The following is a 72089-nucleotide window of genomic DNA, read 5'->3' on the forward strand; positions in this document are numbered from 1 at the left end:
TATGGGGCCATGACCTGCTACAGCAATGGAATACCCAGATTAACATTCCTGTATTTCCAGGAACTCATAATTCTGGGAAGGATATGATGAGGTATTATGGAAAAAGGTCACCAGCCATTCAGGCTGTACAAGAACATACAGCAAATACCAAACCTTTAGAGGTACCAACGGCCCTACCTTTAAAATGGCTAACTGAGAAGCCAATATGGACCAAACAATGGCCTCTAGCTGAAGATAAACTACAGGCATTGGAACAGCTGGTGCAAGAGCAACTAGATGCTCACCATATTGAAGAATCAACCAGCCCTTGGAATTCTCCTGTGTTTGTTGTAAAAAAGAAATCTGGTAAATGGAGAATGGTGACAGATCTAAGAGCTGTCAACAAAGTAATTCAACCTATGGGCCCACTACAATCTGGAATTCCTTTGCCCTCTCTGTTACCAAAAGGATGGCCTCTTGTAGTTATTGATTTGAAAGATTGTTTTTTCACTATACCGTTACAAGAAAAGGATAGAGAAAAATTTGCCTTCACAGTGCCTACTTATAATAATTCTCAGTCTAATAGGAGATATCAGTGGACTGTCCTCCCACAGGGTATGCTCAATAGTCCTACACTGTGCCAATATTTTGTAAGTAAGCCATTGGAAATAATTCGTAAACAATTCCCCAAGTCCATCATTTATCATTACATGGATGACATCTTATTATCTGATTCAAATAAAGATACTTTAGAAAGGATGTTTGAAGAAGTAAAGAAAGTCTTGCCTAGGTGGGGATTACAAATTGCCCCTGAAAAGATTCAAAGAGGAAATTCTATTAATTACCTAGGTTACAGAATAGGGTTAGAGAAAATTAAAACGCAAAAGGCACAAATTAGGAGAGACCGGTTAAAGACTCTTAATGACTTCCAAAGATTGTTAGGAGACATTTCCAGTCTACGACCAGCTGTTGGGATAACACCTGATCTAATAGTTCATTTAAACAAAACCTTAGATGGTGATAAAGATTTGAATAGTCCAAGAGAACTGACAGCTGAAGCAGAAAAGGAACTGACAATGATTGAGGAAAAATTACAGGAGGCACATGTGGATAGGGTGAACCCAAATCTTAGCTGCATCCTAGTCATATTGCCTTCTAGAATTTCTCCTACAGGGATTCTAATGCAGAGGGAAGATATTATTTTAGAGTGGATATTTATACCTAATAAACCAAGTAAAAAATTAAAAACTTATGTGGAAAAGGTCTCTGAATTAATTATAAAAGGTAAGCTGAGACTTCGTCAACTAGCAGGTATAGACCCAACAGAAATTATAGTGCCTTTTACTACTGAAGAAATAAAAAAGTTATGGGAAGACAATGAACCGTGGCAAAGAGCTTGTGCTAACTTTTTGGGAGAAATTAATAGCAACTATCCCAAAAGTGATAGACTTAATCTCATAAAAAGAACTTCTTGGATTCTTCCTAGAATTGTACGTGATGCTCCAATAACTGGAGCCCGTACGTTCTATACTGATGCAAATAAATCAGGGAAAGCAGGTTACAAGTCAGATGAATTGAGTAAGGTGGAACAAAGCCCTTATAATTCTGTCCAGAAGGCAGAATTATATGCCATTCTTATGGTGCTAAGGGATTTTAAAGAACCTCTTAATATAGTTACAGATTCACAATATGCAGAAAGAGTTATCTTGCATATTGAAACCGCTGAATTTATACCAGATGACACAGAGTTGACTTCATTGTTTATCCAGGTACAAGACATAATCAGGAACAGGCTTTGTCCGATGTACATAACACACATCCGGTCCCATACAGGTCTGCCTGGTCCTCTAGCCCAAGGCAATGCTGAGATTGATCAATTATTGATTGGAAGTGTGTTGCAGGCCTCGGAATTTCATAAGAAGCATCATGTCAATAGTAAAGGCCTAAAGAAAGAATTTTCCATTACTTGGCAACAAGCTAAGGACATTATAAAGAGATGCCCTACTTGTTCTTTCTATAATCAAACACCGTTGCCTGCAGGGAGTAACCCAAAGGGTACTAAGAGAAATGAAATCTGGCAGATGGATGTGTTCCACTTTATGGAATTTGGTAAATTAAAATATGTGCACCACACCATAGACACGTATTCAGGTTTTCAATGGGCTACTGCCCTGAGCTCAGAAAAGGCTGATTCAGTAATCACACATTTATTGGAAGTTATGGCCATCATGGGTATACCTGCGCAAATAAAGACAGATAATGGTCCAGCATATGTATCTAAGAAAATGAAATGCTTTTTTGATTATTATAATATAAAACACATTACAGGTATACCAAATAATCCTACAGGTCAGGCAGTTATAGAAAGATCAAATCGTACTATAAAGGATATGCTGAACAAACAGAAAGGGACTGAAAATACCCCCAGAAATAGATTACATAATGCTTTATTAACCTTGAATTTTCTTAACGCTAATGAGAAAGGAACGACAGCAGCAGAAAGACATTGGATAATGGAAAAGTCTGCTGAACTAAATCAACCGATTTATTTCAAAGATGTGCTGACCTCTCAGTGGAAGCCAGGAGATGTGCTACGTTGGGGAAGGGGTTTTGCTCTTGTTTCCACAGGAGAAGAAAAATTGTGGATACCATCAAAATTAATAAAGTTTCGATTTGAAGAGGAGAAACCTCTTGGAAAGGAGAAATGACAACTCATCCACAATGATGATATTCATACAGGTGGTAAGAAAAACATAGAATGGGGGCAGGGTTCTGTTCTTATCTCCACAGGAAAACACTCATCTTTGAGAAATTCAAGGGACCCTGGATGTTTGGATACTGACAGATGGAAAAATACCTGCCCAATAGGAAATATCAAGACAACTGAATGGATTGTGTAAGTAATATTAAACCATATTTCTAAATTTATAAAGCTGGTTTTGAAGTTGGACTCTGGCTCAGTCCCTCTCCAATTCCAAGCCTGTTAGTAAGAGAAAAACCCAGAGTTTCTGGAGTTTCTGTCTCATGTCAAGAGCCATGATATGGGACAGAAAGAAATATGAGTTTAGAAAACATCTTTGCTTTTCTTCATATCTATCATACTTTTCATTGAATATATCTATCATGTCTTTCATTGAATATATATATATATATGTCTATATATGTCTATATGATTAATGTTTAAGTTTTTCATAATGAACAATGAGTTTTTCCTGAAGTGACATTTGAAGTTTCCAGGAAGAAGATGGGGCCCCATAACAACAACTCCACCTGGTTGATATGACGTCATGATACTGATAGCGCTACTACAAGACCTGCTTTTGGTACCAGCTGCACAAGACAGTTCCAACTTGGTTAGCTGAAATGGTGCACATCTTATACAACATTTTGGCCAGACCTGCACAAAATACTCAGAGACTATTGGCAATTTTAAAAGACATTGATCTTGAAATTTAACCATCATTTCACTTTCACAGGATCCCCCAGAAAGAACGTCGCCCCCATGACAGCTGGAAGTAATTCTAGAGGACGATGTCCCCTTTCCCAATAAAACTTGCCCTTGGGTTTAGGGACATCATTTAGGGGTCGATTATAATTAGTATACGAATGAGGGTTGGGGGAGGAATTTTATACGCTCAGGGATCATTTTGAAAGAAAAAAAAGAGGGATGATGGGATAATAGATTTGTAATTGTGAGTTACTGTTTTTAGACAAATACATTGCTATAGATTCTTGTATATTGATACAAAGTTAAATTATATTGACTATTGTACGCATGCATGTTTCTACCTCTGTTTAAAACATTTTTTTATGTATTGACATATATTGTATTGATATATATATATATATATATTGTATATATTTACCATATTGCAGTGTACATTTCTACCTCTGATTAAGATACTTATATAATGATTGTGTATTGATATATATTTACCTACTGCAATGTTTATTTGTACATTGTTTATATTTGGAGGTCATTGTCCTCATTTGTTTCACAGTCGTTTATTGTCTTAGTCTTTAAGTTAGATAGATATTGAGAATTATATAGACTAATAGTCATCTAAGTTTGTCATTTATAATAGACTAATCAGGTTCTTTAGATATATAGAGATTATACTCAGTATAGATAGATAATCTTCAACTTCTTCAAAGAGCTTTAGAAAATGGCCTTTAATCTAACTCAGAGTTTTGTGGTAGTGAGACACAATTGCTCCTGGCAACACCACTCTATTTCTGAGAGAATGTTGAGCACCAAAGACACTCCACCTGGAGCCTTTCTTTTTGGCAGAACTGGCATTTGGGCAAAGAAATGCCCATACCTCAACAACTGACAAAGATACAGAGCATGCATCAATGGATAAAACAGGACTGTCATATCCTGCCAAGACAGGGTAAGATAGTTTTGAAAAGTTGCTTGCCTTAGAAAATGGTATGTCAGTTATGTTAGGCCTTAGCCAAAGTTGGTTGCTTCAACGCTGCTAATGTGACTTTGGGTGATTGCCCAGGTAGCTAGTTGTCTCTGTAATTTGTTGCATGTTTTGGAAGTTGTTTTACTGAACTTCCTAATTACCCAGGTAACATTATTTCCCTTCTCAGATCTTCGATGGGATTGAAGACTATATAAATGTAGTTACTTTCTGTCATGACTTGGCCAAGTTATTTATTATACAAGACCTAAGCTAGTTAGAATAGGATATTTGTACTTATTGTATATAATTTCATAGTAGGTTTAGAACTCTCTTATTTAAACAAAAGGGGGAGGTGTTGCGGGAGGTCCTCCCACTCCTCCAGCCTATCACCGCTGAGGTACCAGCCCACTGGGGCGTGGTTTCTCTCCCTTTAAAAAAGCAGCCACTTCCCTCTTCTCTCTCTCTTCACTTCCTGCTCCGCCTGCGACTAGACTCCTTTCCTGGTTGCGAAGAGGGCTGTTGCCTGGGACAGTGATCTGTAAGTTTTTTCCCCTTTAAATAAATACCACCCTAATAATCATAACCCCGAATTGGTGTGGCATTGTTTGTGACTTATGCCTTCACCCTTTTAATTCATTTCTGGACCTCGGGCCTTGGGATGGTGCTGCCCACATTCAGGCTGGGTCTTCTCTCCTGGATGAAAGCTCTCTGGATTCCCTCTCACAGACTTGCCTGAACTGTGTCTCCTAGGGGATTTAAAATCCAGTCAAGTTAACAATGAAAATAGATGATCACACTCAACATCCTGTTTCTCACTTTTTCCATACCTTGAGCCTAGCCAATTTTAGCACACATTGGGTATCCCTCTCCTCTTTGTATCAAACTCACTCAAGACTTGTGTCAGCTAATCAAACTTCCTCCAGGTCAGAAGCTTCACATCAAATAGTCATTATTATTTATGCCTTCAAAACTGGCCTATGGGTTGAAAGTAGAAGAACAGTAAGTGATGGGTGAGTTGTATTAACCCCAGTGGAGAAAACATGTCTGCTAGGAAGCAGGTTGAGAATCTTGGGTGGAAAGTGCTCACAGGCAAACCTGGGCAGTCAGGGCTCAGTGCAGTGAGTTGATTGTAAGAAGTAAGGTTTTTTAAATGATAACTCAAATAGTTCAGTCCAATCATCGTGGTTTTCTTCTTATACCTCAGAAGACAGTGTCAGTCATTTGTGAAATGACATCAGACTTTAGTAAATTATCAGCATGCTGTTCTTGTTTGCTCAAAAACCTGCTTTGAAGTCTCTGGCTTCAAAACTTAAAGACTCTCCCTTTAATAATTCCCTATAATCCTTCATTGCCTTCATTTCTGTCTTATTAAAATTAACTTAGCCTTCCAAACTTTTTTAGACTTATCCATGAAATCGTCTAGCATTTATTTATTTTTCTTACTTATACTATCTTCATGAAGCTACTAGGCAATTTCTCTTCTCCTTTAATATTTTTCCAGGTCCACCTGCTTAAAGCCAAGCTGAGACATGATATAAAAGTCAAGCAGATTTAAAATAAGTTATGAGACAATAAAATACTTTAAAAAATATTTGCTTATAACCTTGAAACTTCAAAATTCTTTATGGGCTTCTTGACTTACTTTTCTTTGGTCTTTAATTTGCTTAGCTATTGCTTGAATGTTTGTGAAGGCCTTTTACAAATCAGGAAACTTGGGGCAATGTGACTTCCATTAACAAAGAAGCCCTTTGCTTCTTTGAGGCATTTGACCCCAAAGCCTTTCTGCCAAAGAGGGAAATATAGAAAAGTGTTTTTGGAGTCTACTATTCCAGACACTGGGATGGACTTATAAAGCACAAAAAAAATTGCTACTTTGCATGTTTTACTAAATAAGTTTTAGGAATTTTGTGTTGACTGGTTGACTCTTCCAACTGAATTTAGACAACCTATCTATTTTCTTCTGTTCCTTTCTTTCTCTATTTATTTATTTATTTATTTATTTATTCATTCGTTTATTTATTATCTGTTTGTTTGTTTATTTATTTAGAATCTGGTCCTTTGTGTGGCCCTGGCTAGGCAGGAACTCACTATGTAGACCAGACTGGCATTGAATTTACCGAGATCTGAGTACTTGGATTAAATGAATGTACTTCAATGCCTGAATGTGTAGCAAACTTTCTTGTTGAACTATCTTTGGATTGCCAGCTCCCAAATAACAACATGGAGACTTATTATTAATTATAAAAGCTTGGCCTTTACCTTAGGCTTGTTTCCAACTAGCTCTTGTAACAACCTATATTTTTTAATATACAGTCTGCCGTGTAGGACATTTACCTCTCCTTGGTATGATCTGATGTGGTCCCAGTCTGCAGGCAAAATCTATGCACCTGGATTTTTCCTCCTTTTCTCTCTCCCTGGAAATCCTGCCTATCCTCTCCTGCCTACCTATTGGCCACTCAGCTCCTCAAGAAAATCAATGAGAAGGCACCTTGGCAAAGTCATATCTTCACAGTGTACAAAAAGATTATCCCACAACATGAACTAACTTATCCATTTTCCTGTCTCCTATTTGCGTAAGAAATTGGTTATGGTACTTTTCCTTACTCAGGTAGAATGGTAAAACCTTTCAGTGAGTGGCCCTTCTAAATTTCTTCTTTTTCTCACTTAAAATTATTTTCTAGTGCTGGGATTTGGCCAAGGAACATAAGTATCTGAAGTGTTCTACCACTGAGCTGTCCTTATGCCTCTTTTTGCTTTTTATTTTGAGTTTGGACCATACTTCTTACCAAGCTGGCCAGGCAGGCCTTGAATTGGCTTCTATAGCCCATGCTCTCAGGTTGGCCTTGAACTATTGATCCACCTTCCTCAACCTCTGTAGCTGGAATTGTAGATTGAATTGATATCACCAGACCCAGCTAGATTTCTTCTTTATCTTGGCAAGGAATGGGTATTACTATAAAAGGTTTTATCTGCCTCTTTCTTTACTGGAAAATAGAAATAGGGTTTATAACTTACCTCTTAAGATTGTGAGCATATGCTTATATGAGTAAGAAGTGTTATGTGGATACTCTGGAAATGCATACTGGAGATTAAACATTTTGTTATCTAAAACCTCAACGAGAAGTTTGTTAATTGTAAAGATTATGCTTATAGGTTTCTTACAGCTTTAGGATGCTATTGCTCTCCTTCAATCCAATCTGTGCCATCATCTTCCTAAAGATCAATAAGGACTTCATTTACCAAGAAACTTAGGCAACTACTTTGTCTCTTAATTCATCTTTGTTTTTCTCATGATAGTCAAAAGTAAATTTAGCAGATTCATCTGAGCAAAGTTTTTTTTCAGTCAGTTTTATGTCCTGTCTGCACATTTCAATAATTTCTATCACAGAAACTTGTTCCAGATGACTTGTTTTTTTTGTGAGTTTTATGTGTCTGTGATAGACTACTCTGACTAAAGCAGCTCATAGAAGAAAGGGTTTGTTTGGCTACAGCCTGTCATTGTGGAGAGCTCGGGGTGGCGGGAACTTGAAGCAGCTGGTCATATCACATCCACAGTCAGGAGCAGAGAGCAAAGAATCAATGCCTGCCTGCCAGGTGTCAGCTAGAGTTCTCCACTCTTAGACTTCAGAATTCCCTTCCTAGGGGATAGTGCCACCCACAAAGGGTGAGTCTTCATACCGTGATTAACACAACCCAGATTATCCCTTGTAGAGAAGCCCACAGGCCAACCTAGTCTAGATAATCCCTCCTTGAGTCTCCTGGATTCTAGTATCAAGTTGATAATAAAACTAAGTGGCTCACTGACCATAGGAAGATGGTTTTGCAGATGGGCAGGGGTGGCTCACACCTTTAATCCCAGCACTCGGGAGGCAGAGGCAGGCAGATCTCGGTGAGTTCAAGGTCAGCCTGGTCTACAAGAGCTAGTTCCAGGACAGGCTCCAAAGCTACAGAGAAACCCTGTCTCAAAAAACAAAAACAAACAAATAAACAAACAAACCAAAAAGATGTTTTTGCATTTGTGTCTACTCATACTTTTTGCTTGGTTAGAACACCAGTCAATCCAAGATGCTGGAGTTTGAATGTGGCAAGTTTCTGTCTTCTTTCTCGATTAAGAGTTAAACACAGAAAAGTCAGGTGTGGTATTACAGAACTGTGCTCCCAGTGTTTCTGAGGTGGAGGCAGGAGCTCAGCTCCATAGTCAGTTTGAAGTCAGTCTAGGATACATGAGAACTTGTCTCAAAAACCAAAAAAAAGCCAAACAAACAAACAAACAAAAAACCAAAAAAACAAAAAAATCCACAAAAAGATATCATATTTTTACAAACTCTGTGTGTTTTCTTATTAGAGTTTGGGTAGTTATCTAAAAATTATATATATTTTCCAAATCCTTGAGGTGTCCATTTGCTCATTTGTTGCTCTTGAGAAACCAGTCCACCCAAATGCTTAGACAGCTGTTACATCCACACAAAGGAAGTGCACTGCCTTGCCCTACTAAGACTACAAAGCACCCCCTCTCCTTCCTCATGCTGCTCCTCAGCTTTTTCTTCCTCAGAAACTCACTATATGAGGAACCAGCATGGGACAATGATGTGGGACCTGGTGCAATTACCTGGGCATGGTGGGAATGAAGGCTTGGGGAGAAGGCTAGTTGGCCAGTTTTCATGAGTGGACCCAACTGAGACACTCACGGTCAGATCTAGGACTACCAATCTCAGTGTTCTTCCTCTTCCTGGTCACAAAGAAACCAGCTTGGGCTTTCCTGGCATCCAGTTCCTAAAAGTAATGAATCTCATAATCTGATTTCATTAATATATGCAATACATATGAACTTTAAGCCAAATCACTGATAAGACAAGTATCATTAACATATTGAAAAATGCCTATTTTAGATTTAAAACCACATTAAAAAACACATTCTTTATGGTTCAAAAAACTCTGGACAATGCCAAAAATCAGTAAAATCAAAGTCAGAACATCCCCATCCCTCGTCAGTCCTGTCATCTGTGGGAGCTGCTGCCACTGTTAGGTTGGATTTTTGTTTTTATCTTTCTGACATTTTGTTACTTAGCTTTTCCTTCCACCTCATGTTAATGCTTTCACTTCATGTACTGTGTCTTAGACATCTTTAATCCTTCATACATGTTACATTTATTGGTAGAAGTAAGAGTCCATATGGCCTGTGCATGATGTTCTCATCATCATCCTCTCTTCTCAGTTTCCCCTCCCACCTCTGTTCCTTTCTTTCTCTCATTGTGCTGCAAAAACCATAAGGGTCCTTAGGAACTCTACTAAACCAAGGCAAAACCAATTAAATAAACACTATTTCATGAGAACATAATTACTGTTACTCATAATTTTATTGTGTCAACCGGAGTAGTGGCACTGGATAGGGTAAACAGTGTTTTGTTTAAACAGAATCCCATTGTTTATTGCCGTGGACATGTTCTGATATGCATGACTGCACTGGTCTCACCCAGGGACAAAGCTGCTTCTGCTTCAAAGCAGACTGGCCTCGGAGTAAGGCCCCCGCTGCCTCCGAGGACCACAAAAAGTACATTTTAAACTCTGGCTGCTTTTCTTTTATGGAATTCAGACAAGCACTATAGAGAGAGAATTCCACTGTTGATTTTGAGTGGGCTCAGATCTTAAGTCTGACCCCCACTGGCCCCAGTGCCTTGCACAGCCAGCCCGGGCCATTGGGTTGAAAACATTGTAAAACTCATTCCTTAGCAAAGTAATGGATGATGTCTGCTTGACCGCTTGCATATGAACCTCACCCACGTAAGTGTCTCAGACAAGAAGACAGAACAACTGTTTTTTAAAAAACTCCTGTAGGAAGAACTTTCCCTCCCAGTGGTGTGATCATTTCTCCAAGAACTGGTCCACCAAGGCTTTGCCGCATCTTTTTAAAACCTTCTTCTCTATCTCTGGTCTTTGGTGAATTTTTTCACAGCAGGAGCATCACTAGCCTGTCCCTGTTGTTCCCAACATGGCAATTTCAACCGTGAGAAGGCAGTTCGTGTACTGGTGGAGGTTCCATGATGTATTTTAACGCTACTTAAAAACCTGGAGCTCTATACATTTCTTTAGCTAGTCTCTCCAACCTACTCTCCCAAGGGTGTTAAACAGGCCCATGCTTTTCTTCATTTTCTTCCACATATGTAGGCAGCCATTAAGAGCACTAGCTAAGTCCTCACTGCTTTCTACAACACGCCAGGCTCACTTGCAAAACCTCCTTACAAACTTCTTGACGACTGTGTAACAGGAGTAGGGACCCAATCACGGTTAGACCCGGAGATGGTAGGGAACACGTTATCCTCTTCCAATCTGGACATCTATTTGTAGCAAGTAAGCATGATTTTCATATTTGTGGGAAACTTCTCAAATGTCTCACTGACAGTTGGTTAGGCTCTGCAAGTAGCGTATGTGTGTTCATTAAGCAGGTTAACTACAGAGCTCAGGCAGGTGCCACCCTAGAGTTAAGTGGGCAGCACATTGGCCTTGTTCATTTCCTTTTCATGGATGTGCAGTATTCGTTAAGCAGATATGGGCAACTAGGAGAGTTCAGTCCTTTTCATATTTGTAAGCATGCTGAACTAAGTAGTTTCAAGCATATATCATGCTACACACATGTGAATTCATCTCTAGGATACTATAGAAGAAATGAAAGATTATGTGCGTTCATAAAATCTCTACGTACTGCTAACTTGACTTTCAATGAAGTTGTGTAAGCATGCTCTGTTAGAAACATAGATAGATACTTCAGGTGTTTTCTCAGTTACAAGTCCCTCTCTTCCCACTTAGCTCTAGCTTGTGTCAAGTTGACATAAAACTAATCAGGACACCCAGAGAACAGGAAGAAGGGAAAACCAAGGCATTAGATCTGTAGCAAAAAGGATAGTGCGGGTCTAAGGTGGCAGGATCTGCTGCAGGTGTGGAATAGTACCTGTACTGGCACCAGTGGCAGGATCCGCTGCAGGTGTGGAGTAGTACCTGTACTGGCACCAGTGGCAGGATCCGCTGCAGGTGTGGAGTAGTACCTGTACTGGCACCAGTGGCAGGATCCGCTGCAGGTGTGGAGTAGTACCTGTACTGGCACCAGTGGCAGGATCCGCTGCAGGTGTGGAGTAGTACCTGTACTGGCACCAGCTGGATTGCACCAGTCTACTTGCCCTTCTCCACCAGCCAGAGAGCTAGCGGATCTTTGCAGTTAGGGATTCTATCTTTTAGCTATTTTATAGTGTGTGTGTGTGTGTGTGTGTGTGTGTGTGTGTATGTGTATGTATGTGTTTATACGTGTGTAGGTGGTTTATATATATGTGTGTGTGTGTATGTGTGTGTTTATATGTGTGTATGTGGTTTATATATATGCGTGTATGTGTATGTTTATATGTGTGTATGTGTGTTTATATATATGTGTGTATGTGTGTGTTTATACGTGTGTAGGTGGTTTATATATATGTGTGTGTATGTGTGTGTTTATATGTGTGTAAGTGGTTTATATGTATGTGTGTATGTGTGTGTTTATATGTGTGTATGTGTGTTTATGTGTGTGTGTGTATGTGTGTGTTTATGTGTGTGTATGTGTGTTTATGTGTGTGTGTGTAAGCCAGAGGTCACATCAGGTGTCTTCTCAGTCACTCTTCCCCTTGTTTTAGGAGACAAAACATCTTACTGAACCTTGATTGGCTGTCCAGCAAGCCCCGAGGTCCTGTTTATAAAGCACTGGGATTCCATAGGTTCTGGGTGTTCTTTGTCAACTTAGGTACAGCAAGCATCTACTCAGCCTTTTTTCTTTCTTTCGTCCTGAGTCTGAGGCTCTGTGCTGGCCAGACTGGCATCAATATCCTGTCAGTTAAGCCTGGCACTCTGACACTCACCTGATTTCTGCTAACTCCGGCACCAGCCATTTACAGTTTCAGTCACTCTTTATTTTTATTTTATTGATGTGCCAAATTTCCCCCACAAGAGGCAGTCTCTCTCTCTCTCCCACTAGGTATGCTTGACAATGACTTTACAGCTTCCCCTCATTTATTTTTTGTCTTTTCCCTGCCTAAATTCCTGCTCTCTGGTCTCCATTTCCTTGACTGAATTGTGTGAATGCAGTACTTTCCCAAAATAGAAATAATAAAATAAAGATGTGAGGACACAGGAAATTCATTTTCTCTTTGAAGATTAGGTAAGAGTAAGCCACAAGTAGAAACTGTGCAGTGCTGATATTCTTTGATTTTCCTCAGGAGGAAATCTTCAGTATTAACAGGGACTGTTTAATAGAATGGGCTTTTCTGTTTGTGATATTTCTAAGAGAAACACACAAGAAACATGTTCTTGTCAAAGGCATGGTCTGTGTACAAAGATGGTAGCAAAGAGCAACATGAGCAGAGTCAGGTATCCAGATTCAGCATTGAGGAGATCCTGTAAGTCAGCAGTTCAAAGCTAGCCTGTGCAACACTGTGAGATCCTGTGAAAAAAATAACTAAATATAAAGTTATCATAAAATATAATTACCAAAAAGTGTAGCAGTAAGATTGGCTTGATTTTTGTATACATGCACACAGTTTCTGTTATCATTTGTGTGTGAGGCTGAGTCTTTCTATGTTTCTGAGGCTGACCTGGAAGTCACTAGGTTGCCTCAGGCTGGCCTTGAACCTGTGGTTCTAGTTCCTTTGCATTAAAGGTTTTTGTCACCATGCACAGCTGAGACACATTTTCACGAGTATAACTCTGTAGATGATTTTTAAAAAAAGTTCATTTAGGTTGTTATGCAGTATTTTCTTGTGGTCTTCAAATCATTTCATTCTTTTCTTAGTGGGAAATGAAAATTTAGTGGAGTTGTGAGGAATAAATCAAGTAAGCTGCCTGACAAAACTGAGTTCAGAGCAGCGATAAAGACCAAGTGTGGTAACAGAGGATGGAAAGACTGGAGGGAATTACTTAACTGGTGATGAACAAAGAATGTTATCAAACGAGAATACCCACTATCTGTCAGGGCCCACAGATGTGAGTTCTTCCACCTTGACCAGAGGTCAGAGAGTTGGAGCTTGTTTTGCTCTTTCAAAGTTGTTGACCACAAGTGGCTATAAACAAAACAAGAGGTCCCTACGTAGAGTGGTTAATTAGTGTTTTGAGTATAGAGGTGAATCAGCTCCATCTTGACCAAAGGGCAGAGATGATCTATTTATTCCTTTGATCATGTTGATGAAGTCTGTTGCCTCCCCACTACCCTTTTGGAGTGGGGTATTATAGAAAACACCTGTGGAAAATAAAGGGCGGTTCAGCACTCACTGAAAGTCCCTCCCAATGCTATTCTGTGTTTTATCTCTTAATTCTTTCTTATCTTTGTTCCTTTTTGCTTAATAATTCCAGTCCTCACACTCCTACCCTGGAACATGTGAATCCATTTAAGGCTGGTCCTCAACAATTGTCTACAATTCCCTCTAATGTCTGAAACAAATTTAAACCCCAATGTAAAAACAAAACCCTCGAACACTTGGCAGTTGGAATTGATGAAAAAATACCATTAGGCAGTTCTCGATGAGGATGGGATTCGAACCCATGCATGCAGAGCACAATGGATTAGCAGTCCATCGCCTTAACCACTCGGCCACCTCATCCTGTGAGCTGCTATTCCTTACAATTTCCTCTCACATGAAGGAGTCCCAGGAACCTTTCATATGACTGTTTTAATAGCCTTCCTCTAGCTAAATCTCCAAAATTGTCTGAGTCATAAAAGAAATTTAAAGCCACAACAAAAGGAGAAGCAAGCTTATTTGGCACATATTTGATGGGTTGAACCAGTGCCTGGCACACAGGACTGGACAGGCAAGGCAATGGCCTTGGCTTGGCTCCATTCAGTCCTGGCTGGAGTTTGTATTCAAGGGAAGGAACGTTCTAGCTTTTCATACAAAACCTCTCCCAATTCTGTTTCTGGTTAACCTGACTCTTTGTTTCCTTTTCCTTCGCTTCCCCCCACCATTACCTGTCCCCACTTTATGGTCCCTGGATTTGGTGTTGATCACCCTATGGTAGGACAGTGTGAACTTCTTTTAAAAAGCAGTGCTGTATTGGCTTTGGTGAAGGCAATGAAAGGGGAGCTGTATCTAAGGCAAGGCTGGTGCAACTGGGAACTTACACAGTTAACTAAAGAATCTTATTGAAGTTTGACAGAGGTCATTGTCTCTCCAGGTGCAGGGTGGAGAATATATTTGCATTCATCATCTGGTTATTTCAGTGTCTAAGTTAAGTAAGTAAACAAAACAATAACAAAACACTAAAACAAAGCACCCCCCCCCCCCAAATTGTTGAATTACTGAAGCAACTAAAGTTAATTCAAAATCCTAGCACTACAATAAGGTGAACAGATATTTTCAACTAGTTAAACCTTTTCAGTTAATAATCAGTGTTTTCCAAAGGAAAAAAAATTCAGGCTGGGTGTAGTGGCTCATACCTATAATCCCAGCAATCGGGAAGCTGAGGCAGGAGGATTGGCATGAGAGTGAGGCCATCTTTGAAATTAGCTGGGCAATGATGGGGCACATCTTTAACCCTAGCATTCAGGAGGCAGAGGCAGGCAGATCTCTGTGTTCAAGGCCAACCTGGTCTCTAGATTTCCAGTACAGCTAGAACTGTTAGACAGAGAAACCCTGTCTCCCAAAACCAAAAAAGGCATAAAATTGTGATAAATGTTAAGTGTGTTATCAGAAAAAGTTCTCAGAAAGTTAGAGAGCACATGATTATCATTGTGCAGGCCGTTTGGTGTGAGGGTGTTGTTGATGACCTAAACTAACAGTACAGATAAAATACTAATCAATTACTTGCAATTATGTTTATTAAGAAAAAAAATTTAATAGAGAAAAGCTTTTTCTGTCAGGCAGAGGCAGGAAGACTGCCCTGGTTATTAAGTGGGAACTGTCACAAAAACCCTCTGAACAAATGAAAAGTAAAACAGAGGAGAAAGGGCCAATAGGCACTGAGAATAGTGCTGTATCATAAACCCCAAACTAGAATAGTACCTACCCACACCAGTACATGATGGGAGGCTTTTTATTGTGTCACCCTAGGCTTGAGTTCCTAGGGCCTCCTCTAGGTCCATTCCCCTCCAAGTCAGTTGTCAGAGACAGGTCTTTCCCGTGTGAAAGTTTCAAGTATGGAGGTGGGGGTGTGTCTGGTCTGTCTTCATCAGGAAGAATAGCTAATGAACCACAGGAATTTAGGCATGGGTGGCTGTGGAAGTGTCACTCCTGGCTGCTCCAATGCATGGTGCACCCAGACTTTTCTTCAGGTACTAGTTTATGCGAGACCTCAGGAGACCGCCCGGATGCTCTCCTATTCTTCCCCAAGGTAAAGTTAAAGGAATTGAGGATTGTGGTGTGTACCAAGTTTTAGGGCCTTCCGGAGCTGACATGGTTATGTTGAACTGCTCTTGTCTGTTCTCCAAGAACTGAATAGAGATAAATCTGATGGACATCTTAGCTATATTCACTCACCCGGAAATGCAAATCAGCTGGATCCAGGGTGTAGCTTCCAGGGTGCCAGTCGGTGCTTGGGGGCTTCCAGCTGGTCAGCCTTGCCATTAGACCTTCATGGTTGCCACGCTTTGCACTCAGAATGCAAGGAATATTGCATTCTTAAATTAATAATCCAATGTTCACGGGTTATTTTAACTATGTTGATTTTTAGTGCTGCAGTTGACTTATTTTGTATAAGAAATTATAAACATGTTTAGTAGTCTCCCTTAACATCACTTTTAGGAGAAGAAAAATCACTTACATTCTTACAGAAATATGAGAGACCTGTGCATTTGTCCTTAATGAGACTCTAGTACTGTTTACAGCTCAGGCTGTTTCCCACTCCTGCACACCTCACTACGCTAGGTTTAAAATGTGTGCTCCTCCTGCCATAGCCTCTGTGCGTACTGGGATCACAGGGGTTTACCTGGCTATGTGTTTTCCTTAGAAAGTTTGCTTGCTAACCTCGTGCTGAAGCTGGAAACAGCATTTCCACTGAGGTAAAAATCTCCCGTAAGAAATTACATCAACACATGTACCATTTTTTTGCTTAGTGCTTGGAGACATTTCCCAGAGAAAAATGTCTTCACATGAATGAATCGTGGAAGAAACACCCTTCCTCCCTACTGTCAGCATCCATCTTCCCTACGTGGCTCTTTCATCTCCCTTTAAAACGTTGCTTTTGGAGGACTCACATGTAAGGCTTTGAGAGCTTGAATGGCAGTTACTCTTTGAAGGTAGACATTGCCTATGTTTTCCCAACCTCCAGAGTTCTGGTTAAACTTTTTCTTTCTTTTTTTCTTTTTTAGATTTCAGGGTCTCATTTATTCTTGACTGGCCTTGAACATTTACTGAGTAATTATTTAGTGTGTGTGGGGGGGTGGTTATGAATTTCTAATCCTCCTGTCTCTACCTTCTCAGTGTTGGAATTACAGTTGTGGTCTGGGTTAGGTCCTGAGATGGGAAGGAGCATCGGCGCAAAGAAAAGGATTATCTGACTACCAGACGAGTTTGAGACGAGTGGCTGGCTCTGAATAGCGCCAGCTGTCTTTATTTAGACATCAAAAACAAGCAGGTTTTTCCATACGAACAAACACATTTTTCCTATCCTCCAACATTAACTGTAAAATTATGTAAAACATGTTTCCTCAACTTTTACATCAACACATCTTTAAACCCAAAACAACACTTAGCATCTCGCCAGCCTGGCCTCATATTGAGCCAGATACATACTGTCTTTACAAAACTAAAAGGTGATTGACATGTTGTTCCTTTCTCATTAGCGCTAAGAAAATTCAAGGGTAATAAAACATTATGCAATCTATTTCTGGGATTGTTTTCCATCCCTCCCTTTTTTAACATATTATTTATAGTTTTATTTGACCTTGAATTGTCTGACCTGTAGGATTGTTTGGTATACCTATAATATGCTTTATATTATATTAAGCAAAAAAATGGTTTCATTTTCTTATATACATATGCTGGACCATTTTCTGTCTTTATTTGTGCAGGTATACCCATGATGACCATATGTCTAACAAATGCATGATCACTGAATCAGCCTTTTTTGAGCTCAAAGCAGTTGTCCATTGAAAACCTGAATAAGTATCAATGGTGTGGTATACATAATTTAATTATCCAAAATCTGCAAATTGAAACACATCCATCTGCCAGATTTCATTCCTTTGAGTATCCTTTGGGTTACTCCCTGCAGGTAGAGGTGTTTGGTTATAGAAAGAGCAAGCAGGACATCTCTTTATAATTTCCTGAGCTTGTTGCCATATAATAGAATATTCTTTAAACCTTTGCTATTGACATTATGTTTCCTATGAAATTCTGAGGCCTTCAGCACACTTCCAATCAATAATTGGTCATTAGTGCTAATCAATAATTAGCATTACCTTGTGCTAGAGGACCTGGCAGACCTGTATGGGATCAGATGTGTGTTATGTATATGGGACAAAGCCTATTCCTGATTATATCTTGAACCTGAATGAATAATGAAGTCAATTCTGTATCATCTGGTAGAAATTCAGTACTTTCAATATGCAAGACAACTCTTTCTGCGTATTGAGAATCAGTAACTATACCAAGAAGTTTTTTAAAATTCCTTAGTACTATGAAAATAGCATATATCTCTGTCGTTTGGACAAAATTATAAGGGCTTTGTTCCACCTTACTTAAATCTTCTGATTTGTAACCTGCCTTTTCTGATTAATTTTCATCAGCATAAAATGTATGGGCTCCAGTTATTGGCACATCACATACAATTTGGGGAAGAATCCAAGTAGTTTTCTTTATAAGGTTAATTCTATCACTTTTAGGATAATTGTTATTAATCTCTCCTAAAAAATTAGCACAAGCCAGGATCATTGTCTTTCCATAATTGTGTATATTTTATCAGTAGTAAAAGGCACTATAATTTCTGCTGGGCCTATTTCTGCTAGTTTATGAAGTTGTAATTTTCCTTTTAAAATTAATTCAGAGACCTTTTCCACATGAGTTTTTAATTGCTTTGTTGACAGCTCTTAGATATGTCACCATCGTCCATTTTCCAGATTTCCTTTTAACAACAAATACAGGAGAATTCCAAGGGCTGGTTGATTCTTCAATGTTTCTCCTGTACCAGCTGTTCTGAAGCCTGCAGTTTCTCTTCTGTTAATGGCCATTGTTTAACCCATATTGGTTTCTCAGTTAACCATTTTAAAGGTAGGACTGCTGGTACCTCTAAAGGTTTGCTAGTTGTTTTGTGTTCTTGTACAGCATTAATGGCTGGTGACCTTTGTATATAGTACCTTAAAATATCCTTCCCAGAAACATGGGTTTCTGGGACTGCAGGAATGTTAATCTGGGTATTCCACTGCTGCAGCAGGTCGTGATCCCATAAATTCACTGCAATATTAGCCACATATGGCCTCAGCCTTCCTCTCTGTCCTTCTGGCCCTATGCAGTCAACTCATCTCATTCTTTGTTTCACTTGAGATACGGTTCCAATTCCTAGGAATTGAACATTTGTCTCTTGAAGAGGCCAATTTGGATGTCAAGACTCTGGAGTAATGATAGTCATGGACACTAAAATGATCTCACGCTAGCTCAGAATTGAGTATAATAAAGGGCTAGACTCACAGATCACAGTCTTCTGCATGAATGGGGATCAGAAGCCGAATATAGCAGCTGGAAGAGAGAGGAAGCATGTATTTTATGTCAGCATTTATAGTACAAGAGGCCACACCCAAGTGGGCTGTTATCTTAAAGGTTACTGGCTGAAGGAGTTCTTACAGCAAAGGAGGACCCCAGAGTAGAGACAAAATTAAGCCTCTATGTGCCTACCCCTCCGGAAATTCAGTGTCCAGCAGATCCAGCTGGTCCCTCCTGACTGTGGCCCAACCCGGCACTGGCCTTGCCCAGACCTCGCCAAGGGGGTAGCCTACTTTGCTTGTGCTGAGGAGGGGGAGGGGAAAGGTGAGGGGACCATGTGAGAAGAGGGGGGCTGGAGGAAGAGCAGGGAAAGAACAAGTATGTTCTCTGCAAAGTCCTGAGGATGACCCGGAAGAGCAAATGAACTCACTGGGAAACCAACTGACTTAGAAGACCAGCTGCCAGGCTAGAGAGGCCAGCTTGGTCCACTTGCATCCAAATGCTTGGTGCTCTCTAGGGCACTGGAGGTTTTCTTTTCTGCAGTCAGTAAACTTGGGCCAGCTGGGTGTGAAGGAAGGAGGTGATGATTACTTAGAATGTCACTGGCAACATTTTATTTTGTTAATCACTTAACAATACAATACAATTCCCAGCAATGACCCAAGTTCTAAGAGAGCAAACACACATCCCTTTCTGGCTACTGTCTGGGTTCATCCAACTTCTCTAAGTTCACACAGTTTACCCCTTTCTTAAAGGCAACCAGACTCTCCATGCCAGCTCTCCAGTAGTTCTGCTTCCTTTCCCATTATTGGTGTTCTTCAGGCTGTAGAAGCCAGCTCAGAGTGTTGGCCTCAAGATGTTTTATTAATAGAATCACTGGGACCATTGAAATCAGTTTTTCTGTAACATGCTGTCACACAGTGTCTGTCATTGGAGAGCAATGTACTGATTCCTTTTAAGAGATTCTCAAGACTTCAGTAAAAAAAAAAGGGGGGGGGGATTATTTTGTTAAAATAATACAGGCTGCCAGGACTGTTACCGTAACTACAAGGTATCATCGGTGAAAAATGTACAATGTCAAATACAGGGCAAGTTTGCTAAGGGCAATGAGTAACTTTCTGGGGGACAGGTGGGAACTGGTACCTCCCTACCATGTCTTTGCCTTCAAGGCTGCTGCAGAAGATGGAGAAGCATCAATAGATGTGCTTCAGTTGCTGGAAGGTGAGCCTGGTGTGAGTGAAGATAGCTGCTACAGCAAATGGTGACCTATTACAAGCAAGCTGAAAGAAACAGGTTTACTCTTCATTCAAAAGGAAATAGCATGGCCAATTTAAGCATAGGTGAAAGAGGAAGTAAGCATCTCCTGAATTCAGAGCACCTGGTATTATTTCCCATTATTTACACACTCCTTGCCCTGTGCACTTTTGTTTGGGAAAGTAACTGATGGATACTGTGATACCTACCTCCTGTGTCAGGAGCACAATTGCAGTCAGACCCACTGTGATGGCAAGAAAAATTACAATTCTGGTCCCAAGAGGAAAGCAACTCCAACTCATGGCAAAACTGAATATTGAGAAAACCTTTTTCCTTAAGAGGATGTATTTGGGTACAGTCTCTGTAGCTCTTGCTTTCTGGAGATTGTGCTCATGACCTACACATCTGAGATACATATAGGAAACTCCCTCCCAATTCAGCAGGGAACCGTCTGGCACCTGCCATGTCTTCTGGAGAGACTGAAATTTCAATTCTTCCTAGGACAGAACAGGTGCCTCAAAAGCTCTAGGTAAGGCCTGACTTTGCCCTCATTAGCTCAGACCGTAGTTTCTTTTTCCTTGCTCTGTGGTTGCTGTCTGAATTTGGTTCTGCTTCATTACCCTTTTGCTCCTGGTCATCAAGACTCTGATTTCCTATTTTACCTTCCAAGAAAGTAAGTTTTGCTTTCTTTTTAATGAGGTACAAACACCGTCGAATCTTGGGATTTAAAGCATTACAGCTGTGAAACATCTCTAGTGGGGGTTCACTATGGCCATAGGAGCAATGGTCTTAGCAGTGATCCTGTGTGCTCTTTTAACGACTAGAGACCAGTCACAACTGATTTCAAAAAGTTGGTTTACTACAAAATTTCTCAGGCCATTCATCTAAGAAAATCACCTAAACCAGGCATGGTGGAACACGCCTTTAATCAGAGCACTTGGGAGGCAGAGGTAGGTGGATCTTTGAGAGCTCAAGGCCAGTCTGCTCTACAAAGTGGGTTCAGAACAGCCAGGGCTGTTACATAAAGAAACTCTCAAGATTAAAAAAAAAAAATTAGCTTAAGCCATTCTAGCCAATATGCTGGTTTGGATATACAAGCTGACTAAAAAGAATTAATTCTTGAAATACTTAGGTGGAGTCTTAGGTGAAGTCATTCATCCCATGGCAGAGTATGGATTAAAAACATACAGTACACCTATCAAGTGACACAGTGCAAGTCAGTTAGCTTCTCTGGCCCTTCGATGTCAGAATGGGTTGACAAGCTAAGTGATACAACACCATTCTTTAGATGTTGACTACTTCAACACAACAGAGCAATGCCACTCTTTGGTGAGTTACACATCAGCTGACTTGACTCTGGAGTTGATTCTTACCTTGTTGACGGATGTACCACTGAACTGCAAACGGAGACTATAGTGTTTTCAAATGCTGGTTTAGCTACTCAATTTAGTGAATCACATTTCCTTAGAAACCTGTCTTCTAAGTAGGATTAATACAGAGTATGTAAAACCTTAGGACTGAGTTTTGCTTGCAAACAGAACATGGTTTTCTTGGACAAATGGCAGCAAAATCGATCTAGAGGTCCATGTTGTTCCCAAGCTAAAGCTTTGCTAGACTGCAGTCTTCTTTTCTTTTCTTACTAGCTAGCCTCCAGTATCTTATCTCTGATGGGCTAGTACGGTAATGAGTCAACACAGGAAAGCTTGTCCTCTCACCTGCATTCGGCAGAGGCTGCAGGTAGACCTAATGTTGATAACAACCACGAAACGTAACAGGCACAAGTGTACATATATAGTTTTCTTGTTTCTTTTGAAGTGCAGGTCACCAAATGCAGGGCCTTGTGCAGGCAAGGCAACTGCTTTACTTATTCCTGAGCTATATCTTCAGCCTTGAAACTTGTGTTCTATAAATCTGAAGGTTCTATATAACTGCAGTTGAGAAAAATTGACTGCTGTTTAAAAATAGAACTTGCAACACACACACACACACACACACACACACACACACAAAACTGGCAACAGATATGACAGACATCCTAATTTGACCACTAGGCATTGTACATATTCCAACGCTGTTACCCCATGAGTATGCCAAGTAAAGAGAAAGTACTAAAAAATTTAACCAAAATTTTAATGTTACTGTGAATCTCAAATATTAAGGCTTTCTTTAACCACAAAATAGAATACACCCCCCCAAGATTCCATCACAAAGGATAACTTCAAGGATGCTTCGTAGCATCTTTGTATAGCTGCTCACCAATTGTATAATCCCCAATGTCTCCAGACACAGCTAAACTTCCAAACTACTAAGCAAACAGCAGATGCAAACCTACTTTCCAGCTCCTTTTATAGTTGTGCTTTTATCAGAATAAGTTTGTGTGTGTGTGCTTTCTACTTTCTTTTCTCTTTGATTTTGGAAATAAGGCATCAGGTAGTCTAAGCTGGTGCGACACTCTTTATGTAGCAAGGGTAGAGCTGAACTGATCGTCCTGCCTTCACTTCCTAAGTGCTGGGAATCTTGACTTGTGGCATTCACATGGCTTGTTTTCTACTTTCTTTTCTTTTCTTTTTTTTTTTTAAATTCAATAACTTTGGCCACAAATTTTTTAAAAACTTCATTTCTTCTCCTCTTCTTCCTCCCCCACCCCTTTTTTACATAGACCCTCCCAGAATTCAGGGCTTCACTCCTTGATAAAGGCTAACTTTGGAATACTATAGTACTTTATGGAGAAAGGTTTTTTTGCTTTTTGTTTTGTTTTTGATACAGGGTTTCTCTGTGTAGCCCTGGCCATCTGGAACTAACTCAGTAGATCAGACTGGCCTCCAACTCAGAGACTGGCCTGCCTCTGCCTCCTAAATGCAGGGATGAAAAGTATGCACCCCCCCACCCCACCAGTTTTCTACTTTTTCAGTGCACAAAATAAGACACATCATGAAAACCCTTAAAAATTTCAATATCACAAAAATCCACACAATAATTCAACAAGCATTTATTAAACACCTACTGTGTGCTCAGCACTGTACTAGGCACTAAGAGGGTACAGTGATACAAATGTTACAGTTATTATCCCTGCCCTCAAGGAGCTTACAATTTAATTTTGGAAATAAATACAAATGTGAAACTACTATACATACTTCTAGAAATAATTACAGAGCAAGGTATTAGTAACTTGAAAGTTAACTGCTCAGGCAGCTCAGACTAAGGGAAGATCTTGATGTGAGGTGAACTCAATCAGGAGGTGCTCACTCAAAGACATACAGGAAGTGAGTTTAATGAGTGAACAGGAGTTACGGCCAAAGAGTAATCTAAGGGGGAAAACCATGAGAAAGGCACCGAGGCAAAGGTCTGTAAGACAAAAGTAGAGAGCTGGAGGACGTCTGAATGTGATGTACGAAGGTGAACAAGTTAGAAAGTGATGAAAGCCGAGGCAGATTCAGAATGGAGGGCAAAGTCATAGAACACTATCACTCTGGTGAGAATTATCTGCTGGGGGAGGAGTAAAACATGATACCATGAAAGTGGAGTTTGAGGATCATTTTTCAAGTGTTATATAAGCTGGATATTCTAAAAGGAAGTATAGAAACCTGAGCCCAAGTGATATAGACCTAACTGGAAGACTGTAATGGTATAGTAGAAATAAAAAACAAAACCTAAGTGATAATGAAAATGAGCTCCAAGAAGAAAGCAATTGAGATAAACAAGTTTCTAGACTTGGAGAGTGGAAGGCAGAAAAAGATGCAATGATAACTTCAAGGGTGAGATGAGAAATACAAAGGGCAGCAATTCTATTTAGGGTACAGGGTTTATTGAAAAGAAATACAAATTGAAGGAGAATGGTGAATTTCAAATATCAGGTTGTGTAGGTACCTGAGGAAAATACCGTAAGCAGAGATGACATCCAAAGTGGGAAATATGAAGTCAAATACAAAGCACAACAAAATAGATAAACAAAAAAAGAGACAGAAAAAGTGAGCAAAAGTATGACATGGGATTATTTTAGTATAAAGGAGAAAAAAGACTAATAAAGAAAAGCCAGATATTAGAGAAAAATGACCCCAAAAGTTGCCATAAAACAAAGAAAGGAAAACAGAATTCTTTAAGTATGGTTATTAGTCAAAGGTTCTCTAGAGAACAGAGCTTATAGAATGAATACACACATACACACACACACACATATACACACACACGCACCCACCCACATATGGAGAGAATGGGATTTCATTAGTGGCTTATAAGCTGTGGTCCAGCAATGGTTGTCTATCAACGGGAAGTCAAAGAATGGACCAGCTGTTTACTCCACCAGGATGGATGTCTCAGCTGGTCTTCATTATACACCAGAATCCTGAAGAAGTAGGGTCTAACTCCAGTGAAGGAATGGACTTGCCAGCAAAAAGCAAGGAAGCAAGAGCAAATTTCTTTCTTGCATATCCTCATAGAGGCTGCCATCAGAAGGTTTGGTGCAGATTAAAGGTGGATACTCCCACCTGAAAAGATCCAGATTAAAAGTGGGTCTTTCCACTTGAAATGATTTAAAATAAATCCCTGACATGTGTACCCAGCAATCTAGTTTTAGTTAATCCAGATGTAGTCAAGTTAACAGCCAAGAACAGCCATCACAAATCCACCCATTGTCAATTTGACACACAATCATATCTCCTTACATCATGCTTAATTTCCAAGTGAAAATAATAATCAGGTCATAATTATACCTAAGGTGATATAAATATCACACATATAATTACAAATGTATTATATATTTAACAAGGCCATAATTACACCTACATGATATAACTATCCCTTGTACAACCACAAGCCCATTATAAATTTTAAAATAGATGGCAATGGCCTTTGAGGGACATTCTTTTGGTATCTCAAAACTTAAATATGGTAACTACAGATGTTCTCATGTTACGTTACTGATAAAGAAACTGAGGAAAGAAACACTGAAATCTGAACAAACACATTCTTAGCAAAATATGACAGAAACAGTCATGTCAATTATAATCCTCATTTCTGCAACTGGTTCCACGACCATAGATGGTATTTAGAGCTACCTTTTTCTATTACTCATTCTGTAGTTCCTCAAAGCAGAAAAGGCAATGTTTAAGGGGTGGAAGTACATCTTCTGCTGAGGGCAGAGAGACTATTCCCTCAGGTGAGATAAACCCTTGAGAACTGGAGGGTAGAATCAACAGGGTCTTCCCACACATCTCTACCCCACATTTCAGGATCCAATTCTTTACTAGTTAATGCTCTAACCTGAACCACTGATACCCTCTGAGGCTGGGACCTGATTTTTATTTTTTATTGTTTTGGTAATTCAGCCAACCTTAGAATGAGGGCTTCAGTTTGATTTTCCACAATTTGAGCTGTGGCTGCTGAAGAGAAGATTCTCTTCCAGTACACACACACATAGAAACCTCTAGACTGTTTATGTACATCCAGAGTCAGTCAGTTTTTATCACTGAGCACTATTGTTCTTCACTATATTTTGATATGCTAGAAGTTGGTTAATTCTATCAAGGAGTTCATTCTTTTCCTTTGTCAATTTATCCAGAGATGCTGGGAGCAATGAACCACTACCATCATTTTCCTTATTTTTCTACAAATTGTCAAAAGTTTTATATACAGAGTCACCAAATCTCTTACCTCCCACAACTGGTGAATCAGGACAATCAAATGGACTTGTCTCTTAAGTCTGTAAAATAGTTCACACTATGGGCTTTTAATAAACCCTGAGTTTCTGAGAGGAAAGCCTATGCCAGATACTTAAAAAATTTTATCCTTATACTTCTATTGCTCTAGAATCACTTCTGGTACAAAATTCTGTATTAGTCGGGGTTCTCTAGTAGAATAGAATAGAATGAACACACACACACACACACACACACACACACACACACACACACAAAGGAATTGTTAGAATGGCTTACCTGCTGTGGTCTAGCTAGTTCAACAATGGCTACCTACCAACAAAAGACCCAAGAATCCAGTAATACTCAAAATGACAACCAAGATTAGCCATCGCATATGGGAAAATTCAACATTATGAATATAAAAGTGATTAAGGAAGATAACAACAACAATATACAGCCTTAATTTACACACTGGGCATTCTACATTCATTTTAGTGGAATGTTGACTATGACAGCCAGTAAGGAAATGTTTTTAAGAGCTAAGGCAGAAATTGGTTAAAATGAGTAACATCTTTGAAAAATCAAGGAAAACACAAGACACAAAATGGTGATTGGAAATGGGCAATAAGCTTGAAGGTTTTCTCTGTAGGCTATGGATAAACTTACTGCTACCATCTTAACTGCCCATCTGCCCAACCTAGAATCTACTCACTTCTTTCTCCCTTTGGCAGTCTACAGAGAAATGTTACTGTTTTACCCTCCTAGTTACTCCTTTACGCATAGTCTATTAACAAAATTTACCTTTTTTAAACTGAAAATCAAGACTATCAACGTCTAAAGATGTTCTTTCCCCAAATAGTATTTTAAGCCAATTTCCCAGTAATTGCAATGGATCCATACTAAACTATTGTCCACTGTCTACCTAGTATCTCTTATGACCAGGAGTACATGGTTTCATTTGGTAGGCCAGAGTTTAGTCAGTGTTGGTAGCGTAGCACAGTAGCCATGACAGGCTCTAGCACCAGGCTGTATGGGTTAGAATCTTGTCATTTGCTGCCTATGTGATGTTGGCTAGTTCTCTAAGCTCTTTATTTTTATCGTTTATAAATGGGGCATGTAGTGATATGAGCTATTAAGTGGATAAATGTTTAACTTAGGGTTTGGCTCACAACTATTGTTCAAAACAAAACAAAAAAAGTCAGCTATCACTCTAGAGAAGCAGAAACAAGAGCAAGGTTATACTGGCCCACGTTGGAATCAATCACATTATTGAATACCTATCTGGTCTCATGGAGAAATTCTTTGAAACCTCAGAGGTTTCTCCCAGTGGTATGTTGATGACAAGTGAGTTAGGGAAGAACCACTCTACCATGCCAGATCCTAAGATGAGCAGCTGAGGACGGTATAAGAAAGTATTGGTAGACAATTCATTTCAGATTGAAAGAAAAAATTGACTCTATGGGATAAAAGCCTAATGAATGCCACAGGTAGTTGACACCTCTAGATAATGTAATATGGACTAATTAATGCTTGGTGAATTCAAGACTAAAATGACTTCTATGTTCTTCAAAGACTCTAGTCTTTTCTATTACCATATGCTATAACATTTGGCCTTTTCTATACATGTGCTTTGATAGTTCATTAAAATTTTATTATTTGTAATTATGTATATGTCTATGTGTACCTGTGTGTACGGGCCTGTGTATGCCAGATATGTTGGATCCTCCTGGAGCTGGAGTTACAGGAAGTTACAAGCCACCCAACATGGGTGCTAGGAATGGAACTCAATGGTTCTCTGCAAGAACAATCCACATTCTCAACCACTAAGCCATTTTCCAGTCTCAAATTACATTTTTGGGTTCTTTTGAGACTGGCCTCACTATATTCAAGGCTGGCTTTGAACTTGCTATACAGACTTGGCTGGCCCATGAGTGCTATGACTAAAGGTGTGCCTCACCAATAATGGATCCAATAACTCATTTTTAAATGACAACCTTTTTCATATTCATGCCAGTGTAACATTAATCTTTCCAATCATATTATTTTCTTCCAGTTGCTGAGTAGCTCTTAGCAGTCTGAGACTGAAGTGATCTGTACACATTACTCTGGATACAAATGCTAAAGGGCAATTTATTGGAAACAAGGCAGGTAGGTACTCACGCATATATGCACACACGCAGACTTCTAGCTTCACTGACAATGTACTCATTCTATGTAACGTTTGCACACAAGGTAGCACTGACCTACATAGAAATCCTGTCATCTAGAGACGGTAAGGCACAACTCAAGCAATTGGGGCAGGAGAGGTGGCTCAGTGGTTTAGAGTTTTAGAGAAGTGTTAGGAATGATAATCTATATTAAACTGGAAGGAAGCAAACAGAAAGGAGGGTAAGAAAATAAAGAATAATGAAAAGGACTGGCCTCAGAGAGTTAGCCAAAAAACTAAGATGATCCTTTTTAGGACAGTCACAATGTGAAACTGTTTTCCTTGAGATTTCATCAGAACCTACTCAGAACCTGTCTTCTGAGTAAGATTAATGGAATAATTTTAAGTGTGAGGATTAAAGTTAAAGCAAAAGTTATTCAGCTTCCAGCTCACTAATCAAATGGCCAAACATGAAATATAATTAACAGTAACAGATGGTTTTCTTGCTCTTCATTAAATGAGAATTCTAAGAATGTCCCCACTATCTGGAGGACTAGCAGCACTATTAGAATAAGTAAGTATACTTACTCCTCTGAAAGGACACTATATTTTAGGTGCACAAGATCTGATGTGTTATTTTAAACCAGTCTCATTATTTTACACAATATCCTATGTTATGCTGAAAGTTTTAGAGGTGAAATACAGGGCCTGGTGGCAATGAGTGTAATAGTCTATCTTTGTTGTTAGATGACTGAGGGAGTGTGCCAGAATTCAGAATAAGAAATCAGAGATAAGGTATTTGATAGATTACCACTGTGGATACTGAAGATATGCAAATGGAAGGAAACAGATAGATGATAACGACGGAGCGGCAGAGGCCATCTGAGAAGGTCAGTCCAGGCTGACCATGTACTCAGGGAGTTCACATAGACAGGAACCTGAGAGCTGTACTGTAATGGGCCAAAAGGAATGATGTACATTCTTTGTAAGAATTTTTAATGTCTTTTTCTAGCACCTCTGTTTCTTATTTGGTGCCAAAGCTTTGATAGTGCAAATATGTTTTGAACCACAGTGTACAGTGGGAAGGTGAAGGAGAGTCAGAAGTCATCCTGAGGTACACTCTGTCCGTGCTCAAGAGTAGCCAGGCTGAGTCTCCACTCACCTCTTTCTTGGCATCACTCCCACCATCATCACTAATGCAGCCACTTCCTCTGTTGACACAGGTACTGAGACTGGGGGTGGTGAAGGATATGAGCTCAGGGATTCAATGGAAGTCAGTAAAGGTGCTAAATGAAGAAAAATGCTACAGTGCTGTTAAAAATATAGCATTGAATTTGTAGAGGATTATGGGTTTATATCATCTAAGAGTACTAGAATAATACGTTAAATGTTCAACCATTTCCCTCTAACTAGGGTATTAGAAAGCTAAATACAAATCTTAGTCTCATTGAGGTTGCCTTGGACTCAAGCGGCTTCTCAGATTAGGATTTACTAGGGCATCTTCAGAGGGGAATGGCAGAAAGGGACCACAAAAATGGGAAGAAGAGAAGCTTAGAGGAGTGGTCCCTCTCAAACTTACAGCCACTCTTGGGAAAGACAAAATATAGTGTTTCAAGTCACAGTAAGCAATCTGCTGTTATTTTAAAGTTCTGAAGAATATATAAAGCTGCCAGGGCTCTGCTTCACCAGATGCCTCCAAAGACAGTCAAGCCAATCAATCTCTACCAGGGACTGTGCTCAAACTACTGAAGTGCTATTCTTAACTGTCATCACAACACAGATTCTGCCCTTTTCACTAGCCTTCTCCACTACCACATGGCTTCTCTAATGCTGAATAATGTTCAGACAACAACCAAAGTTTTTCCTAAACTCCTGTGGTTTCAGGCTTTTCTCCAGTGTGGATTCTCTGATGTCGAATGAGGCTTGATCTCTGAATAAAGGCTTTCCCACACTCACTGCATTGATAGGGCTTCTCCCCTGTGTGTATTCTCAGATGCTGAATGAGACCAGTGTTCCCATTGAAAGCTTTCCCACATTCTTTACACTTGTAGGGTCTTTCTCCAGTATGGATTCTCTGATGTTCAATCAGGCCTGATTTCTGACTGAAGGCCCTCCCGCACTCATTGCATTTGTAAGGTTTCTCCCCAGTGTGGCTTCTTTGATGGCCAATAAGATGGGAGCTGCGTCTGAATGTTTTCCCACACTCATCACACTCATAGGGTTTCTCCCCAGTGTGGATTCTCTGGTGTCCAATGAGGTGTGAACTATGACTGAAAGCTTTTCCACATTCATTACATTCATACGGTCTCTCCCCACTGTGGATTCTCTGGTGCAAAATAAGGCCTGCGCTCTGACTAAAGGCCTTACCACACTGATTACACTGATAGGGCTTCTCTCCGGTGTGGATTCTCTGGTGCAGGATCAGGCCTGTGTTCTGACTGAAGGCCTTACCACATTCTTTACAGTGATAGCGCTTCACTTTGTTGTGGATGTCCTGATGGGAAAGAAGGGCTGACCTATAGCTGAAGGCTTTACTGCACACATTACATTGATAGGGTTTCTCTCCAGTGTGGATTCTCCAGTGTCGAACAAGGCCTGAGTTCTGAGCAAAGCTTTTCCCACATTCATCACATTTATGCCGTCTCTCTTGTGTGGGATTTCCCTGCTGCCTCTCTAATCTGTCTTGGGTTTCTCCGTGCGTAAGACCCACGATAACATCCCCGTTGCACTTGGCAGCTGTTTGTCCATGTGGCTGGATTCCGGTTGATATTACCTGTTTTGAAAAGAATTCCTTGTTCTCACTCCTGGTCTCACCATCTGAAATAAACACATAGTAAGCAATCATTCTCAAAGTCACTTCCTACTTTCTATACAGAAGGGGGAAGTGAAGTTGTAATGGAAGCTACAAGCAAATACAAGCTTCTCTATTCAAAACAGGGAGAGATACATGCAAGTTGATCAAGTAAAAGTACCAAATGCCAAGTGGGAAAGATATGTCAGGAAAAAAGGGTTTTCTGATACATGAGTCGTGTTGGAAGGGATTAACTGAGAAGTGTAAGTTGGGGAGTAGGAAGAGATAAAGAAGTCTTCTAAGATGTACTGAGTGGGACAGAATGCACCAAACAGTCCTGAAAAGTGTAGAAGTACAACTGGCTCATATGACAGAAACACTCTGATATCCACTATCAGGATGGTCCAAGGGGACCTGAAGAAAGGTGTGAATGCAGGGAGTACTACAAACATGCCACTTTCTATCTGGCAAGAACAGTCTTCACTACATAGATACAAACTGTAAGGACTTCTGGGTTGGAGAACAAAATGCTTAATTTCATATCTCAGGAATCTCAATCTAATACCCATTTCTTAAATTCTGAGTTTCTTTTCTTTGCAATTCATAAAAAAATTTAAAGCAAATTTATATCTATGCATGTCACATGTGTAAGGTATCTGCAGAGCCTAGAAGAAGGCATCATAGCCTCCAGAGTTGGAGTTCCTGGTGGTTATACGGTACCTGATGTGGATGCTGGGAAAAGAACTCCAGTCCTCCAGAAGAACAGGAAGCACTCTTAACCATTGAGCCATCTCTACAGCCCTAAATCCTGAATTTAAGTTCAACTAAGTCCTCCAGAAACCTTATAAAGCTACCAGAAACACAGCAAAGACAAAGTTCTTAAGTTATAATAACTACAGCTCTCCTTACCCAGGGAGAACATGTTTCTGTATTTCTCGGGCCTGTTATCTCTATTCAGATCCTTCTGTGATGGATCAAGAAGCCACTCTTCTCGAATAAGAGACACAGCCATGTCTTCAATCTTTTCCAAAGTCTGAAACAAAAGAAGACCCTCATTTGGGGCCTAGAAAGGTTCCATAGCTTAAAACTAGTGTTTGCGATAACTACAGTGTTAGGAGAGGTGAAGAAGTAGGAGTGTGCTAAGCAAAGGGATGTGAACAGCTGGGAGGAAGAGGAAAGTGCACTGGATTTATTGTGGAAACTCAAAGGCTAGTTTGTTACTAAGTAAAAAGGGTTCAGAGGAAGTTCTTAAACAGGCAGCACTGCAGATAGATATGGCATTTGCCACACTGTCAGAGGTGCGGGCTTTTAGTGAGAAGGAGCACAACTCACCTGAAACCCTGCAGTGAGTAGTCTAGCTGTCACCTCCTGATCTCCAGAACTTCTTTTCTGGGAAGGAGTACGACTCTGAGAAGCAGACATGGCTGAGAGGAGAAAGGAGCTATGAATTGACTAGTCTTGTATGTTTGTGGGAGCCAGCATTCACTTATCCAAAATTACTTTTATTTCAGAATACATATGCCAAGGATTTTGCACATAAAGTGCTGACATCTTGGACTCTGGCCCATATTCATGGACGTCCACAGAACATCTGTACTTTAATGTACCTGAACTTACATATTTAAATAAACAAAGTATACTGATTTCCTAACAGGAGCTGCTTTCTAATTTATTCTCTATCCAAAGTACTATCTCTGTATAGCATTCCTTCAGAACCCGAAATCCTAGAAAACTGAACATGGGAACCAATCAAACTGTTACCTTTCTAGTAACTGCTGTGGCTGCAGTGACTACTTCTCATGGATAGTGAACATCTTATCACCAAAAACAACCTCATAATTAAGCAAAACATGTTTTGAAAAACAAGATTTAGGACTTCAGATTAAGAATTATATAATTAACAAAAATGAAGTATTTCTGTGCTACTTCTTAGAAACGTTAAAAATGCTTAGCCTATTGACTAAGTTAAAGTGCAGGAATATTAAAAATTCACTTATATGCTGGGGTGGCAAATGCCTATAGTCACAGCAGGAGGACCATCACAAGTTTGAGGCCAGGCTTATCTACATAGTGAGTTCTAGGCTAGGCAAGACTACAGAGATCCTGTTTCAAAAAGAAAAAAAAAAAAAGATTTCACTTATAGAAAACAAAGCATTATAAATCCATACATAGGGAAAAACACATAAACATACCAAAACACCCTACAAAGATGAATAGCCTAGAATAGGCTGTTCTGTATAAAATAGGGCAATTCTCAATATACAACATAAAAATGTCACCCCTCCCCCCCAAACAAAAACAAGACAAACAAACAAACAGAAACAAACCAGGAAAACCAGATTTAAGGGGCATCATCTGGTCAAATATAATTTAAGTACAGTTAACACAAAGTTTCTTGAACAAAGAATTTATATGTCCATGGGTAAATAATAATAATAATAAAATGGAAGGGTTGAGGACATAGCTCAATTAAAGAGTGCTTGCCTTGGATGATTAAAGCCCTGGGTTAGTACTGAGCACTGCCCAAAACAACACAGACACACCCACCCTCCACACACACTCAGGACTGGTATGATGGCTCAGTGGTAAAGTACTTGCTATGGAAGTAAGAGGACAGAAGTTCAGAATCCCATCACCCACATAAAAGCCTCATGCCTTGAGTCTTAGTGTTAGGGACTGGAAGAGAACAAGGACAGGCAGATCTTTAGAACCTGCAGGTCAGGTAGTCTAGCTGAAATGGTAGACCTAATGTTTAGGGAAAGATTTCATCTCAAAAAATAAGGTGGAGGGGCCAAGGGGAGCTTGGAGGGTAAAAGTGCTTCCTATATAATTCTGAGGACTCAAGTTCAATTCTTGGAATCCATGGTGGATGGACAGAAGCAGCTCTTGAAGAAAGTTGTTCTCTGACCTCCAGGTGTATATCTAGGTATATACACTACTACTACTACTACTACTACTAATAGTAACAACAACAATAATAGTAAGGTAGGGAGAATTAGCCTAGCAAGATTAATCTTAAGTCATCAAAGATAACATCACAATAGGTCAAATTTCTGAAATGTTCTTTCTAAATATACACAAGTAGAACCTAAATGAGACAATACCAAACAAACCTAATCTGCAGCCATTCCAATTCTAATCTATGTTCTTTAAAACTGGTAAGGTTGTGAAAAGACTAAGAAATCATGCCCAAAATGTGTAATTAAAGGAGACTGAAGAGACTGCTGACTAACTGCACTGTGGTCATAGGGTGGGCCCTGGACCAGAAAAGACACGGAGACAACTGGGACGTGAGTATGAGATGAGGACTGGATCAGCACCACTGCTGCACCGTAGTTCCTAGCTACGTCATCCTACTGTGCTCAGCAAAATGCTCTCATTAAAGGAAAGGCATATTGAAGTAACTGTAAATAAAATGTTATGATACTAGAAAAATCTAAATAAAATGTCTGCTGTAAACGTACTGGGGTAACAAAGTTCTTTTTTCTTTGCTCATGTCCTCTGGGCATGCTATGGCCATTGCCCTCCTGAACTCTTAGGAGTAGCTATATGCATAAGACCTGCAAAAGACTGGGCCCATTAACAGAGTAGGGAAAGGATCACACGCTCCCTCCCCCATTCCCATATAGGCAATTAAATGGTGCTAAGAGATTTCTCTAGTGGTATGGTGGCTCCTAAGTTACCTACGTTTCTATAAAAAAAAAAAAATCCTTTATCGGACTCCTAATCAAACTCATTGGCTCACAAGTTAGTCTTCAAAAAACTTGTTTCTTTGGTGTGTCCTTGGTGCCCCATCTGGGGTGAACAGTTGTTTATGCCCACAGGAAAAGTCCACATACTACTTCTATAAACATTCAAAACCAGAAGATGGAGACTACTCAAACACCGATGTCACTTCCTGACCGAGACAGATACCCCAAACATAAGTCTCTTTCCTTTCCACTTTCCTCACCCTTAGAAGTGAAATCTGGCCTCTCTCCTCTGTCCTGTGGCTTCTGGAGCACTGGAGGTTTATGTTTGATTGCCATGGGTCGGAACTGAGTACTTGGAGGTTCTGGTGCAGTTTCTGAAGGTACGACTTCCTCCCAGAGAACTCTGTGCCCATGTGTACGAGCTGAGACCTAGAAACAATGGGACAGCTGAGTTATGAAGAATTCCTTTGAGAAAGGAAGTGAAGGTAGTAGTAGAACCAATACTTATATTAGGAAAAGCAAGCAGTATAATTGCATTTACTTCTTAGGGCAACAAGAAACACCACATTAGCACAAAAAGAAGGGATTTGTTCTGGTCAGTACTAAAAAAGATTTCTGTTGTTGTTTCTCTATTACATCTAGCACCAACATTTGCACTTCAACTATAGGACAGAGAATGTTTAACAGAGAAAACTAAAACAGGGCCATACAATACTAAGACACTCTTCTGACAAGGACTAGGAAGCCTGTGTTCTAGTAAGCAGTCGTCTCTAATTATGTAGGCAAAGCTAGCTGACACAGAAAATAGTTTAGCAAGATGGGCTTTGGAGGTGGAGGCAGGAAGATCAGGAGTTCAAGGCCCCACTGAGTTGGTTACAGGAGATTTAATCAGTCTAAAAGAAAAACAGAGCTCACACCTTTGATCCCAACACTTGGGATCTCACGCCTTTAATCCTAGCACTAGAGAGGTGGAGACAGGAAGTGATATGGCTGGGCAGAGAGGAATATAAGGCAGGAGAAAGGAGCTCAGCCCCTTCAGTCTGAGGATTTGGTGGAGGTAAAAAGTCTCTCTGGTGGCTGGCTCCTTTACTTCTCTGATCTTTCAGCATTTACCTCAACATCTGATTCCAGGTTTGTATTATTAAGACCAATAAGAATTTATCTATACCAAAGTCTTTCTACTCAGCTTCCAGGAATTCAGTCCCAGCATGCACAGCTACTTACTGGTTGTCCTAGGATATTAATCTGCCTTTGCAAGTCCTCCAACAGGGTCACTACCTCCTCTCCATTTTCTAACTGGTGTTCCTTCACCAGAGTCTGCAGCTCCCCTGGCAGGATGGTCAGGAACTGCTCCAGCACCAGCAGCTCCAGGATCTGCTCCTTGCTGTTCAAGTCTGGCCGCAGCCACTGATGGCAAAGTGCTCGTAGCTGGATCAGAGCTTCCCGGGGTCCTAGAGTCTCCTGGTAGCATAGCTGCCTGAAACGTAGGCGAAACAGTTCTTGGCCAGCAGTATTATTTTCATGCATGCTAGATTCCTCATCCCAACCAGGATCCTCCTCTATCTTGACAATTACAAGATCCTCTTCAGGAGTCTGGTCTGGCGGAGATGGGGCCGAAGAAGGCTTTCTTGATTCTGCAGCCATTTAGGGCCAGAGAAGCTTAAAAGGTCCCTTTCCTCTCTACCTTCTGAATCTTCTTAAGTCTTCCGAGGACCTCCAGGGTACTTCTTTCAGAACAGAAAATGATAAATATGTTAATGTAAGGCAAAAGTCATAGTAAATTACCAAGATACTTCAACAAGCTCCCCTAAACAATCAGCCACACCAAACCTACCCAGGGTACAAACCCTTCCTTCCAGTTTCCTGTTTAAGGTTGTCGGGGATGGAGACTCAGCCTAACTGAAATTCTGCATTTATTAGCAGGTAAGACTCAGTACCTCACTGAGCTCCACGTAGCACCTTGTACACCTCCCACTCTCAACTGGATTTTGTACTTAAGCTCTCAGCCTTGAGCTCATTCTCAACAGATGAGGTCATTTCTCTATCCTCTACTTCAAGAACCTGGCTAACCCTTTCCTCCTTACTACTTAAGATTCTGCATCCTACTACGGCTCCCTATCTTCCCTCCAGTCTCAGGGCTAACTCTTGAACTCCTCTTACTCCTGAAAATCTACTCGGAGCAGTGGATCTGCAAAGAGCCAGGATGTCTTATCAACATCTACAATGGCCAAACCTAAGCCCACATACCAATGACCTTCCAGAATCTTTCAGAATAAAATATAGTAGTGTTTGAGTTTGACAACTTTCACTTAGGAGAAGACACCTGATATTAATCAATGTTGTGTCTGTTTATTCTTATACAAATACATATTTATCTACTCCCCACCAGGTGAGATGTTTCTTGAGCGTATTAGGAATAAAACCACTATGATTATGTGCACACAAATTCTTGTCTGAAAAGTTTTTAATTTTGTGAGGTAAAACCCAGAAGAATTGCTGAGTTTTAAGTGTAGTATCTAAAAAATTGCTGAACTGTTTTTCAAAGTGGCTGCAATATTTTGTATTCCATTAGCGCTTGACATCATATCTTAAAAATTTAAATAATAGGTATACATTAATGTGTCATAGTTCTAACTTGTTTTCTAACGAACAATGTTGAACATACATATATTTTAGTGAAGTATCGATTTAAAAATTTTGGCTTATCTTGCTTTTTTTGTCAGTCTCAATCAAAGAACATTGAACTTGTAATTTCCCCATCTCCGCTTTCCAAGTGCTGTGACTGCAGGTGTGCACCACCATGCTCAGTTTTATTATTTACCTTATTTAGACTGTTGAGATCGTATCATGTAGCCTGGTCTAGTCTGGAACACAATGTGTGGCCCAGGATGATCTTTAACTTGTGATCGTCTTGCCTCCATCTCTCAAGTACTGGGATTGTATGCACGTGTCATCATGCTTTGCCCAGTATTATTTTGTAATTGAGGTTTTATATTGTTTGTGTGTTTAAGATTTGAGAACTCCTTATATATTCTGGCTATAAGAAATACATGATTTACAAATATTGACTCATTACTGTTTTATTTTCCTTTCCCTCTACACATACTACTTTTCTTATAACTGCACATTATTGGTTGCAAAAAGGTTTTGCTCTCTTCATTTCATAATCCTCATGAAAATCTTATTGAAAAAAATTAAAGAATATCAGAGGGATAAATTTACAACACAACACAACACAACACAGAACTGTCTAGATTTGCTGTAAGAGCGAAGGTTACAGCTAGAACTCCAGGCCCAAAGAGCTCACTTGGATGGTTCTTTTTCTTTGTGGGGTATATGGACACTAATGGTCTCTGTACTTGTATAGACACCACCCTTGCTAAGGCTGCAGTGCTGACTTCTCTTTGACTTTGGTTATACTTCTCTTTCATGTGTGCTCTACAATGCTACTAGCTCTGTCTTCAAAAAAGATGCCCCAGGTAGTACCTATGAATGCAACCACATTTGCAAATAGCAGGTAGATAGAATCAAATTCACATGAAGTTACAACTGGAATAAGCTGGGTCCTTAATTCAGCATGACTGTTCTGTTAGAGACACAGGGGTCTGCAGGACAGCTCAGGAGGTAAAGGCATCTGCTGCCAAGCCTGACAGCCTGGATTTCGATTCCCAGGCTCCACACAGTGGAGGGAGGGGACTGACTCCTGCAAGCTGTCCTCTGAACTCCACTAGGGCACTGTGTCATGAGTAGACCTTCTTCATCCTTCCCAAACAATATATTACTCTATACCTCAGCCTGGTTTCACACTGGCAATCCCGCAACCTCACTCTCCTGAGTACTGCATGCAATTACAGACGTGCATCAATATACATTCTTTTTAATGACTAATATTTATCTTTAAAAAATCTCTTCCCATCTAATAATTGTGTGTATACAAATTGCAGTGTTGGTAAGCACATATAAACACTGCTCCTTACATATGATCATTAAAAAACATCCGGTCAGGCTTATTGACTGATTAATGTAAATGCAATAATAATCTTAAGCTTCTTCTCGATCTAAAATGTCAACTTCAATAATCCTGGCTTTTCACCAGATGTAGAAGATGTATTTTCCCCTTTGGATTAAGTTTAACTCGAGAAATGTCTTGGTATTGAGTGCAAACCAGGAAAAAACACAAGGAAAAGTAAATGAGACAAACACTGTGCTTTGTAGTTATCTCAAATGCACTCACTGAATATTTTTCTTTCAGATATTCCTAAAGTTATTTCAATACAGGCTTAAGCATGGGGGTTAGGAGAAATGGCACTCAGGAGGGGGCCAGGCACACAGTGTGGGCATGAGCTCCTCAGGGGTGTTGCTTTGAAGAATGCATTTAAGATTTACCACATAGTTAACCACAAGAGGAACTCAAAGCGTGCACATTCGCTAAAAGAATGACTGCCACATAACTACGCTTCAGAGAATTTTTCAGAGAGAAGTATGTTGTCAAGTGGTGGTCAACATCTTAGATGTCTGACAAAGATTACTCATGACTGACTTGAGAATCGGAAATAGGACCCCACGGAGTTTTCAACTACCTATTTCAGTTAGCTTTAATAAATTAAGTAGGCAAAGTATTCTGAATTCGGTTTTTGTTAACCCGGAATTACTGAAAGCATATCTTTTGCACAGAACTGTCTAGCCATCACATCAACCATTTCCTGTGCAGAAAAAAAAAAAAAAAAACAACAAACAGGAGTAACAACAACAAAAATCAGAGGTTTCCATGAGTAGCAGATACTTAAAAAAAGTATCTTTAAAAAATGAATTTTGATATCGAAAGGCAAAATCGCTTGAGTAAGAACAGCTGATACACGGGCCGGCTTTACAAGTAAGAGCGACTGCAAAGTAACACGGGGAGATTGGCGGTGAAAAGAGAGGCCTCGTAGGAAGTTGGGGCCGGTGTCGGCCTGCTGGGCTGGCTCAGGCCCTCCACCGACCCGCTCCCCGCGCTCCGGCCTCCGCAGCCCGCGCACCCCTGCTCGGCCGAGCGCACTCACCGAGAGCTCCGCACGCTGCCCGAGGGCGGGAGGCGGCACAGGGCGGACCGGGAAGCGCGCGCGCGAGGAGACGCGACGGACGCCGAAGCCGGGTAGGACCCCTACAGTGGCTAACTTCCAAAGCCTCGGAGCCGCAGAACCGGCCAGCATGCATCTTGCCCCACAGCCACTTCCGGAAGCTCTCTAGGAAGCCCGGAGGTCTGACAGCTCTATGGTCGTCCCGCGTAGGGACAGAGCGCCGCGCCTTCTGGCTGTCAGCGGCGCCAGGTGGATGTCTATGCTGCTGCTGAGGATTGTGGACATCCTTAGGAATGCCATACCTTTATGTCACCCAAGCTTTTTGCCTGGCCAGCTTTGGGCTTCAGTTGGCAAGGCTGAGGGTTAGGTGGCCAATCGCAGATCTCAGCTGGGCTCAGGAGGGAGCTTAATATGCCTAAAGAATTTCTCTTTATTCCTCTTAGATAACCCGTGCTTTCTGTTAATGCTTCATGAATTACTCCAAATTTCCAACATACACTTCAGATTGAGGAATTTAACCCTTTACAGTACCTGGGAAGAGTAGCACATCTTACATTATTCTGTTCCAACTAACCACGGCTTTTTCTTTGACTGGGATGTGTGGTCAGCCTCCCAACACTTGATGCTTTATCACCAGAAACAACAAAAGTTCCACAAAATAACCACAACCCATCTCTTAAGCTCTAAAGAGGATATTTAGGCTATTAGTAATGGTGGGAAACAGTGAACACACCGCTTTACTTTTTAATTTCGAAGATGACTAAAAAGTTTTAAGTTGTCAAAAGAGAGCTGATGATGGGTCGCAATTCTTTTTTTTTTTTTTTTTTTTTTTTTTTTCGAGACAGGGTTTCTCTGTGGCTTTGGAGCCTGTCCTGGAACTAGCTCTGTAGACCAGGCTGGTCTCGAACTCACAGAAATCTGCCTGCCTCTGCCTCCCGAGTGCTGGGATTAAAAGTGTGTGCCACCACCGCCCGGCAATTCTTATCTGGGTGAGGGGGTGTAGCCAGTCCGAGGAATTTTGAACATTTTACCTAGCGTCAGATATTGAACGGTTAAGTGAAAACCTAGATCTGATGGTCGAAGTCCTGTTCAACCAGGAATCCTCAAGCTTGGGTCACAAGTGCACAGTGAAAAGGCTTGTCTTTTTAAAGACAGAGTCTCTTTGTAGTCCTAGTTGGCCTCAATTTTGGGACAAATCTCCTGCCTTACCTTCCTAAGTGTTGGGATTATAAACATAAGCCAACACACCAGTTTAAAGCCGTCTTTGGTAACAGCTAATTCTTCTTTCAAAACTGAACTAAATTAGAAACGAGGGACAATTTTGCCCATATTCTTTGGTTAGAGTTTTTAAAATGATGAAAAATTTTGCCCACATTAAGAACACCAGCGGACTGACTCTAAGGGAGATTCTGACCACTAATTAGGTCTGAACATTAAGAAACTTTTGGTACTTTTACCTTTTTAGTAGAGTTTCTTTACTATATGAATTCTCTGATGTCTATCAAGAGCTGAACTTACGCATAGGTCTTCCACACTCACTGTGCCCACAGGGTTTTCAGCTGTGTGAATTATTTGATATTGAATAATACCTTTGGGTTCACTGAGATCTTTCCCCCTCTACATTTATAGTGATTCACTCCATGTACTCCATAATGTCCAACAAGACGTGAGAGTTGAAGGTTTCTTCATATTTATTAGACTTATAGGACTTCTCCCCAGTGTGAGTTCTCCTCTGAGCTAAGTTTTCATCACATCCTCTGCATTTGCATTGTCCTCTTTCCCTCTGTCACCATTTTCATCACCTTCCACTTTCAAAACCTAGATGCCCTTCAATGGAAGAATGGATGAAGAAAGTATGGAATATATACACGCTAGAGTACTACGCTGCGGTAAAAAACAATGACTTCGACACTTCCTGGCCATCCTACAGGGGCTATACTGCCCAAACCGCCTCTCTCTTCCTATCCCATTCAGCTTACATCCAGATCCCCACACCCCCTGTCTCCCTCCCTCCCTCCCTCCTTTGGGGCATAGCGCCTCCCTGCCCAGCCTGCTAGGACGCTGGGACTGAATCCAAACCGGGAGGACAAAGGGGTGGCCGGTAGCTCCTTTGTTCCCATAGCCTGCCTGCAGTGAGCAGGGTGGGCCCTTTGTTCGCGAGCTAACCAAGCAGCGCGGAGTTTCTATCTGGGCACCGAGTGAAACATCATTGTGGAGAAACATCTCTGGGGAGTGACATCACTGGGAAGGTACATCAGTGGGCAAGAAGACCTGATCCTGTAAAAGAAGATCCAAGGGGAGTATTGGGAGGAAGAGATGGGCAGACGCCAATGCAGGAATTCTCCCAACAATCTGAAAAACAACACGAAACCACCAGAAGCCAGTGACCCCACAACAGGAGGACATGAACACCTTAATCAAGAAGAAGTAGAAAAAACTGACTTCATGAAAGTGATTGACACCCTTAAACAGCATATAAAAAATGCCCTTATAGAAATGGATGAGAAGTATAATAGAAAGTTCGAGGAATTGAGTAAATCAGTGAATGATACCCTAGGAAACCAAGGAAAAACAATCAAGCAGATAAAGGAAACAGTTCATGACTTGAAAACTGAAATGGAGGCAAAGAAGAAAACACAAACAGAGGGCCGGCTGGACATGGAAAATCTAGGTAAACGAATAGAGACTACAGAATCAAGTATAACCAGCAGACTACAAGAGATAGAAGAAAGAATCTCAGATTCTGAGGATAACATAGAGAAAATAAACACTCTGATCAAAGAAAACAGCAAGTCCAACAAACTCTCATCACAAAACATTCAGGAAATATGGGACACAATAAAAAGACCAAACCTAAGAATAATTGGAGTAGAAGAAGGAGAAGAAGTGCAGCTCAACGGTACAGAAAATATACTTAATAAAATTATAGAAGAAAACTTTCCCAACCTGAAGACAGATGTACCTATGAAGGTTCAAGAAGCATACAGAACACCAAATAGGCTGGATCAAAAGAAAACATCCCCTCGCCATATAATAATCAAAACACAAAATATACAGAATAAAGAAAGAATATTAAGAGCCGCAAAGGAAAAAGGCCAAGTTACTTATAAAGGTAAACCTATCAGACTTACACCTGACTTCTCTATGGAAACCATGAAAGCCAGAAGGTCCTGGATAGATGTTCTCCAAAAACTAAGAGACCACGGATGCAAGCCCAGACTACTATATCCAGCCAAACTTTCATTCACTATAAATGGAGAAAACAAAATTTTCCAGGATAAAAACAAATTTAAACAATACGTAGCCACAAATCCAGCCTTACAGAAAATAATAGAAGGAAAATCACTAACCAAGGAGTCCAACAATGACCACAATAACTCAGACATCTAGAGACTCTTCACCAGCGCAAATCAAAGAAGGAAAACACACAAACCCTACTACTAAAAAAGTGACCGGAGTTAACAACCACTGGTCATTAATATCACTTAATATCAATGGGCTCAACTCACCTATAAAAAGGCACAGGCTAAGAGATTGGATAAGAAAACAGGATCCAACATTCTGCTGTCTACAAGAAACACACCTCAACCACAAAGACAGGCACCTACTCAGAGTAAAGGGCTGGGAAAAGGCTTATCAAGCAAATGGACCTAAGAAACAAGCAGGTGTGGCCATACTAATTTCTAACAAAGTTGACTTCAAACTTAAATCAATCAGAAGAGATGGAGAGGGACATTTTATACTCATAACAGGAACAATTCATCAGGAAGAAGTCTCAATCCTGAATATCTATGCCCCTAATATAAAAGCACCCACGTACGTAAAAGAAACATTACTAAAACTCAAGGCAGCCATCAAACTGCACACACTAATAGTAGGAGACTTCAACACTCCTCTCTCAACAATGGACAGGTCAATCAGACAGAAACCTAACAGAGAAATTAGGGCATTAATGGAGGTAATGAAGCAAATGGACTTAACAGACATCTATAGATCATTCCACCCAAAGAGGAAAGAATATACCTTCTTCTCTGCAGCTCATGGAACCTTCTCGAAAATTGACCACATACTTGGTAACAAAGATAACTTACACAGTTACAAAAAAAATATTAGTAACCACCTGTGTCTTATCAGATCACCATGGATTAAAGTTAGAATTCAACAACAATGCTACCCCCAGAAAGCCTACAAACTCATGGAAACTGAACAGTCAACTACTGAACCATACCTGGATTAAGGAAGAAATAAAGAAAGAAATTAAAGTCTTCCTTGAATTCAATGAAAATAAAGAAACAACATACTCGAACTTATGGGACACTATGAAAGCAGCCCTGAGAGGAAAGTTCATAGCACTAAGTGCCCACCTAAAGAAAACAGAGAAAGCACATATTGGAGACTTAACAGCCCACTTGAAAGCTCTAGAAAAAAAAGAAGCAGACTCACCTAGGAGGAGTAGAAGACTGGAAATAATCAAATTGAGGGCTGAAATCAACAAAATAGAAACACAGAAAACAATCCAAAGAATCAATGAAACAAAAAGCTGGTTCCTGGAGAAAATCAACAAGATTGATAAACCCCTATCCAAACTAATCAAACGACAGAGAGAGAACACGCAAATTAATAAGATCAGAAATGAAAAGGGGGACATAACCACAGACACAGATGAAATTCAGAGAGTCATTAGATCTTACTACAAAAGCCTATATGCCACAAAACTGGAAAATGTAAAAGAAATGGATGCTTCTTTAGATAAATACCATTTACCAAAACTAAACCAGGACCAGGTGAACAATCTAAACAGACCTGTAAGTCGCGAAGAATTAGAAGCTGTTATCAAAAACCTCCCTACCAAAAAAAGCCCAGGACCAGATGGTTTCAATGCAGAATTCTACCAGAACTTCCAAGAAGACCTAATACCTATACTCCTTAATGTATTCCACAATATAGAAACAGAAGGGTCATTACCAAATTCCTTTTATGAAGCCACAATTACTCTGATACCAAAACCACTCAAAGACTCAACCAGGAAAGAGAACTACAGGCCAATCTCACTCATGAATATCGACGCAAAAATCCTCAACAAAATACTGGCAAATCGAATCCAAGAACACATCCGAAGAATTATCCATTATGATCAAGTAGGCTTCATTCCTCAGATGCAGGGCTGGTTCAACATACGAAAATCTATCAATGTAATCCAGCATATAAATAAACTGAAAGAAAAAAACCATATGATCATTTTATTAGATGCTGAAAAAGCATTTGATAAAATTCAACATCCATTTATGTTAAAAGTCTTGGAGAGATTAGGGATACAAGTGTCATACCTAAATATAATAAAAGCTATATACAGCAAGCCGACAGCTAACATCAAATTAAACGGAGAGAAACTCAAAGCCATCCCACTAAACTCAGGAACACGGCAAGGCTGTCCACTCTCGCCATACCTCTTCAATATAGTGCTTGAAGTTCTAGCAATAGCAATAAGACAACATAAGGGGATCAAGGGGATTCGAATTGGAAAGGAAGAAGTTAAACTTTCGTTATTTGCAGATGATATGATAGTGTACATAAGCGACCCCCAAAACTCCACCAAAGAACTTTTACAGCTGATAAACAGCTTTAGTAATGTGGCAGGATACAAGATCAACTCCAAAAAATCAGTCGCCCTCTTATACACAAAGGATATTGAAGCAGAGAGGGAAATCAGAGAAGCTTCACCATTCACGATAGCCACAAACAGCATAAAATATCTTGGGGTAAATCTAACCAAGGAAGTGAAAGATCAATTTGACAAGAACTTTAAGGCATTGAAGAAAGAAATTGAAGAGGATACCAAAAAATGGATGGACCTCCCTTGCTCTTGGATTGGGAGGATCAACATAGTAAAAATGGCAATTCTACCAAAGGCATTTTATAGATTCAATGCAATCCCCATCAAGATCCCATCAAAATTCTTCACAGATCTTGAGAAGACAATAATCAACTTTATATGGAAAAACAAAAAACCCAGGATAGCCAAAACAATCCTATACAATAAAGGATCTTCTGGAGGCATTACCATCCCTGACTTCAAACTCTATTACAGAGCTACAGTAATGAAAACAGTATGGTACTGGCATAAAAACAGAGAAGTCGACCAATGGAATCGTATTGAAGACCCGGATTTTATCCCACAAACCTATGAACACCTCATTTTCGATAAAGGAGCTAAAAGTATACATTGGAAGAAAGAAAGCATCTTCAACAAATGGTGCTGGCACAACTGGATGTCAACCTGTTGAAGAATGAAAATAGACCCATATCTCTCACCGTGCACAAAACTCAAGTCCAAATGGATTAAAGACCTCAATATCAGCCCGAACACACTGAACCTGATAGAAGAGAAAGTGGGAAATACCCTACAACAGATGGGCACAGGAGATCGCTTCCTATGTATAACCCCAGCAGCACAGACATTAAGGGCAACATTGAATAAATGGGACCTACTTAAACTGAGAAGCTTCTGTAAAGCAAAGGACATGGTCACTAAGACACAAAGGCAACCTACTGACTGGGAGAAGATCTTCACCAACCCCGCAACAGACAAAGGTCTGATCTCCAAAATATATAGAGAACTCAAGAAACTAGACTTTAAAATGCTAATTAACCCAATTAAAAAATGGGGCACTGAACTGAACAGAGAATTCTCAACAGAAGTTCAAATGGCCAAAAGACACTTAAGGTCGTGCTCAACCTCCTTAGCAATCAGGGAAATGCAAATCAAAACAACTTTGAGATATCATCTTACACCTGTCAGAATGGCTAAAGTCAAAAACACCAAGGATAACCTTTGCTGGAGAGGCTGTGGAGGAACGGGTACCCTCATCCATTGCTGGTGGGAATGCAATCTTGTGCAACCACTGTGGAAGTCAGTGTTTCGGTTTCTCAGGAAATTCGGGATCAACTTACCCCTGGACCCAGCAATACCACTCTTGGGAATATACCCAAGAGATGCTCTATCAAATGACAAAAGCATTTGTTCAACTATGTTCATAGCAGTATTATTTGTAATAGCCAGAACCTGGAAACAACCTAGATGCCCTTCAATGGAAGAATGGATGAAGAAAGTATGGAATATATACACGCTAGAGTACTACGCTGCGGTAAAAAACAATGACTTCTCGAATTTTGCATGCAAATGGATGGAAATAGAAAACACTATCCTGAGTGAGGTGTCCCAGACCCAAAAAGATGAATATGGGATGTACTCACTCATAATTGGTTTCTAGCCATAAATAAGGACCACGGAGTCTACAATAGGTGAACCTAAAGAAGCTAAGTAAGAAGGTGAACCCAAGGAAAAACATATAGTTGTCCTCTTGGCTAAGGGAAGTAGACCAAATTTCCGGGGAGAAAATGGGATCTCGGGGGTGGGGTGGGATGGGGGTAAGGGGAGATGGGGAGAGAAAAGGTAGAAGGGAAGGAGGGGGGACCTGGGAAACAGGAGAATTGGGATAAAGGAAAGTTATGGATAGGGGAGCACGGAACCACAATTCTTAGTTAAGTGAACCACTTTAGGGTGGGCAAGAGACTTGACCCTAGAGGGGCTCCCTAGTGCCCAAGATGAGGTTCCCAGTTAGTTCCTTGGGCAGCTGAGGATTGGGAACCTGAAATGACCCTATCCTATAGCAATACTGACGAATATCTTGCATATCATCATAGAATCTTCATCTGGTGATGGATAGAGATATTGACAGAGACCCACACAGGAGCACTGGACTGAGCTCCCAAGGTCCCAAGGAGGAGCAGAAGGAGGGAGAACATGAGCAAAGAATTCGGGACCATGAGGCGTGCATCCACCCACTGAGACAGTGGAGCGGATCTACGGGGAGCTCACCAAGGCCAGCTGGACTGTGACCGAAAAAGCATGGGATAAAACTGGACTCTCTGAACATGGCGAACAATGAGGGCTGATGAGACACCAAGGACAATGGCAGGGGGTTTTGATCCTACTTAATGAGCTGGCTTTGTGGAAGCCTAGCCAGTTTGGATGTTCACCTTCCTAGATATGGACGGAGGGGGGAGGACCTAGGACTTACCACAGGGCAGGGAACCCGGACTGCTCTGTGGACTGGAGAGGGAAGGGGAGAGGAGTGGGGGAAGGGGGAGAAGGGTGGGAGGAGGTGGAAAAGGGTGGGAGGAGGGGGAGGGAAATGGGAGGCTGGGAGGAGGTGGAAACTTGTTTTTTGTTTATGTTTTTTTTCTTCTTTTCTTAATAAAAAAATAGATAAAAAAAAGAAGGAAAAAAAAAGCATCTTTGGATTCAGAGCACTGAGAGATTGTTGCTAAGTCTGTTGATAACCCCAAGGAATTCTATATCTGTGGGTATATCTTCCTTCTGGAATGACTGTTCATTCTAAGTCCTGGTTTTATCACCAGTAACAAAGAGTACATAAACAGATCCTCTTCTAGGTCTGAGAAATAAAAGTTAATGGAAAAATGTATAAATAGAATATAATAAAAAGTAATATACACTGTTACATATTTGGTACTATTTTGGTTTGGATAATATTCTAGCATTCTGTCTCAATATAGAAAAGAAATACCAAGAAACTTGAAAGGGAAATATCAGCAGGAAAATTTGAGAATTTGTTGAGAGGAAAAAGCAAAAATGTGGATTAAGGGATTATCTAGCAATGCTACACTGTGGGAAATGGAGAGAAATGCCAAGAATATGGAGGGACAGCCAGGCCAGATGCTAAGACAGAGAGACCTCTGGACAGAGAATAACGGGGGACAGAAAGATCAAAGGATAATGAAGCAAACTGTAGAAGAAAAGAAAAAGACATAGAGTGTCTTTAATGTTTTTCAGAATTGATCATTATTTTGATTTTATAATTTATAATACTAAGAATGCCACTTTGCAAAAACATATAGCACAAAATATTATGAGTATGGCTGGGGCTATTTCAGAAATTATTGGGAATTCTGTCTTTATCAGAAGTCAAAATTTATTTAATGTATTTGTTTTTCTTTTTGACACAGTTTCATTATAATTCAGGTTGACTTCAAAGTATGTATTTGAGGATGACCTTGAACTCTTGATATCCTGTTTCTGCCCACCAAGTGCTGGGACTGCAGGTGTGCTTCACCATTCCTGAGCCACACAACAATTTTCTTTCTTTTTTTTTTTTAAATGAAACTCAACTCAGCAACTCAAACAGAAATTTTAAAAATCAAACAGTCTGACATGATACAACCAAAGATATAATAGTGTCTGTAATTGGATACATGCTGAGAAACAATGGTAGGAAAATGTAAAAAAGTACTTTGCTTTTCATAATTAAATTACATTTCTGTAAAAGTAGAAACCTTTGTATGTATAGTAGACATTCTGAGTTCTATAAGATATAATAGTCTTATTTTTGAGCTTAGGCATTTTAGGTAGTGTTTGTTGTCATTGTATGACTTGATGGCATGCACGGTATGAAGTGCTCATGTTGTGTGTTCAGAAGCTCATCTGCAGTGAAATCGTGTGTGACAACACAGGCAAATGCTGCCAGAAATGTCTGGGACTCATTAGCTGTTTGACTTTGAATTCTGACTTCTGCATGCTCATAAGTCTTTGGAATTATAATGCTGGAGCTTGAATAGAGTCACTTGTACTCTAGTGAGAATTTGGTTTTTGAGACAGTGTCATTTTTGGTGTTGCCCACACTGGTTCACAACTTATAGTCTCCTTGCCTTATCTACTGGTATGCTACAATTTCAGGTTGGGTTTACCATGCTCACCCATTTGTACTTTTATTAGTGCAAGTAACTCATCACAAAATCCACTGGCAATGTTCTTGTCAACTCAGTGTTAAATATTTTTTCTTTGACAGTACAATAGTTAAAAAAAAGTCCTAATTTTGTCTTCCCCTTTCTAATGTCTGCTGCAATTGTTCTTCAATGTCCTCTATGCCAGACACTATCCTGAAAAGGAGAACTAGATTTGAACAGAACAATGTGTGCCTAGTTTTATGGAATTTATAATGTGTGTGTGTAATGGACATACATTCTTTTATTACTGCCTTCCTTCCATAAGGGAGTATTATTGGGCCTAATCTTGTGATGGTCTCTGTTTGGATTATTATAGTTTCTCTAATTTCAAGGTCTACCTGCATCTGCCTCCTGAGTGCTGGGATTAAGGGCATGTGCTACCAACGCTTGGTCCAACCTTGTCTCTTACAGAATTTTGCTCTAATTTGTCACCTCATTGCTCAGGTTTAAGCAATACTATTTATGAATATTTCTTCAATGATTGGTTTGAAAGATTTATTAATTTTTCCAATAAAATAGGTATGATACATTATTGTGATTACTAACGAAACTAGATATTTAAAAATATTTCTTGATAGTGGGCTGTGGTGTGCATGTCTTTAATCTCAGCACTCAGGAGATAGAAGTAGGTAGACCTCTGTGAGTTTGAAGTCGCATGGTCTGCATAGAGAGTTCCAGGTGAGCCACGGTTACGGAGTTAGAGTCTGTCGCAAAATATTTTTTCTTCCTATATATTTTCTTTACCGTGGTATAACTGTTCATATCTTTTGTTCATTTTTTCTATTTCTTTGAACTCTTCACAATGAGTTGTATCAATATCTATTTCATTTATTTATTTGACATAGGGTCTCACTCTGTAGCCCAGGTCTGCCTTAAACTCCTGATGCTCCTGCCTCACCCTCTCTAGTACTGACATTACAGACATGAGTCAATATATGTGTGTATATATATGTGTATATACAAATATATACCAGAGTGGTCTTGAACTCACAGATATCCTCCTGCCTCTGCCTCCTAAGTGCAGGGGCAGGTGAGACCCTGGCAAAAATCTTGCATTTTTACACAAGAGAATGAAACAGTTATAAAAAATGTGTGCAACATCATCCCAAAATGTAACTATTAAGCACCCTAACGACTATCCAGTAACCATTTTCACCAACATCTTAGGTGGACTTACACTCCATACAGGTTAATTTATTTAACATCTTTACTTTTAAATGCCATACTCCTACCTACACATCTTGCCTACATGCTTAGACTATTCTCATTATTCCAATGTAAAGTTTGCTACCATGAATATACATTATAGATGCTAATTTTGTTGGTTTCACAGATTTTGAATATTTTCTGCCAATGTATAATACGTATAATATAATTCCTTCTTGCCTTCTTCATGGTTCAGATTAAGTGCTGTCTCTTGCATCTTCACCTGACTTCTTTGGCCTCACCCATCTCTTCACCCATTAACCTCATATTGCCATTCCAGTATGAGCCTTTCATAATAGTGTCTTTATTTGTTAATTTTTTATGCGTGACAATATGGTTACATACTTTTGTCACTTCTGTCAGTTATAAGAGGCATTCAGTCCTGGAGAAATGAGTCATTCTGTATTCTCTGTGGCATAGACCCCTATTAATTTGGACTGTTAATTGTCTTTCTTTCTTTTTTCTTCTTCTTTCCTTCCTTCCTTCCTTTCTTCTTCCTTCATTCCTTTTTTTGAGACAATATCTCATTATACAGCCTGGCCTAGAACTTGATATATAGACCAGGCTGGCTTCAAATTCCTAACAATCCTTCTGCTTCTGTCACCTGAGTTCTGGGATTACAGGTGTGCACCACTACACCTGGCAATTTGGGCTGTCTTAATGATACATTCAAATGTTGATTTCATATTTTATTGTGATTTTTCAGGGATTTAAGATCTATGCATTTGTCTACAGCAATAAAATAGCATGGTGCTCCAATGGATAAAAACTGTGGTTATGTCAGCTTTAGAATGTGTGCAAATTGAGGTTGATGACAAACTTCACGAGGTATTTGATGATAGCTTTTAAACTGACAATAAAAATAATGATATCATCAGGCTTTCCTGGTGAACTCCTCTCAGAGCAGTGTAAGTCACCAGGAAAGCCTCTTGCACCCACCAAGAGTCTTTCTAAAAGTCCCCTTTAGCTCATTGTTCCTTAAGCTGTAAATGAAGGGATTCAATACAGGGGCCACAACCATGAAAATTACTGATGCAGCTGAGTCTTTTTCAGTTGAATGGTTGGATGAAGGGCTCATATAGATTCCTGCGATGGCACCATAAAAAAGAATTACCAAGGCAAGGTGAGATCCACAAGTTGAGAATGCCTTGAGTTTTCCTTGAATGGAAGTAATTTTCATCACAGCCGAGACAATGCGACCGTAGGATGCTAAGATACACACTGATGGTACCACAAAGATTAGTCCCACCACAAACAGAACCATGAGTTGATTGAGACTGGTGTCAGAACAGGAGAGAGGGAGGAGAGAGTTGATGTCACAGAAGAAATGGTGGATTATGTTTTCAGAGCAGAAATGCAGTCGGGCCATCATGAGGGTATGCAAGAGAGGATTCAAAGTGGCAATGACCCAAGACAGAGCCACCAGGGAGGTGCAGAGGCCTGGGGTCATAATGGTGGAATAGTGTAAAGGATGGCAGATGGCCACATAACGGTCATAGGCCATCACTGTGAGAAGGAAATTGTCCATGTTAGCAAACATCATACAGAAATACATTTGAGCCAGGCATCCAGGGTAGGAGATGGATTGAGACTGGGTTTGGATATTCAGTAGCATCTTGGGCACTGTAGCTGAAGGAAGGCAGAGGTCTACCAAGGACAAATTGGCAAGAAAAAAATACATGGGTGTGTGTAGATGATTGTTTGAGCCAATGGCTAGCAAGATGAGTAGGTTTCCAAATAGTTCTGTTAAATAGAGACACAGGAAGAGTGCAAAAAGGAGCCCTGGATGCCCTGGCCAACTTGAGAAGCCCAAGAGGAGAAACTCAGAGATGCTGGTTTGGTTTTCTATTTCCATTGGATGAACTTGTATGGAGAGCTGTAGAGAGAAATAAAGTTTTGTTTGGTAAAACACATCTCCTCTTGGTATTTTTTCTGTAAATATCTACCTGGTCTTAGTCTCATTTACCAAATGATCTTTTAGGCCACCCTGTCTCTTCTCTGATGTTCTCTGCCAAACTTCAGTGAACCCCAACTGTGCCTCTCCATCTCGTCTGTTATCTTCATGCCTATCTTCTTTTGTTTTAAGCTCACATAATCAGACAGCTCTATGCGGCCTTCATCTCTCTCTGTTCAGTAGGCAGAGATTCTTTTACTGCTCATTTTTTCCACTAGTGTGTATTAATTGCATAAAGTAAGATGATTCATTATGACTTTCTGTTCATACCTTGTTTGCTTTTACTCACTGCATTACCCTGTCTTGCTTCTCTTCCCCTCTCCCTGCAATTATTAAATTGTGCCCTGTTGGTAGAGGTTTCTGTCCCTCCCGGTCCCATAATAAACACACAGAAACTATATTATTTGCAATATTGTTTGGCTAATAGTTTAAACGTATTTCTGGCTAACTCTTATATCTTAAATTAACCCATTTCTATTATTTTATATAGTGCTCTTTTTATGTTTTACAATCATTTCTTCCCCTAAACTCCTTTTATATATTCAGGACTGTGTGTGGCTGCCCGACTATCTGCTGTGTTGAAATACATCATATGTCTGACATGATTAATGGCTCTTTGCCCAACACTGATATTTGAGTGAGATTCTCTTCCCAAGATATTTGTCCACCACCATGAAAAACAGCCAGATACCTTTCATTTAGAATATGTAAGATGAGGTTTAAAGCAGCTTATATCTTTAAAAGTCAAAGTAAAAATAAATTTATTTTCTCAACAAATGTGCAAAGCTAAGCCTCCAAAGACAATTTGCTTGAACCACAAACATAAAAAATTCAAAGAAGTCTAAAGGTTATGTAACACATGTGGCTGTACAGTGGGCATAGATAAAGCTAATGGTGAACATGGATGTAAAGATATCCTTTAAATGTTTTATGATATTTTAGCTATAAGTTCATGTACATCAAGGATCTTCATAGTACTACTTCAGTTACTGCATTTCTTGGAGTTGTAGAAAATCACATGGTAATACCAGAGCTTTTCACCAAAGACAATTGTATTAAGGAGACATTTGTATAGCGGAGATGAAATACTATCAGAACAGATGGAAAAGAGCAGGAAAAATGCTAGAAAGTGGGCTTGTTTAGTCAGTGTTGAAATCAGACTTCATCATCTCTGGGTTCCGGTCACCTGTGGGCCCCATGACCCATGGGCCCCAACCACTGTGGCTGCATGTCCAATTAGACTCACTGTCTCTGCCCTGGATGGCTGAAATCAGATTCGGATCAGCCTTCCTTACTGTCGTCTTCCCGCTGTGAGTCTTGCTTCCTTTCTTCCTGGAGGATTATCCTTCAAACTGAAACAAAGATTTGTCCATTTTTTTCTAAAACTAGCTTGCTTTTTAAAATTAAATTTTTGGTTACTATATAAAGGATTTCTCTGTGACACTTCATACATATATCATTATACTTTGTTCTTATTCACCTCCTCACTGCCTTGCTCGGTTCCTCATCTCCCTTTCTTGCTGGTCTCACAAATAATGTCCCCTCTGCTTTCATGACATTACTTTCTCTTCTCCCCCTCCCTTTAAACACCCCTCTTCCCTCATAGTCCAATTTCTACTTGGGAGAAAAACTACAGTGTTTATTTGTATTTCTGAGTCTGGCTTAATTTGTTTAACATGGTTATCACCAGCTCATCTGTTTTCCTGTGAAATCATAATTTCACTTTTCAAGATCTTATCTAGGAAAATCCAAGAACTGAGAAACAGGATCAAATGAAAACAAACAAACTAACTAAAACTTCTGATATTTTTAGTTACATACTACAGGTTAGTCAAGGCCTGAGCTACAGTCTGAACTTGTCTTGTTTGTATATGAAATGACATATTTTTTCTCTGATTTTTCAGATCTGCTCACTTCCCCTGTCCACTTCCCATGCTCATTTCCAACTCTCACTTACCAGGTGGCTCATATGATTTCCTTCAGTGAACTAACCTGCAAGTCTTACTTGGAAGTAATGAACAAAATATGAGACTTTGTCCTTTCCTTCGAATGCACACAGTCGAGGGAAGGGGCAGTTTTTAAGCAGGGAACAAATGGTGTAGTGAAAATGACAGTGACCAGAGGGCTTCCCCACATTAAAGCTCACAGCTTCTTTGAGCCCTGTGGGGGCTCCAATCTCAACAAAATCCCCAAACTCCAGCAATAATGACTTCATCTCCTTTGTGGCTTTCCCATTTGTAACTGTCGGGACAATACCATGGAAGATGACTCCCCAGGGAGACTCAGAGAAAACATCTAGATATTGTTTGTATGCTTCCAAGAGGGTTGTAGCTTGTCTCCCTTCCCACTCCCAGTACACAAACAACATACATGACAACTGTTTGAGGAATTTCTTCCTTAGTAGGGTTGACCTAAATGTAGGATCTATGTTCCTTGATTGAATATCTCCCTCCAGCCTACAAATGCCTGATCTTTCAGTGGTGCCTAACATTCAAGGACCCATTTTGTGACAAAGGAGACATGGCAATGAGTGTGTCGCCGGGATTGATACGTTTTATTATAGATTCTATTCCCCATCACTGGCAGTAATGTAACAGTAAAATGAGCCTTTAAAGGCTCAGTGAATAGGTTTTACTAAAGTTACTCAAGGGATTTGGAAATGTTCTGTTCCAGGATGCTGTATACACATGAGAAAGGGTTTGTGTAGCTTGTCCCTACTGCTGCTATTCCTATGATGCATAGCCCTAGGTGTCAACAAGTGACTTCCTGTCTAACAAATTTCTGCAAAATTAAATGGCTTATTACTAATCATTTATATATTGTGCGATTAGGTATGTCAGAAATTTGAGCTATATCAAGCTGAGTAGTTCTTTTTTTTATTTTTGAATCACATATTTCCATGACTTAGGTACAGGGTCAGCTTGGGGTGACTGGCTCATGTCTGCTTGATATTGCCCCTCATCTTCTAGTAGATTAGCTTGGGCATCTTCATGTGATGAGAGGGAGGAGAGAGAGAGAGAGAGAGAGAGAGAGAGAGAGAGAGAGAGAGAGATCCCTGCAAAGAAGTTCCTCAGTTACCTAAATTTCTCCCAGTAGGCTTTGCCTTTAAAAGTTCTAACACCTCCCATTAGTATCATTAGCATCATAACTAGTGGCTAAGCTTTTAGTGCACAGGTCATTGGGGAATATTTATTTAAACCTTGGGAATCAACATTGCATTTTAAAAAGATAAGATCTCAGGCAGCCCAGGCTGGCCCTGTACTCACTGCACAACTGGGGATGACTTTGAATTCCTAATCCTCTTGTTTCTGCTTTCTGAGTAATGGAATTAAGGTTTTGTGCTCGCTTCCCTAGTTTATGCATTGCTTCATGCATGCTAGGCACATACTTTATCAACAGAGCAACATGCCCAGCAACAATGCATTCTTTATATAAACATACCATGTCTTAAACATACACATAGTATACATATTATATATGCTCATGTATATGTGGAATGAATTGTAGCACTGATACAAGGGACAGGAAGGAGGAATTAGAAATATTTTATTGTTATAAGATACTTATATAACTGTGAAGTAGTACTTTGAAAACATATTTAAATTACATGTAGATGAATAATGCAAACTTTAGGGCATCTGACCAAAATTATGAAATATTTAAACCATAAAATTATTATTGTAATTCAGAAAAAGCATCATGATATATAAAATGTTCAATTAAAAATAGAAAGCAAAATGACAGTAGAAAACAAATATAATAACAAAGGGCCAGGGCAGTGAAGATAAAACATTACCAAATATGGTGGATATTCACCCAATTGTGTTGTCACTAATGATATACTAATGATATAAATAAACTCCAATAATATAAATATCCTACTGGAAATATAGATGATGTCATGGTTTTGGTCCCTTTAAGAGACAAGCCACACCCATTCCCCTCCCCATCCACTGAGGCAGGCTGATCTTCAGCTTCTGGCCTGAGCTCGCTCTCTTTTCCATCTTCCTCTCGGAGAGGCAGCTTTGCTTCTGCCTCTCTCCCCACTTCTCTGCTTCCCCCCTTCTCTGTCTCTTTCTCCTCTCCTCTTCTCTTCTCTTCTCTTCTCTCTCTCTCTCTCTCTCTCTCTCTCTCTCACACCCTTCCTCCTCCATAACCCCCTGAATAAACATTCAACCTCACCCTGCATGTCGTGTCTATCCATGTTTCTGTCTTCTGCCCGCCCGCCATGTGTCTCCCTGCCTGGAACCAGCCATTGCTCGGGGACCAGCAGCTGTCTCTGCCTGGGACTGGCTGCTCCCAGGGCCCGCTGTCTGCTGCCACATGGCCCGCTACCACCACCGCTTGGGCCACCGCTCTGGGACCGGCAGCCATTTCTGCCTGGGACTGGCTGCTCCCAGGGCCCGCTGCCTGCCACCACATGGCCCGCTACCACCATTTGGGACCTACAGCATTTCTGCTGCCTACTGCCGTGGGGATCTTGGAACATTTTTAAAAAAGAACAACAGATGATGCTCAGATGTATCCAAAGCTTAGGCCCAACTATCTATTATCTGTAAATATCCCACAATGATTATGAATATATACATTGAAACATCTAGCTTTCATGACTATATTAATTTCAGAGAGAGGAGACACAGCATAAAAGTTACCATTGATAATGAAGGATGTGGTCAAATGATACAAGGGTTAAATACCCAAGAACCCCTAACAATCCTTGGCATGCACACACCTAAAAGCAAAGTTTTATAATACACAAAACATAGTTCAAACCGTAAGAAGTCAGTGAATCCACTATTATAATAAGATAATTCAGAGTCTCTTTATCACTGATGAATATCCATCCGTATAAAGGTCTTTCGGATGAGCAGAGCCAACAGAATATATGTAATTATGAAAGAGGATTTATTAGATTGATTCATAGGATTAGAGACCGGCAAGTCCCACAATGACTACCTGAAAGGGAGGGGTGAGAATAGGTAGAGACCCAGGGGGACTCATGACGCAATCCTATCTTGAAGAGGAAGATCTGGAAGTACCGTGGAGATTTGCTAGTGCAAGTCTGCATTCAGAGGTTGAAGATGCTGGAATCGGACATCCATGGAGTCTGTGGCTGCAGGTTAAAAAAGGAGCAGCTGAAGGGCCAAGCGTGCTTGAGTGTGAGGTCTTCCCTTCTGTTTCCGTGATCCACCCAGGCCCCTAGCCTACTGGATAGAGCTGCCCACAGCAGAATGGCTCTTTACTGACTGACTACGTCAATCTTCTCTGAAAGTGTCCTCATAGTCTACTTTACCCATTTTCTAAGTGTCTCTTGATATAGTCAAGATGACAAACAAGATTAATTACAATGTCGATATCATGGAAGACAGCTCTAGAAGGCAGACTATTAGTTAGGACATAGCTGAATTCAACAACACTATCAATTCACTGTACCACACTGATTGCTATAGACTACTTTACTGAAGAATGTTGTGGGGGCCCAAAAATGTGAGCCAGTTTCCACGTTGACCAAAGGTCAGAGAGTTGGAACTTACCTCTATTCCTCCAAGGTTATTGGGTTTCTACCTCAAACAAAGATCCCGCCTAGATTCAGAACTGAGAGTTGTGTTCTCTCAAGGTTATTGTCAACAGGTGTGGCTAATAGCCAGACCTTGTATTTCAGAAATAGAGAAGTAGACACGTTTCTACGCCAAACAAAAGTCTAAGGATCCAACTAAGTTCCACTTCCCTTAAGGAGATAACAATGAATTCCTCCCAGGGAGCAGTTTACCTGCAGGATGTTTTGGTCTAGGGTGTGAGTGTGACTTGTTTTGTACTAGCGACAGAATGTTTAACTACGGACTACACCACGACCTTCAACTGGTTGTTCATTTCCTTGTATCATGTTAATGCAGTTTTTTTAAAAAATCTTACTCCTATCTTTTGTGGTCAGGGGTATTTTAAGCAATTGGAAATTAAACATGGGTGGATTTCAATATTCACTGGAACTTCCTCCTGATACTATCCCATTTTTCTGTCTTATTATTTTCACATTTTTGTAGTCTTCACTATATTTCTAAATCCCTACTCCCCTATCCTGGCAAGAGGTGTTTTTGTTGAGGCTGGTCCCCGACAGACTGTGAGAGCATGCATTTTGTTCAAGTTCATAGGGTAAGCATGGAGATAATTCATATTCTCATCTATAAATATATCTTCATAAATTAAAGACATAGAAGTAGTATAATGTGAACTCTGCCACCACAGGCAAACAAGTGTAGGCTAGAAGCTACTAAGAGAAAGATAACTGAAAGAGCCCCACATGGTAGCATATTAAACTGGAGCTGTAGTTACAGTTGTGAGAGCTGCTTTGTATGGATGCTGGGGACTGAATACTGTTACTCTAGAGGAGCAGCCAAAGCTCATAACTGCCAAGTGATCTCTCTAGCTCTCAACGGTGCTTCCCAATACACCCATGCTAAAGAAATGTGAAGAGAGAGTTGAAATATAATTGAGCTAAATGAAGAGATAATTTCTCAAAGTTTCTGCATGAAAGCAGTGCATGCAGGGAAAATTATGGCATGGGATGCATCATTAGAAAAGAAAAAAGACCTAGAATCAAGAGTGTAAAGTTTTACTACCGGAGACTAGAAAATGAAGAACAACTGAAATCCAAAGTCGGTACAAAAAGCAAAACAAACAAACAAAGACAACAAACAAACAAAATGAAACCACAGCAAAAATAATTTAGAGTAGAAATAAATGAAACTGAAAACAGAAAATAATTAATGGAGATCATCAACAAAACCTTTCTCAAATGCTTCTGAGTAATGAAGATGAGATGCCTTCCTTTCATAAAAAAGAAATGGAGAGGCCAGTAGCAAAGCCTCCTGTTATGGTTTGAATGATTTTATCCCAAAAGATATTGTACCCATAAATGTAGCTTTGTTTGGAGACTAGATCTTTGCAGATGTAAGCAATTGGGTGCATATTTGATTTAAAAGGTCCTGTATTCAGTGTGATTGCTCCTTCAAGAGTATATGTTGTGCCCCAGAATCTGGACCCCTAAAACCCACCAAGAGACCAGATCTGATGCAAAAACAAAGTCTTTAATTTCTGAGTTCGAACCGGGGCCTCCTGTGTGTTTGACATAGCGGGCAGGGTAGGAGAGACCCTTGGCAGCAGGAGAACAGACCATGTATTGGGGCTGGACAAGGGGGAACCTGGAGGTCTGCAAACTGCATACATAGTGACAGTCTCAGGATTGGTGTACTTCTGGACTGGCCATACCTGTCCTAAGTTAACTGGCCAGGCTGCAACTGTGGAAAGGTTGCTACATTTGGAGGCCGTCTGGGAGTTGTTATTATGGTTACTGCATTCGTCCTTATCAGTAAAGCACATCCAGAGCCCAGCAGCTAACTTCTGACTGGTTCCTTACCATATGGAGGATATCTTATAGTTGACCCTCAACAACTAGGGCAGAGTTGGGGCACCATACATCCTGCTATATAAATCCTGCTGAGTCAGGAGCGTACATCCTGCTGGGTTTCTCCTGCAGCCTGTCATGGCTGGGAATGGCCAGGGTAGGGATCTGAGCAAGGGCCTGGGTTCTTCCTATAGAGATACAGACATAGGTAGGTGGGCAGAATGTCACATGATAATAGAAAAATTAGAATATTGTGTCTATCTTCCATTGAATACAAAAGACTACTGACAGTAGCAAGAGCCAAAAGAAAGGCCAGGAGCAAGGCAGGCATAGCAGCTCATAGAAGGAGGTAGAGACAGGAGGTTCAGTTCAATGTTTTAGTGAGTGCAGCTGCAACGGAGAAGGGAGTTGTCTGATGGTAATCAAAGTGATGGACTCACAGGTACTCACGCGTTTCCTGGCCTTTCTCCACTTTCCCCACTTCTACTCCAATGTGCAGGAAGAAGGAGAAGGGAGGGGCAGTGGTCTTTAGGAGAACTCTCAGGTTTGGAGGCTTTTTTCCCCCCTTTACCTGTTGATGTTTGACCGGTCCTTATTCTATACCGTCATGCTGATGACCTAGCCAACCATGGTTTGCTCGAGTCTCTGTGAGTTGAAGCAGCGAGGCTCCTAGGTCTGCTGTAGATCTCCTGGGAGATCATGTCCTGGAGGGAAGCGAAGCAAGATTGTTACAACAGAGGGAAGAGAAGGAAGAAGGCTCCGGCCTTTCCAATTCCTAACAAACACTGCAAGGAATGTCAGATTTTGAAACTTGACAGACTCCAGTGAGAGCTGCTACTTTGGTTGCAAGCAGAAGGACTCTCTCCAATCTTCGAAGACCCGATGCTCATAGGAGATCCGTTATGCTGTCCTGTGTAGCCCTTTGTGAGGAATGGATCACACAAAGGGACTGTGCAGATAGGGTAATGTTGAAACACCGTCATTTAATAATGGAGGGATTTGTATGAGCTTACTGTACTAAACAGTAGTGGATTTCTGAACTTGGGAAAGGGAAAATGAAGTAGTAACTTTTAAAAACAGTATTTTATTAATTTTTTTTAGAATTTCATATGTGTATTTTGAACATATTCACTCTTCCCACAACTCCTCCTATAACCACCCTCTTTCCCTCCTCTCTCTTTTCACACAACATTGAGTTTATTTTCATCATAAATTCCACTTTGTGTCTCCCATCTCGTCTTGGGAGTGGGGTCTTCCCTGCTATGGTCTGCCTACCAGGGCTTACATCATTAAAGAAAGTTGACCCTCTCATAGCAGTTCTCAAATGCTAATAACTCTTTAGCTGGAAGTAGGACTTGGTACACACTTTCCCTGGTCTACGCTGGGACTCTGTCTGCCTTGAGTTTGTGCAGGTCTTGTGCCACTTGTCACAACCATGTGAGTTCATGTGTACAACCGCCTTGTTGTGCCAGGAAAGTGCTATTTCCACGATGTTGTCTACCACCCCTGGCTCTTACACTTTTTTCACCCCATCTCACTCCAACTGCTTAAGAGAAAGGTGTGATTTGTGTGTTTTATGTAAGCTTGAGCAGTCCATATTCTCTTTTAAAAATAGTTAAAGTTTTAATTTTATTATTTTACATGTATGGTGATTTACCTTCATGTATGTTTATGAATCCCATTTGTGCTGTGCCCACAGAGACCAGGGGAAGGCATTAGATTCTCTAGTACTAGAATTACAGAGAGTTGTGAACTGCTTTGTGGGTGCTGGGACTAGAACTCAGGTTCTCTGGAAAGGCGGTCCTAGCTTTTAGTCATTGAGCCATCTCTGCAGTCCTACTCCATAGTCTCTTATTCTTTGCATGTTGACAGTTGAGAATCTCTGTGTTAACTGCCATCTACTGCAAGAATAAGCTTTTCTGATGATGGTTGAGAGATGCTTTGGTCTATTAGTATATCAATAAGTTAATAGGAGTTATTTTAATATTATGACCTTTTAGCAAGTAACAGTATTGCATTCTCTCCTAGGGTCCATGGCCAATACTTAGTCACAGATTCATGGTCCTTTTAACAATGCTAGGTATGGCTTTCAGTTTGTGGAACAGTTCTTAGATCCAAGCAGAAAGTGATTGGTTACTCCCATAACCATTGTGCTTTTATTACACAAACGACATATCTTCTCAGGTCAGTCATTGTAATCTTCTCGGTTCACAGCTGGGTGAGACTGATGATTTGCTTTTTGCTTTTTTAGTGTTCATAGCATCTTCCAGCACTGTGGAAGAGAGGCAGTAAGGAGGAAGCTTCCAGGTGAGTACCAGCTTGATTTCTCCATATCCTGTGATTCAACTACATGATGTCTTCACCAAATAGGGTTTTACCATCAAGTTCTGAAGGGCAGCCAAGAATAGTGTTAATAGCCTGGAATACAGAAGGTATTAGAAGTAAAACTCCAACCCCAGGAAGTTAACTATACTTACAAAAACAGGCAGTAGATAATCTCACACAGCAAAACCCAAAGAAGAAGGGAAACACACACACACACATCAGCAACAAAATATCAGGAATTAACAATCATTGCAGAATCTAAGAGACCATAGATACCAGCCCAGACTACTATACCTAGTAAAACTGTAAAGCTCCAATAGATGAAGAAAACAAAGACAAATTAAGAAGTAGGTTTAGTGTTTTGATTATTATGTAGCAAAAAGATTTTTTTCTCATCTAATCTATTTGATGCCCTGTAAACTTGTACCTTTCTAGGCATTTCTTTCCTTAGGTCGGAAAAATTTTCTTCTATGATTTCATTAAATATATTCTCTCCTTAAAACCTGCCCCCAAACCCTAGACTGTACCCCTTACTCTGGACTCACACTACAACCCACAGATCCTGGAGTCTTATAGGAGGCAATGGTGGAACAAGGGACTCTAGGCAAGACACTACCCACTGCCCACTAAACCCCTTTAAGCATGACCAACAACCCCAGATTGCACACACACACACACACACACACACATACACATGCGTACACACACACACACACACACACCCCGGTCCATATCCTGGCCTACAACTTCAGGAGACTTCTACTTTAGCAGAGGTCAGGTCAGATCTAGGAACTTCAGACTTCTGTTTCACCAGAGGCCAGGCCTGATCTAGAGATCCCAGACTACATCCCTTCTCCCGTTATCCATATGCTGGTCTACAACTCCAGAAGAAGACTTTATCAATAGAGACCAGCCTAGATCTAAATTCCAGAGGGGACACACTACTGGAGCGGAAGATTCATTAGTCCTAAGAACCTTTGAATATTTAGGCCAGAAGATCAGAGAAGAAAGAGAAAACAAAGAGTCAACTACCCATCCAACAAAGACAAATGCAAGAATCAATGCCTAGACCTATAATCATTCCAAATCCAGATGCCCAAATGCCAGTATAAAAACACAATCAGTAACAGAAAGGGCAGTGTGGCACCACCAGAGTTCAGCTATCCCACAACAGCAATACCTAAACAAGCCAACACAGCTGAAGCACAAGAAAATGACTTTAAAAATGACTCTATAGGAGTGAAACAGGGTTAGGATTGGTTGTGAGGAAGGAAAAGTGCTCCACGGTGTGCCTGTGAGAGGGCTGCAGTTGGATTCAGCAGGAAAGCTCTGGAGCTAGTTCAGTTTTCCAGAGTCACAGGTAAGCGATATGCTGAAGGCTTGCCCCCATTCACTCCTTGGCCACAGCCCCGTTCCCCAGAAAGGGGATGCCACTTCTAGCCATGATGCCGTTGCCTGAAATCAAGCTCCAATGAGGAACCTAGCTGGGAGCCAGCACCCAACAACACAGAAGTTGATGTTGAAACTTAATTTCATTGTGGAGTACCACACACGTTATCCATTAACAATGCTAAAAGAATAAAAAATGTTTCCTTGGAGTCCAAAAAAAAAATGACTCTATAAAGTTGATAGAGTTCCTTAAAGAGGAGATGAAAAATTCCTTAAAGAAATTGAGGAAAAGACAAACAAAAATTTGAAGAAATCAATAAATTACTAAAAGAAAGCCAAGAAAAAACAGTTGAAGAAAACTGTTCAAGTCCTGGAAACAGAAATAGAAGCAATAAAGAAAACACAAATGAAAAGAATCCTGGTAATGAAAAATCTGGGTGAGTGAACAGAAACTACAGATGCAAGCATCACCAACAGAATACAAGGGATGGAAGAGAGTATCTCAGGAGTTGAAGACCTGGTAGAGGAAATCGATTCATCAAAGAAACTGCTAAATCAATCTTTGGGGCCAGAAGATGGCTCAGTTGTTAAGAGCATTGGCTGCTCTCCTAGAGGACCCAGGTTCAAGTCTCAGCACCCACATTGTCTCTCACAACTGTCTGTAACTCCAGTTCTGGAGGATCTGGCATCTTCACACAGACATACATGCAGCAAAACACTGTGCACACAAAAATAAGCAAATCGTAAAAAAAATCTTCTGCAGGGGAAACTGTGAAGAAGAAAGCAGATTTGTTTTTTTCTGGTTTTCTGGTTAATCCTTAGACTGCAAAATACAGCTAGAGTGTGTGATAAGTACTGGGTTGAGATAGAAGAAACAGATTTGTGGGTAGAAGGCAAGATGGAGGAAGTGTCCAGCATACAGCAATGCAATGCTCCCATGTGGCAATGTAAAGATACAGCTAAGGAATCCTCAAACTAAGTGGCTCTTAGTTACTCATTATGAGTAACAGATAACAACACAGAGTCAAGAATATGTTTGAACTGAAAAATACAGAAGTTACCAGAGAGACCATTTCAGAGGATGAAGACATCGATTGAAAATGGGCACCACCCACAACCAATCTTCAGCCATCATACAGCAGGGCAGTTTTGAGAAAGAAGATTAGTATACCTCATAAGTGTAAAGGAGGCACAAGGACAGGGAGGGACAGGTTTCTCTGGTATTGTGTACCTATGCTGCGTGTAGGATGATGTCACTTCCTCCAGGACACACCTGCAGAGCATAAACTCTCAGAGGTAAAATCTCTGGCCAGGTTGTGGTAGCAACCTTTAAGCCTAGCACTCAGGGGTCAGAGTAGGTGAAATCTCTGTGGGTTTGAAAGCATCCCAGAGAGCATAGACTCTCAGAAGTAAAATCTCTGGCCAGGTTGTGGTGGTTACTTTAAATTCTAGCCCTCAGGGGTCAGAGCAAGTGGAATATCTGGGTTTGAAACTGTCCTGGTCTATATATCAAGTTCCAGGCCAGTCAGAGCTACACAGGGAGACCCTGTCTTAAAAACAAAGAAACAAACAAATAATCCCCCCACAACAACAACAAAAACAAAGAAGGAAATAAAAACTCTGTGTTGTGCTGACGTAATCAGACAATGTAGTTGACAGTAGTCTTGTTATGGAAAAGCTTTATCCCAGAGGTGAAAAAAAAATCAGTGGAGGTGAGAGGCTTGGAATTTAAAGTCCTATAAATAGCAGATGCCTCACTGAAAGTATCAGTGTTACATTTTTTAGACAAAACACAGTGCCATTGCTTCAGACTTGGTAATATCTATGATTTGCATTCACCGAGGGTCTTACAATATACCTCCATGAATAAAAAGAAACTGTTGTATGAAACTCATGTATCATAAAACCAATATATTTTCAATGACACAAGTTGTTATGGATGTAAAGAAAAGTCAAATAAATTGTCTTTAAAATAAATCAGTCTTTCGTACTGTACACTAAAAACAATCAGAAGTCATTAGACATTATCAGTACAGAGACAAAATTACTACAGAGCTCAGCACTTCATTAATTGATTTTAGATGATACAAAGAAATCTTGGTTCCATCATTTCATTTACGTAACAGCAAACCTTCAAACTTGCTGTTGTCAAAGTAAGAAACATTCAAGAAAATGTTTATGAGCACACTGAGTTTTCCAGATAATTTAATTGTGGTGGTTTTTTTGCTTCATTTTTATAAATACGTTTCAGTATACACTACTATATTTATATACATAAAATGTTTAAATACCTTAAAATCATTGGTTAATTAAAATGTTTTTGGGTTTGTATTAAATTTTGTGAAAACATTCATTCATACACAGACACACAAACACATATATTAACATATTGTTTTAAGACATTACACAGTTAATTGATGGCAATTAAAATAGTAAAAAGTTTAATTTAAAAATTATAGCATTTCACTCTAAATTTTGCTTCAAGATTTGCCCACTGGATTGTATGTTTTAAAAGACAGGGTCTAACTCTTACTATGTATCTCTGATGGGCTTGATACTCGAAAGACAAAACCTCGCTTTGAACTTAATGATTCTCCTGACTCAGACTCTCCGGTTCTGGGGTTACAAGCATATGCCATCACATACAGTAGATGGCACGCGTGGGAAAAAAAGTACGTGACTATACAGAAATTATATGTACTTATAATTTACTCCATATGGCAGTCCAATAAGATACAACTAATTTATGTTATCTTATCCTACTTATATTTTCTCTATAAGGTCTAACTCCATGGTAACAAGACTTATCTTTGATCTGATCTCTTATTATCTACCTATCATCTATCGCTTATCATTTACTCATCTCTCAACCCAATTGAGTTCCCCATACAGTGCTTGCTACACAGATGATTTATGGGTTTAAGTGAAAACTAGGATTTAGATCCACAGAGCTTAAGTGTTTAGGACTGCAAGCCTTGCATTAACTCTTTCTTGAATCTGTGCTTCTCCCGATTATTCTCCTTAGTGCACTTTTGACTTCCTTGTTCCTCAGAGTGTAAATCAGGGGGTTCAACAAAGGAGTTACTAGAGTGTAGAAAAGTGCAATGCTTTTATTCACTTCCTGTGAGTAACTGGAGGGAGGCTGGAGGTACATGGAGATGAGGGTGCCGAAGAAGATAATCACTACCAGAAGGTGAGAGCCACAGGTTCCAAAGGCCTTCCGCCTCCCCTGGGCTGACTTTATCTTTAGAACGGCATGAGTAATGTGGCCATAGGACACTAATATAAGCGAGAGCGGTACCACCAAGAAGAAGACACTGACAGCAAAGAGTTCCGCCTCGTTAATGAAGGTGTTCGTGCAGGCCAGTTTCAGCATCACTGGAACTTCACAGAAGAAATGGTCCAGTCGGTTTCTGCCACAGAGGGGCAGAGTCATGGTCAATGCTGTTTGTACCATAGAATTGCCAAACCCTGTGAGCCAGGCAGTTATAACGAGCTGTAAGCAAAGTTGTGGGTGCATGATCACCATGTAGTGGAGTGGGCGGCAGACAGCGGCATAGCGATCGTAAGCCATCACCGATAAGAGTACACATTCCACTCCCCCAAGTCCCAGGGCAATAAAGAGTTGTGTCACACAGCCCCCGTAAGTGATGGTCTTGTCCTTCCCCTTGAAGTTGAACAGTGTCTGAGGGACGGTGCAAGTAGTCAAGCAAAGATCCATGAAGGAGAGATTAGAAAGGAAGAAATACATGGGGGTGTGGAGGTGAGGGTCGACAACGGACAGCAGAATGATGGTGCTGTTGCCTAGGAAGCTCAAGAAATAGATGAGTAGGATGACCGCGAAGAGAGCTGTTTCCAGCTGAGGCCTGTTGGAGAAGCCCAGGAGAATGAAGCCAGAAAAGAGGCTGCTGCCATTAGCTCTGTCCATTGCACTCCACCTGCGGGAAACAAGAGAGCAACACTTAGCCGGAGGCTTCTTTCCGTTTCTTCTCCTAAGTAAATGCAACTGAACTGGGAAACTGGTCCCAGTTTTGCTGGAAAGCAGCTACTGTGTTGCAGTTTTCCACAGCGTCAGCATTTCCTATGTGTTTTCTTGCAAGAGCCCTGTCGCTGTTACGTTCCTTGAAGACATGAGCGTGTTAAGCTTTAAACAGGCTTCAAAAGAAAAGACTCAACTCTTTCTCTGGGTGGAGTCACCTAATAAATCGCAGGGGGTTGAATCCAAATCTGCAGTATGGTGTCATAACTGCCGAGGACCCTGTGTTTTTGTTATTGGATAAACTTTAAAGCGATTTGAGTGTCTCGAAATTAAATCAAATTTTCCTCAGTAAGATGCAAATTTGCTCTTGTCTTGATCCTTCTATCTTGGGTATTATAAAATAAAACATTTTAGAATGGTTTTCCTAGTTCTTTTCTGCTCAGAGAAAACATTTATTTTCTGAAAATACATAGAGAAAGAAATGTAGCATAGACAACCAGTAGTGGAACACTGAATTTTAATATATATGCAAGCATTCTAGTGATTGGAGGGCCACTATTGTAAATGTTTTTTTTTTTTTTTTTTTTTTTTTTTGCTTTCAGGGTACCAGCCTTGATTCCTCATCATCAGTAGCACCCAGCAAAGAACTGGAGATGTTTGCCCAGTGTTTGTTCTTTTCTTTTCTCTCACTTTATAATTAAAAAAAAAAAACCTTCTCAGTGCTAACAGAGAAATTTTTTTCCAACTTTGACTCTGAATTTTCAAAAACATCAACTCATAAAAGAATCCACCTTCCTATTTAAATAACTGGTCCTGAAGTCTCTAATGCATATCTTTCTCTCATGACTTCCCATGATTCAAATTTGGTACTGCATATTACAAGGACCCCAGTATGCTGAACCATGTTCTACAACTGAGCTACATTTCCAGCCCCGACAGCAGCAAAAACTATAACCTACAAAAGGTCTGGGCAACCGACAGAGGAGGGGGATGAATTAGAACAAAATATAATGGCAGATACGTATGAAAGTGCCATAGAGAAATCAATTACTTTGCATACTAACTTAAAAAGTTAAAAAGTGTCTTCAATATTATATAGCATGAAAAAAAACCAAATTGGTCTGTGCAAATTTCTTGAGCATATAAAAATTAAAACTGAGAATAAAATAGAGCAAAACAATAACAGAAGCTTAAAAATGGTCATAACTAGCTGGACACGGTAGTTCACACATGCAATGTCAGAGTAGAAGGATGAGTTTTTCAAAACCATCTCCTGTTACATGGAAAATTCAAGATTAGACCATGTGTTTAAAAATGGCTGTAGATTATTAGTAACTAATTTTATATTGCTGAAAGTGTTAGCTGTCTTGGAGGAAAGCCTTGAACAATAGCTATGCAACAGTTGCCTGTACAATGGTTGCTTTATTTCCCATACAAGGGAAATGTTCATGCTCCAACATGTTTGTGTTTGGAAAGACGTGGTTCCCTTTCTGCTTCTTCCCATCCATTGGAGGCAGATGTTGATAAGTAGTCATGCACAGTCTTGCTTTTTTATTGCTGTCTTGTGTTCAATCTTGCCAGACCCTGCTAATTCTTTATAATCATCATTTGTCTATACACAAGGTTTCTTGCTGGCTGAGGAGAAACCTTACCTTCTGTCTCTTGTGCCTTTCTTGTTGGACTCTTGGGTGCCAGATTCGTTACATTCTTTTCAGTGATTAGTGGCAGTAACTGTCATGACAAAAAGGAAGACAATTTGGAATAAATTCTAAAATCCAACAAAATGGGAGCAAAGTACTTGCATTCTAAGCATAAATCTGCAATTAATATGTTTTGAGATTTTTAAAGTTTGATTTTCCACTCCCCTTTCCCAGCTGTTTCTCTTTCCAAACAAAAGAGCTAATGTTGTTGCCTTTCGTCCTGGGCTGAAACCTAGGCAGGCTCAATAGCTAGCGCGCCCTATTCCGTCTAAGAGCTCAACAGCGAAAGCATGTTTTCCCTTGACGATAGAGCTTACCATGTCTTTCTCTTTTAGATTAGCAGGGCTTGTTTCAAGAATTCCAAACATAGTGTCAACTTAAGAATCAGTTTTTATCCATTTATGTTAGCACTTACCTTTGATTCTTCTTCCAAAGGTTATCAGTGTTCCATAGAAGATAATCTGAAACAAGAAAACCATATATTTTTTTTCTAAAACATAAGTAATTTATTGTAATCACAAGGCAGAATCAAATCAGCACAGATTATTTCAAGATGTTTCCATTTAGTCACATTAGTTCTCCAGCCCTGGCCATGATGAATACGAGAGCTCAACACAACAGGAATTTATTGTTTCACAGTTCTGAAGGCTATAAAATCCAGAATCAAGGTATGAGCAGAAGTGGGATCTCTCTCGAACCTCTACAAACCTGAATCCTTTCTTGTGTCGTTTTGTCCTTCTCGTGGTTTGCTGGCACTCCTTGGAGTCCTGTGGGTTGTATGTGTGGAGCTTCAATCTCTGTCTTCACGTCAAATGGCATTTTCTGTTTTTCTTCTAAGCCTAGTGGCCATGGATTGAGGCTCACTAAATTAACTATAATGCTATGTTAACTTGTTTATATATGCAAAGGCAGGCACCAGAGTTTAGGATTTCTGTTGGTTTTTTTTGGGGAGGGAGTGAAATATGAAAATATCTTAATTATATATGTCAAATTATAATGCTTTCTTACTATAAATTCATTTCCACTGAGTAGTATAAGACCAAAGATGAGCGTATTAGTTCTAGCCTATTTCAAATTCATAAATGAGATATATTGACCATGATGGTTGTTGACACTATGATTTAGATAGTATTTATTTCTTCTGCCTCACACACAGTGGAAGTCACTTGCCAGGAATACCCAGATAAAGCTCTTCATTACACATCCTTTGCTACAACCAAAAGATTGAAAACAATACAGATTGTACATTTTAAGACCTGCAAAATTTTAGACCTGTATTTAGTTTGAATGGGATAGAAAATATTTAAATCCTTTTCCTTCTGGCATGCAAGGTTACTCATCTAACTTTGAATTCAGGATCCTACTTTGGTCTAGAATTTATTTTATTAGTAAACTTATATACAGATATTACTTCTTCAGGTAACACCCAGTATTCGATAGGGTCTAAATCAGAAGTTAAATGAACACCCTTAGCTGGCTTGGGGAGCAACTGAGCTGGTGTTGGATCAAAAATATGGAATCCTCTGAAGATGAGTAACAAAGATTGCAGAGAGTCAGCTGCCTCCTGGAAGAAGCGAGGAGGTCTTTGAACCCCGAAGACTGGTGTTGGCGGGAACATTAATATTAGGCAAATTAAAATCACATCTTCAAACACAGCACATTCTGTGATTATCAGTGTGTAAGTTTGGTTGAGGAACTGCAGGGCAGGGTTATGTGATGGGTAGGTAAAATAGAATTCTTAGAATAAATATAAATTACACATGAAAGTATGTTGTCCTATGGATGGTCTTTAAAAATGGATAATGACCCAAATGCTATGCAGGCCTTTGAATTTGATGGCAGTTTCTTCAAAAGCTACTGTTGATAAAACCTGGGTTTTCCCAGGAAGCTTTTCTTCCCATGAATTTTAGAGTCCTACAACGAAACAGAAGTTGAACCAGAATTCTGTGGCATCTGCCCATGTGTAAAAGGGCAAATATTGTATCAGAGAAATCTTTTTATGAGCTACCAAGTCTCCAGATTTGCTTTGGGGACCGAGATGCTGGAGGATGTGCTTATTTCCAGTGGCCCCAAGAGTGCCTTGCCCCGTGTAGCTCATTAGCCCCTGTTCAGGTAGCCAGAGTTTGACGCCTCCAGGGAGCAGTGAAAGTGGAAGGCTCCGGAGAGGTCAAATGGATGGTTATTCTATTGTCTCTGCTCCATCTCCATCTGACATGTAGTAGAGGTGCTAGCCTTTCAGGGGTCAGACTTTAAATTCTTCACCTTTCAGAAACACTTTTTTTTCCTACCTAAAGAAAAAGAGGTCCTCAAGTATAACATTCTGGGCCTTTCCCCCTATGACTCTGTGCTTGTCCTATTGGTCCAGTACATTTTTTGATGATGCTATTAACTGCATTACCTTCCAGGGTTTCTGAGACCTTGTCAGTCAGTCATACCTGGTCTACTCTATCTCATCAACCCTATGTCCATAGCCTAAAATATGCAAGTGTCTTCCATCAGAAAAATATCAAGAGGGGAGTGGATGTGATAGAGCATGTGTTGGAGGCCTTAAGTTCAAGCTGCAGGATTAAAAAATAGACAAGGAGAAAAGAAGAATCCCACCATTTTCCTTTTTTGTTTTTTAAATGACAGTTTCTCACTATATAGTGACTGTCTGACTTTGAACTCATGGGAGTTCTCCTGCCTCACCCTCTCAGCAGCACTGTAATTAAAGGT

At 40.2% G+C, this 72089-nt stretch overlaps 3 protein-coding genes and 1 non-coding gene across 4 annotated transcripts; all 4 read right to left on the reverse strand.

Moving 5' to 3' along the window:
* Window positions 1-13923: 13923 nt before the first annotated feature.
* On the reverse strand, window positions 13924-14005 carry Trnas-gcu. Its single transcript has one exon. It is a non-coding gene; the product is annotated as a tRNA-Ser (tRNA).
* Window positions 14006-23275: 9270 nt separating this feature from the next.
* Zkscan8 (zinc finger with KRAB and SCAN domains 8) lies at window positions 23276-39749 on the reverse strand. Its single transcript, XM_041645715.1, has 6 exons — window positions 39598-39749; window positions 35780-36282; window positions 34816-34984; window positions 32196-32287; window positions 31773-31896; window positions 23276-30889 (listed from the first exon to the last, which is right to left on the reverse strand). Exons 2-6 carry the CDS (start codon window positions 36197-36199, stop codon window positions 29937-29939), a joined length of 1758 nt encoding a protein of 585 aa, XP_041501649.1. The 5' UTR covers window positions 36200-36282; window positions 39598-39749; the 3' UTR covers window positions 23276-29936.
* An 11789-nt stretch (window positions 39750-51538) lies between these two features.
* Window positions 51539-52516, reverse strand: LOC121443940 (olfactory receptor 1F12). Its single transcript, XM_041645699.1, has one exon. The coding sequence runs from the start codon at window positions 52478-52480 to the stop codon at window positions 51539-51541; it is 942 nt and encodes a 313-aa protein (XP_041501633.1). The 5' UTR covers window positions 52481-52516.
* Window positions 52517-66675: 14159 nt separating this feature from the next.
* On the reverse strand, window positions 66676-67623 carry LOC121443946 (putative olfactory receptor 2B8). Its single transcript, XM_041645704.1, has one exon. It carries the CDS (start codon window positions 67621-67623, stop codon window positions 66676-66678), a length of 948 nt encoding a protein of 315 aa, XP_041501638.1.
* Window positions 67624-72089: the final 4466 nt, after the last annotated feature.

This window comes from Microtus oregoni, unplaced genomic scaffold (genome assembly GCF_018167655.1).
Source record: "Microtus oregoni isolate MIOR12 unplaced genomic scaffold, Mior012 000115F_ref0000277, whole genome shotgun sequence".
Taxonomy (NCBI): Eukaryota; Metazoa; Chordata; class Mammalia; order Rodentia; family Cricetidae; genus Microtus; species Microtus oregoni.

Bases quoted from the DNA above. Each gene is read 5' to 3' on its own strand.
- Zkscan8 (XM_041645715.1), bottom strand. From the start codon at position 36,199: ATGGCTGCAGAATCAAGAAAGCCTTCTTCGGCCCCATCTCCGCCAGAC. The intron at 32,288-34,815 runs GTGAGGAAAGTG...TTCTCCTCTCAG, and splicing joins GCCAGATTTCACTTCTAAGG to CCATGTCTGCTTCTCAGAGT. The intron at 30,890-31,772 runs GTAAGGAGAGCT...TGTTTATTTCAG, and splicing joins CAGAAACATGTTCTCCCTGG to ATGGTGAGACCAGGAGTGAG.
- LOC121443940 (XM_041645699.1), bottom strand. From the start codon at position 52,480: ATGGAAATAGAAAACCAAACCAGCATCTCTGAGTTTCTCCTCTTGGGC.
- LOC121443946 (XM_041645704.1), bottom strand. From the start codon at position 67,623: ATGGACAGAGCTAATGGCAGCAGCCTCTTTTCTGGCTTCATTCTCCTG.